General features: G+C 41.1%; 1 protein-coding gene across 1 annotated transcript; it reads right to left on the minus strand.

Annotated features, from left to right (window-relative positions):
• Window positions 1-16,312: 16,312 nt before the first annotated feature.
• LOC131250624 (uncharacterized) lies at window positions 16,313-18,045 on the minus strand. The gene is made up of 2 exons (XM_058250910.1): window positions 17,811-18,045; window positions 16,313-16,929 (listed from the first exon to the last, which is right to left on the minus strand). The coding sequence occupies exons 1-2, from the start codon at window positions 18,043-18,045 to the stop codon at window positions 16,313-16,315; spliced, it is 852 nt and encodes a 283-aa protein (XP_058106893.1).
• Between the last annotated feature and the right edge of the window lie 54,044 nt (window positions 18,046-72,089).

Below are 72,089 nucleotides of genomic sequence, written 5' to 3' on the forward strand. Positions count from 1 at the left end.
ACCTTAATCTCAAGAGCAGATTTGATAAAGTTTTTGATGACAAGGCCGATGTTGTCTGGGAGACTGGCCAAATGGATGTTGTTGCTTTCAGAGTATACTATTACGTATGAGCCGGCGAAAGTGGTAAAAGGACAAGCCATGGCGGACTTCCTTGCAGCGCACCTTGTAGCAGAATGTGAAACCATCAATGATGACTTTTCAGATGAACAAGTTATGTTGGCTAACTCATAAAGCCCATTGCAGATGTATTTTGATGGTGCTGCTCGAGCATCAGGAGCGGGGGCAGGAGTAATATTCATTACTCCTCAAGGTGACTTGTTACCTTGCTCCTTCATGTTGGGTAATACGTGCACAAATAATGAGGTCGAATATAGAGCCCTCATCGTTGGAATGGAAATGGCTTAAGAAATGGGAATAAAAATGCTACATATCTTTGGAGATTCTAAATTAATTATAAATCAATTAAGGACTGAATTCCAGGTGAGAAAGCAAGAACTTTTTCCATACTGCCGAAAAGCACAGCAGTTGCTAGAACAGTTCCGTCATGTCAAAATTAAGCACATACTGCGGTCTGAAAATGTAAGAGCGGATGCTTTGGCCAGCTTGGCAGCAGCCCTATCCTGTCCATATCGAAGCCCTCTCCAATTAACTATAGAAGAAAGAAGATTCTTACCATCTCCAGAGGTCATTGATGAAACTGTAGAAACACTTCCTATATTAACTGATGATTGGCATCAGCCTTTCATCGATTATCTCAAATATAACATCCTGCCAGAAGATTTAGTACAGAGACAACAAATCAAGCAATGGTCAAGCAGGTTCATCATATGTAGCAAAGTATTGTACATAAAATCTTACAATGGAATGCTACTACATTGCTTAGACGAACAAGAAGCAAGCCAGACATTGCGAGAAGCACACTCTAGGGAATGTGGGGCACATCAGGCTGGCAGAAATCTATTCCATAGAATACATCGAATGGGGTATTATTAGCCTACTATGTTCAAGGACACAATAGATTATGCGAAATGGTGTCACGAATGTCAGATTCATGGAGATGTTATACATGTTCCTCCAGAAGCCTTACATTAGTCGGTCGCTAATAGCCCTTTTCAGCCTGGGGACTTGAAGTCATCGGTCCTATAAATCCACCTTCATCCAAAGGAAAGCAGTATATCTTGGTAGTAACAGATTATTTCTCCAAGTGGACAGTAGTAGTGGCATTACGTAACGTTAAGGAAAAGGATGTGGTTAATTTCATCCAGCATGCAATAATATACCGCCATGGTATTCCAAAGAAAATTGTTACAAATAATGGCACTCCCTTAAAAAACAGAGGAATGGAAAAGTTGGGTCAGAAATTCAGCATTCATCATTTGTTCTTAACACCTTACTATCCACCGGCCAATGGATTAGCAGAGGCGTTTAATAAAACGATAGTCAAGATACTGAAAAAGACAGTGACCGGGAACAAGCGTGATTGGGATGAAAGGTTACAAGAAGCATTATAGGCATACAAAACTACTCACTGGATAGCAACAAGAGCGACACCGTATTCACTAGTCTATGGTATAGAAGTAGTAATTCCGATCGAAATACAAGAAGTGCCACTCAGAGTGGCTGTACATCAATCTATTACAGATGATGAAAATGTAAAAATAAGGCTGAAAGAGCTAGATTTGATTGATGAGAAATTCTTGGCAGCCCAACAGTGATTGCAATCGTATCAGGCAAGGATATCGGCTGCCTTTGATAAACGAGTTAAATATCACTCTTTCAAAAAAGGGGATATGGTGTTGAGTTGAAAAGACCTATAGTGGTCACCTGTCGAACCGGGGGCAAATTCGAGCGTAAATGGGATGGGCTATACATAATAAAAGAAGTGTACTCCAATGTCGCATACATAGTCGTGGATCAAGATGGACAAGATATCAGTATACCGGTCAATGCTTGCTTTATCAAACGATACCGTCCCTGAAGATGCTATTGATTTTGATCCAGAATATTATCAGAATAATGATTCTATATCAAAAGGGGGTAAGAATAAACAAGACCACGACTATGTATTGTTAGATGAATGAATAAAGAAGAAATTTGTAAGCATATCAAGACTATGTACCAATAAGTATTGCGGAAAGAAAGTGCCCATCGACATCATCAAGCGAGTTCTGTGAAATTCTGTTGAAATTGGTATCGTCACCAAGCTGATATATTATAAATAAAACTTATGATTATCATTGAAGATATTAGCAGAAGTGGTGACGTATTATCAATCTCAGGCAGATATATCTATCATCCTCACGACAATGATGGCCACCCACTTTTATCTTTCCAGGCAGCCTAGCCAAGCCCTAAAATGGCCAACTACGCTTAAGGCCTATCATTTTCACCATTCGGGTAGCAATGACAAGCCAGTGGCCCTAAAAAGCCCATGAAGGCCATCATATGCATACCCATGCGGGCAGTTGATGGAGCCAGTGACTAAAAGGCCTAAAAGGCTAAAAAGTCCTCAACGGCCAGTCACGTGTGAGACCAAAGCCGTCTGTATAGCTTTTCAGTAGTGTCACGGGGAGGAAAATGCCCTCCCGTGAATGGGCTCGACCTTGTAGATGAAGGAAACGCGGGCCGCAGTGTGAGATTTTTGGCCATGTCCATAGATAGGCCAACCATGCGTAAGACCCCCCCAGATCTTTGGCTTGATTTCAGTACTTACTCATGAGGAAGGGATTAAACCTACTCATTGATGGACTAGATGCCCTAGATTTGGTACCCCAAAGGTTACCTTTTGAGCCCCATGAACTCTAGAGAGTTACTGTGACCAACCCTGTGCGTAATTCCAACCGAGTTCACGGCCCCTGTAGCTTCACTGGGCCCCTCTGATGGATAGCAGTTTGTGAACTCACCAAGTTGTGAGAAGTCTAGTAAACTCCTAAGAGTTACAGAGGCCATCACGTGAGACCCGACTCCCGCATGAGTCTAAGAAACTGCTTGCTCCACTACTCAAGAGCTTAAGCTGTGTGTGAACTCACTTTACTAACTTCAAAACAAAATAGTTCCGCCCATTGAAATAAAATACCTCATAAGGTCATCATTTAGTATATGAAAAGAAGAAAAAGATTCAAATTCATTAAAATATTATAGTTCGTTCATATATTAGATCACCAAAAGGAATAAAGAAACACATACATCATAATATAATATGCGATTTCTTTACAGATCTTTAGTTATGTTTAATGTTGTCATATAGCATTGTAACTCCTCTTTTAGTTGAAGCTGTGCTACAGAAGTTGTTTGCTCAGCCTCTAGTATAATCTTAGCCTGATCGAGAAAGTTGGACAGTTTCGATTCTAAAAGAGTGGCAGTTTCTTGACTTTTCGTCCGTTCAGACTTTGCAAGATCAATGGCCTAAACATCCGCTTCAAGTTCTTCTTTGATTTGATGAATAACCAATTCTTCTGCTTCTTTTTTACCCTTGAGTAGTAGAATCTCTTTCTTAAGAAGGGTAATTTGATCATTGATAATCGCTTTATTTCTATAAGAGATTCTTAACTTATCATGAAGAGACTGGCTGGTAATCTCATGAGTAGCGAGAACGTCATCTGAATAAGAAAGTTACTCCTTAAGTGATGCCAATTCTTTCTGACGGCTAAGGATTTCTAGAGCAACAACCACACTTCGAGTGGCTTCTAAATTTTTAGTCGAATTATAGAATTTTGATAGGCAGTCATGGAGGGATTGAACATTGACGTGCGCGAGGCGAGCAGAGTAAGAAAGAATAGCCAAAGCACTATCCAAGAAAGGCCATTGAGTTGGGTCTTTAAAAGCATTGATGATAACCAAGAGTGCATTCTTGAACAATACTAACATGAGAGGTGATACTTTCTCCAAGGAAAGTCCATCAAAGACTGCAGCCATTGAGTTAGACCTATCTGAACCACTCGGGGTTGACATGACTGTGGCTGAAGAAAAAAGGGAGAAGAAGATCATGAGTTTAGTAAAAATAGGATACATCAAATAAGGAAATATATATACGTATATATATGAGTACCATGTTTAGGAAGAGCGACAAAAGTAGTTTGAGCAGAGCAAGTTGAAGGAGCTACAGATCCTAGTATATCTGTAGTTGCACCAATGTTAAAAGAGAGTTCTTGATTCTCTCTTGTACTATAATCGACAGTTGTCGAGGTCGTCACGTCAACAGGGTCTAGAAAGAATTCTAAACTTTGAGCCACCAGTTGAATAAGGGAAGGATGCACCGTGGGAGATTTATCAGTACAAGGAGGGGAATCAAGTGGTGCAGCTATTGTCGGCAAAACTCCCTTTGTGCCATGATGGGGGAAGGCAAAGTATCACCTACAGTTTCAAACTCATCACGGGGAGTAGGGGGCTATATTCCTCACTTTATCGAATCTAAAGGAGAGCCAAATTGAAACCATCCTTCTAGGGTGTTTGATGTTTTTATTTCTCTGATAGGCTCTTCTAGGGAAATCTTGCGACAGAGTTGTCTGGAAACAACAGCTTGATCTTTCTCGTAAAAATAACCTATTCCCTTTTCCGACCTATAATTCCTCAAATGTGGAGGAGGAATCCAATTGGGACGGTCCACTGAAAAACAGTTGTGTATCAAATAGTAATGGTGCACCCACCATCATGTCCAAGCGTATGAGGCTGTCACTCGATGGTTGTATCCTGGGAGAACGAATCGAGAACCGAAATTCCTTACCAAAAGTTGATTCCATATTAATGCCAGTTATAGGGGCCAACTCCGTAGCTTTGCATAACCTGGGTGACATCTTCTCCTATTTGTGGCACAGTCTGGTCATATCCAAATTGCCTGGAAAACTGATTGGGGTAGTACGGCTCTCTCCAAAATTCTACCCCTTCTCGTAAACGAAGACTGCCAGAATGGATGCATAAGAAGAAGGTTCGCTCGATAGGGTCCAGATTGTTGTTGTCCTCGACATCCCTGTCTTCAGCCTGATAATCTAAGTAAAAAGGAAAAAAGTCAATGGATGCTAGATTATCAATCCTATCTAGTATCCAGTCATATGTTTACTTTATCATTTTCCACTGCTAGAAATGCCATAAAGGTGATGCTCAGGATGGACATAAGCTTTTTCTGGGTCATTATATGTCCAAGGAAAGTAGATGCCTAACCAACCAGAGAAATAATGCCAAGGAGTGAAAGAAGATGAGACTCATAGCGCTGGGCTTGAGCAATGCGCTGCAGCATGTCCAAAAGCTCGGTACAGCAAGCATAATACAGGAGGAGCTAAAGAATATCTTTTTCTACCCTTAGCCATTGTGCCGGCTGCGACAAACAAAGTAGGTCGAATGGAGTTCGAGCTTTTTGAACTTGGAAGTACGATCAAGCTCAGCCAGTAGGCTAGGAAAGTAGCTAATTTAGTTTCAACAGTAAATTCAGCAGGGCCCCTTATTTTTTTCTATTAGCTTCTAGTTCAGGGCCATGACTGCTAGGAAATCTAAAAAGGGAAAGAAAGAAGGATTAACAATTTACATAAATAAGTATCAATTAGAGATGAAGAGAATGATAACAATACCAACACTAAATATCGTGAAAAGTGTATGAGCCATGAAAATTGTGATATCTTATGAATGTCTGGAAAATAAGACATTTCTTGAAAAGGTGTGATTGTTGAAGAAGTAATCTTGGGGATCCTGTTTGGGGCTACATAAGTGAATTCTTCGTTCGTGGGAATGTATTTGTCCAAGAAAGATCCAGTAATGGGTAGGCCAGCCATTATGAATAGATCCCATAAACTGATGCTTACTTCCCTAACAGGGAGATGAAAGGAATTTGTGGTAGAAGACCAATACTTCAGAAAGCCCTTGTAAATCATTGTATCCTTGTGAAAAAATTCAGAAGTAGCTTCTATAGCATGGTAGACTTTGGCTGTAACAAGGGAATTTTCATATTTCTTCAAAATTGCTTTCGTCCATGCACCGTAGTATGGACGATCTGTCCAAAGACCCTGGGTTCTGAACTCTTCCTTGCCCCACAAAGATTCATAATGACGGAAGTGTTGTTGGATTGTTTCGAAAAAGTGGGTGGGGTATAGGTCATGAGGATCGTAACATGGCATAAGAAAGTGCATGTATGCTCTCTGCCTAGTTTTCTAGACCAATCCTTTCTCCTTCAGGTAGCCTTCAAGAAGGTTTGGCTCCTTTATTTCCTAGTTTGACACGTACAGAAGTCTGTTTTGTGTCATGAAGTCAATCGGTTCACTTTGAATTATGGAGCGATGACGGTGAAGGAGTAAAGGAATGGTGATGGTTTTGTCCTTATAAGGATTGCGGAATTTGATCTAGTCCGGATATGATTTGATTGAATCCCAAGCGTTTTGGAAGCACCTTTAATTATGTTCTCGGATCTTCTGTTGGAAGATTTCATCTTTTCTTTTTTCTTTTTTCTTTTTAGTAAAGGTCGTAGGAGGGGAAGTCTCAGTGGCAGATAATTGGGAGACATCTGTTCAAAGGTTGGCTGTGGATTTCAGCCAATCCTCCCAGTCTGACTCTTGTCCTTCTATTGGGGGTCCCTCTATTTCTCGATTAGAACAACCGTTCGAATGTGGTCGGATAGACGCTGAATACGATTAGTGAAATTAATGATGACAGGGGCCGATTCGTTGAAAAAGGTGGAATAATCTTCAGACCTAGGCCTTTTGTGAGTATGGGACTCAGTTAGCTGAGGATCAAAAGGTCCTGCAGTGTTTACAAAAGTATGAGGTCTCTTTGATGAGCCAGCCATCAGAATTTGCACGGAAAGTTAACAGAAAAGTCAGAACTAAGGAGTAGGATTTGTTAAAAGATTAAAAAAAAATTTAGAGATAAAGCCTAAGGGTCATTGTGCGTAGGCAGCTGATCGGGTCATTAATCGACTGTTGTTGTGCGCAAAAAGTTACCTGTCCTTGCTTGGGAGACTGTTGCGCGAGAGAGGTATTGTGAGGCGCACAATGATGTTAGCGCTCAACGGTCAGGTTAAGAAGAATAACTTGATACAGTGTGCAGCAGAGGGGAATGAATTCAAAATGCAAGTCTTGTATTTATAGGTGAAGAATGGCCTGTTGTGTGCAAGCAACTGTGAGCTGACCATTGTGCGCTAGCTATTATGCGCGCACAATCAAAAGAGTGACTGTATGCCAAGGGTTGTGCACAGTAGAGGAAATGAAAACAAGAGTGGTGGAATTAATTTTATTATCATTATTGATCCTAGATTATTTTACAAGCATGAAAAGAATGCAAGATTAAGGGGGCATCTGTTGAGACATAAAAAAAAAGAGAAAGAGGGAAATCACCTTTTGTGCGAAAATCAGGTGCTGTATGGAAATCAGGTGCTATGCGAAATTACCTTTTGTGCAAAAATTAGGTGCTATGCAAAAATAGTCAGTTTGCGCACAAAGGAATCCGCACAAAGAGATCTGCACAAAGAGAAGTGCGCACAAAGGAGACACCGCACAGAGAGGTCCGCACAAGGAGGAGCGCATAACAAGTTCTGCGCAAAGTAGGAGCGTACAGTGCTTACATGGCATATTCACACATGCGAAAAGGCTATAAATACCCCTTGACCCCTCTAAAGGGGTCATTAGCAATTAATTGGAAAGGAGTGGATCAAGGAGAGAGAAGGTAGAGCTCGCTGTCCATTGTGCAGAACAGCCGTTGTGCGGCGCACAAGGCTTGCTGCGCACAAAGGCTTGATCCGTACAATGCCCGTCAGCGCACAAAGGCTCTAGCGCACAAAAGGCTTTGGTGCATAATAGACCCCTTTAATTCACAGTGGCTTTCAGCATGATATTTGATATAATCAAATATTTGCTTCCTGCTACTATTTGTAAATATTCTATTTTGGAATCAAAGGAGAATGGGATGTAAAAGAACTTGGAATAAATAAATGAATAAAATAAAGTGATTATCCTTCTTGCTTTCTTCTGTTAATTATAAAGTGAGTAAATCTCCCCAAACAAAACCCCTTTGTTTCTTGTCAAAACACCTCCGCTATTCCGATATCTCTCCCTCTCTCTCTCTATTTTTTTTTTTTGTGATGGAGTGTGTCCCACTTGATCCATGCCATCCACGAGATGGATCCCACCTTGAAAACGGATTGGCTGGGTACCTCACACCAGTTATATAGTTAGTGTATTGATGCCACCAAGCTCTATGGGTCCCACTGATGTCGGCAAGTGTTGTGGGTCCCACTGTCCACACCGTCCATGGATTGGACAGGTGCAAACCACCATGATATATGTGTTTTCTATGCAGGCTATTCGTGCCTGGACAGTCTTGTGGGACCCACGTATGAAGTATGTATTAGATCCACACCGTCCAGCCACATGGATGGTGGATCCCACCACCGAGGTATATGCTATATCCCACCGTCCATCGTGAACCCACCTTTGATGTGCATAGATCCAAGATGTTCATCTGCTGAGTCCCGTACAGCAGGCAGCTGTTGCTGCCCTGCACATTAGCAGCTCTGTGGGCAATACCTTGATGTATTTATGGTACCCACCCATGTGGAACCCACGTGTGATGTATCTGATCTGCACGGTCCAGCAGGGACGGTGCTTATACTGCTCGTGGGGTGGTGGGACCCACCAGACTGTCCAACGTCTGGACGTGGCCCCACCTTGATTTTCGTATCTGATCTATAACGTCCAGATGTGATGGACGGTGTCAGCCAGCATGATGTATGTATTTTATTCACCATCCATCCAGGACGTGGCCCACCCTACACATGTGGGTGGGACCCACACTGATGTATTATTTATCTACACCGTCCAGATCTTCTAGATGGTGGCCTCACCTTGATGTAAATGTTTTATATCCTTGTCGTCCATCTGTTTTACTAGGACCCACCTCAGATGTATCTGATCTATTGAAGCCATCCATCTATTTTGCTAGCATGGGACCACCGTGATGTATTTATTTCATCCACACCATCTAGATTGTGTTGGATAGTGCTGACATTATTTGGACGGTTGTAAGATCCGTATCCTAACCCGTACTATTTCGTAGGCTTCTGCAGTCCTCCCGGTAGAATTTTTGCGACCCGCGACCTATGATCGAAGTTTGTGCACGACCCTAAGTCATATCCTGTAGATTTGAGTCGGCTCAATCCGAGACTTGTACCATTGCGACCACATCGACGCCGCATATTACACTCCGAGGTGATACCCAGGCCAAGAGATGTGGGCTCACATTCAGTTCGAGTAAAACACCACGCGTTTGCAATCCCAAGAGAATCTCTACGACATGTCCCATCACTAAATCAACCAATCAATCACTCAACCAATCAATCAATCACCTCATGTCAAGTACAAGAACAACCCCAAAGGCAACTCTCTCCCGCTCTCTCTCTTACACACCCATACATGTCAGGTATAACTATCACCTCATAAACATCACCTCTCTTACAACCACCCCTTCTCTCCCTCTCTTTCTCTTCATAATTTCCAAGCAATAAAAAAAGAGTGGTGGACGTCCAAGCAATTTCAAGAGAGAAAAGTGTGTTGTGTGGCTCACTTCACATCCCAAAATCCATCATCCTAGCCCTTCATTTCTCTTCATCTTCCATCAAAGAGGGGCACAAGGAGCTCAATGTTCAATCGAGCCAAGAAGATCGAACAGTGGGTGTTCTGTAGGCATAGATTTCATTCTTTTGATGATAGGCCAAGTGGGGCCTACCGATTGATGGTATGGAACTCACTTTAGACCCTAGATGTGGTCGATGGCCCACTATGATTCTCAGGATCATTCCATGATGGGGCCATTCCCCATGGAAGCCATCATGATTTTACTTTCTAGTTTGAGGTCATCTAGACCTTTCATTTTGGTGGTGAAGGAATCTCCACCGTTGATTTTTGATTTGGTGGGCCCACATGTATTGGGACCCACTTGATGTATGATTGAATGCATGGAAGGGAGGGCCCATAGTGTCAGGGTCCCTCCATTGCACGTGTCTCACTTTCTCTCTCTTCCTCTCTCTTTCATTTTTGTGATGATGTGGCCGTGTGGCCACTCGGATGGACCCCACCATGAAGCATGTTTTTTATCCAAGCCATATGTAGGTGGGGCCCACCTTATATATGTGTTATCCAAACCATCCAGCATCCAGGGACACTGGCCGTGGCTATACAATGAAGCATGAACTAACAGTGTGGTATATCATCCAGCAATGGAAAATAAAAATATCAGTATGATTCTAAACCTTTAGTGTGTTGCATCTTGAAGTATGGGTCCAATCCACGCCATCCATTCCATTCCCTAGCTCATTTTAGATGCTGAGACGAAATATGAGTTCAATCCAATTTTCTGGCGGGCCATAACTTAGAAAACAGTGGTTTATACTGTTAAAATCCATTAGGGCCCACTCTGATGTTTCTATACACCAAAACACATTGAATATTAGACTCAGTTGGACTGTCTTGATCCATGGAATACAATGTCTGGAGTGGATTCTCTTGATGCAGGCCCCACCTAGGAAAAACCTTAAAAAAATCATTTTTCAAAAAATAAAATAATAAACAAGCAGCAGACGCTGCTGCTAGACGTCCAGAGGACGTGCAGCAGCGTCTTGCTGCGTTGTGGATGGTCGGGCAGGGATTGGGTCCCAGACGCAGGCTCCACCGTGGTGTGTGTGGAATATAAACACCGTGCATTTGGTGGGCTCCCTTGATTTTTTGTACGTTGTAGAGCTTAGGTGGTCCACGTCATAGGAAATAATGGTGGGGTGAATGCGTACCATTGAAACTCCTGTGGTCCAGGAGTTTTGGACCGTTATGAAATTTATTTTTCCTCTTCATTCTGATCTGTGTGACCTTATTTACAGATTGGATGGAAAACAATGTTACGATGGGCCCCACATGGGACCCACTTATGTATGCATTGTAATCCACACCTTCCATCAGTGTGGATCCCGCCATGAGGTATGTGATTTATCTATGTCGTCCATCCCTATGGGACCCACCATGATGCATGTGTTGCATCCAAACCGTCCAACCATTTTGAAAGATAATTTTAAGGCTTGAGACTAAAACAAAAATAAGACATATCTATTTATCAAGTGGACCACACTGTATAGTGAGGATTGAACGTCTACCATTGAAATTCTTTAAGAGTGCAGAAGTTTTGGATCAGTAGGAAATTTTTTTTCCTCTTAATTCAGGTCAGTGTGACCTTATGATCAGATTGGATGGGAAATAAATGTTATGGTGGGCCTTGGGAATTTTAATGGTTGAAATCATTATCACCATTATTATTTAGTGTGCGGTCCAGACGATCTTTCAATACGATTCCTTCTTTTAGAAATGCGCTAGAATGATCTCTACATGGGTTATGACCCATTTCAATGTATATAAGGCCCATTGATTCGGCCCATTTGGTAAGGCCCGTTGTTGAGGCCCACCTTAATGTGTACAAGGCCCATTGTTGAGGCCCACCTTGATTGTATAAGGCCCATTGTTGAGGCACACCTTGATATATAGAAGGCCCATGTGATGAGGCCCATCTTGATGTATTTGTGGCCCATCCGTTGAGGCCCACCTTGATATATGTGAGGCCCATGTGATACGGCCCATTTGATGTATTTGAGGCCCATGAGTTGAGGCCCAATGGGATGTATATAAGTTCCATTGTAATGTGTGATTCCACCGTGGTTTATGTAATGATGTTTATGGTGGGTTATGCCTTGGGAGCAATGATGGTTTAACTTCCACATTGTAAGAATAATGTTGGTTAAATGTCCGTATTGTAACTCTCCCTAGGGCCCATTGATAGGCCCATACTTGTTATGTGTAGGCCATCTAGGCCCATCCTGGTTGTAAGGATAGTTCATCACCATATAATATCTTAGTATAACTCCATGATTCATGTCCATACGCATCATATGTATGCTTGATATGAGGAATGTTTGATAATAACATAAGCCGTTGGGCTGAGACATTTACGGGACTCCTTATGAGACGGAGTGCCCCACATGATCGCACGGTATGCACAGGATTACTGCATGACTGGTCGGTGTGACTCATGCATCTCGCATATGTGTGACATGATCATTGTATGCCTTAGCGACATCAGGGCCGTGGCCTCCACAGGCATGTCGTAGATGGCCAGATGGGATACCAAAAAAGTTAGGTTCGAGCATCTAGGCACTTTGGATGTCCGTGGGTGAAAGTCCCTAAACCTCTGAGGCTAGGAGACTCCCCAACGTCTAAACCGAGTGGATACATGAGCGCCCAAGTGCCGAATACCAGTAGGCTACGTCTCCCACTGTGTCATGGTCGGTTGGGAGGGGGTGTGGCCTTATCCGCCCTAGTAAGGGGGCTATAAGCTAGGCTGAGTTTGACCAGCTCACAAATGGGTCCGCTATCGATGAGCCAGGTGCGTATTGGTAGACTACTGGTCAGGCGGATAATGTAGTCTCTTCCACCCGCTGGGCAGTGCGGCTAGAGAGGCAGCAGTCAATGTGGAGTGTACTAGACCCCGGTGATGATCCCAAAGAGGAATCCTACTGATATGTGGACTTATTGAGCAGGAATTGCATACTCATTCATTCATTCATTCACTATCCACTCGGGCTGGTGGTGCATAACTATTTATTATATGTACCTTCGCATGGCTTGGATTTTGGTTGGGCACATGACTAACATGAGATCAGGAGTTTACCACATTGAGTCTGACTATCCAAATTTAGGTATGAGATTGGTTTAGATAGAAGTCCCTTGTGGTGGACCCCGTAGCCTATGATACTACGTACTATCATCCCAACTTCATACTCCAGCTTGGTCATTTCATTCGCATCGCATATTGCATTACATCCGCAAGCATATGGTATTTTGGGTTGCTATGTTTCTACACTTATATGGCCTAGACGGACTTAGCAGGATTTACATATTGTATTAAATCATCGACATCTGATATTTAGCTCTCTATGATTCTGCATTTGTATAGTCGATCCACATGCATATTCTGATATTGAATGATTTATAGACTGGTTAGTAGTTCCGCTTACTCTGATATTGTATGATTCATGATCTTGCTAGCATTTTCGATATTGTATGATTATGGCATTGTTTTGGATACTTGACACTTACCTTGCGCACACACTTTCACCACCCTCTAAGCTTTCTATAAGCTTATGCACGATAGATGCGTGCAAGTGGCGTTAGGGCGTAGCAGCGTTGAGCTTGGAGCGTGCGGTGGTTTTCAAGAGCATTGATTTTTGATATATATGTATTTCCCTTTCAACACTGTATTCAAAAGTTTATATTAGTGGATATGGGATGATGATGTTGCCTTCGTGATTTAGGTAAACTTATGGTTATGCTTCTTATGGGATAAATGTATGTTAAAAAATCCTCCTTGTAGGATCCCAGGATCAGAACCTGGCATTTAAGCGCTGGGAGCCGAGAATGGGGTACTATGGAGGCTGTCGGCACTAGATTCTGTGATCGGGATTCCTATGAATTTCATTGCTGGGTTTGGGGCGTGACAATGGTGTTGATGAGCTGGACGATGTTTGGACAGTGCTAATTTACATGGACAATGTTTGGATAGTGTTGATTTACATGGGCAATGTTTGGGTAGTGCTGATCGTCATCGTGCACCGTGCGCCCAATAGAATGATAGTGTACAGTGATACACATGTTGCACCTGTAACTATTAAAATGATTTCAGGCAACCCACATCATAGTGGGACCCACTATGATGTGTATGTTATCTAGGCCATCCTTTGGCTAGACCGCTGGTAGGCCCAACTGTGATGAGTAGGCCCACTTGCTGCATGTGTAAGGCCCACCTGTGATGTATATTTGAGGCCCAGCTGTTGGATATTTGAGGCCCACCTATTATGTATTTACGGCCCATATGTCATGGCCCATTGTGACGTATTTTCAGCCCATGTGAGGTGGCTCATTGTGATGTATATTAGGCTCGAGTGAGCGACTCATTGTGATGTGCATTATGCCCATAGGTTGTGGTCCATGTGATGTATTTAAGGCCCATGTGCAGGGTCCACTTGTGTATTTATGGCCCATTTAGTGAGGCCCATCGTGATACATTTCGACCCATATGGCGAGGCCCGGTGTGATGTATATGTGGGCCTTGTATGAGGCCCAATTGATGAATATTAGGCCTTTGTGTGAGGCCATGGGCCCACTATACGTTTGGCTCTATGTAGGCCACCCTTGGGAGCGATGCTGGTTAAATGTCCACATTGATGGGCAATGATAGTTAGATGTCTACATTGTGACCTTCCCTTAGGCCCATTGTGAGGCCCATTCTTATTATGAGTAGGCTATCTAGGCCCATCCTTGATATGAGGAGAGTACACCATCATCTTATACATGCTTAGTATAGCTTCACGATCTATGCCCATGCACATAATATGTATGCTTGATATGAGGAGTGATTGGTCATAGCACAAGACATTGGGCAGATTATTATAGGACTCCATGATAGGAGGAGTTATCCATATGAGTGTGTGGTACGCGTAGGATTACTGCATGACTGGATAGTGTGGTTCATGTATCCTTCATTGTGTGACATGACCACCATATGCCCTAGCGACATTAGGGCCGTGGCCTCCACAGGCATGTCGTGGATGGCTAGACAGGACACCAGAAATGTTTCGTTCTAGCATACGGGTGTCATAGATGTCCTTAGGTGAAAATTCCTAAACCTTCGTGGCCAGGAGATGCCCCAATGTCGAGACTGAGTGGATATATATGAGCGCATAAGGGCCGTATACCAGTAGGTTGTTTCTCCTACTGTATCATGGTCGGTTAGGAGGGGGTGTGACCTTACCTACCTGAGTGAGGGGGCAATATCTAGATTGAGTTTGACCAGCTTGAGGAATGGGTACGTTATCAACAAGCCGGGCCTAATATTGGCGACCAGATAGTGAGGTCTCTTCCACTTACCCAGTTACACCCTCGGATAGGGGCGGCAAGTTGACGTATAGTGTAATAGACCCCGGTGATGATCCCAGAGATGTATGATACTGATATGTGGACTTATTGAGCAGGAGTTGCATACTCATTCATTCATTCACTCTATTTATTTAGGCTGGTAGTGAGCAACTAATTATTGTGTACCTTCGCAGTAGCCAAGATTTTGGTTGGAGTGCGCAACCAATCTGAGATCAGGAGTTTACCACATTGAGTATGACTATCTAAATTTAGGTATGGGACTAGTTTGGATAGAAGTCCCTTGTGATGGACCCCATAGCCTGTGATACTGCATACTATCATCCTGACTTCACACTCTAGCTTAGTTATTTCATTCGCATCGCATATTGCATTACATCCACAGCATATGGCATTTTGGGTTGCTATGCTATGTTTTTGCATTTATAAGGCCTAGATGAGGTGATGGCATTCGTGGCCTTGTCAGGATTTGTGTATTGAATTGCATTCTCAGTATATGATATTGGCTTATTATGTTTTTGCATCATAGAACCTGGATAAGGCTGATGATATTCATGGACTTGTCAGTACTTCTGCTTACTCCGATATCTGTGTGTTTAGTACTTACATTGCGCACACACTTTCACCACCCTCTAAGCTTTCTATAAGATTATATATGATAGATGCATGCAGGTGATGTTAGGTCGTAGCAGCGTTGAGCTTGGAGTGTGCATCGGTCTTCTGGAGCTTTAATTTTTGACATATGTATATTTCCCTTTTAACATTATATTCATTTGTTTATATTAGTGGATATGTGATGATGATGTTGTCTTTATGATTTAGGTAAACTTGTGGTTATGCTTCTTACGAGATAAATGTACGTTGAAAAATTCTCCTTATAGGATCCCAGGATCAGAATCTGACGTATGGGCGCTGGGTATCGAGAATGGGGTACTACGGAGGCTGTCGGCACAGGATTCGATAATCGGGAATTTTGTGAGCCTGATTTTCGGGTTTGGGGTGTGACAATAAGATTGATATGCTTGAACTTTGCTTGATATTTTTAAGAATTTGCCTTTTATTCATTCATATATGGAAAAGAATACATGGCATTTGCCTTTTGAGCTTATTTCATCATTCTGCTTGTCTTGTCCCCTTTTAATTGGGAAGTATTATATTTGATAATCTTCGGAATTAAAACTGCAGCTATCATCAAGGATAATATATCTTGATGAAGCGAGCATTAACAGGTATACCGATGGCTCATCCTTCTTGATCCATGACTCGGTAGGCTCCATTTGAATATACTTCTGTTATTACATATGGACCGTCCCATTTGGGATCAAATTTGCCCCCAGTTCTTCGTGTGACTACTATAGGCCTTTTTAACATTAACACCATGTCCCCTTTCTTAAATGAGCAATGTTTAACTTTCTTATTGAAGGCATCATAAATTTTTGCCTGCTAAGTTCCAATCGTTGTTGGACTACTAAGAGTTTCTCATCGAGCATATCCAACTTGGTCAGCCTTATTCTTGCATTTTCATCATCTGTTATTGACTGATGTACTACCACTCTAAGCGATGTGACTTGCATTTCAATTAGGATAGCAACTTCAACACCATAAACCAATGAATATGGTGTGGCTTTTGTTGTGGTGCGATGAGTGGTTTTATAAGCCCATAAAGCCTCTTGTAGCTTCTCGTCCCAATCACGCTTATTTCCTGTGACAGTTTTCTTCAATATTTTCACAACCGTCTTGTTGAAGGCCTCTGCTAACCCAGTGGCTGATGAGTAGTAGGGCATTGAAAATGAATGTTGAATGCCAAAATTTTGGCATAATTTCTCCATGCCTCTGTTCTTGAAAGGAGTACCATTATCGGTGATGATTCTTTTTGGAATGCTGTAGCGATATATTATCACGTGTCGGATAAAATTCACAACATCTTTGTCTTTGACATTTCGTAATGCGATCGCTTCGGTCCATTTGGAGAAATAGTCTGTTGCTGCTAGAATATATTATCGTCATTTGGATGAAGGTGGATTTATGGGACCAATCACATCAAGTCCCCAGGCGGCGAAAGGCCAAGAAGCTACTAATTGATGAAGGTCTTCAGGGGGAACATGTATAACATCGTCATGTATTTGGCACTCATGACATCATTTTGCAAAATTGATAAAGTCCTTGAACATTGTAGGCCAATAATATCCCATTCGATGCACCCGATGGAATAAATTTCGACCCGTTTGATGTGCCCCGCATTCTCTAGAATGGGCTTCTTGCAATATTTGGTTGGCTTCTTCTGTATTCAGACATCGTAACAACATTTTGTTATAAGATCTTCTATATAATACCTCGCTACACACAATGAATTTCTTTGATCTCTGCTTAATCTGTAATCTTTATGCCAGATCCTCTGGCAAAATATTTATTTAAGATAATCTACAAAAGGCTGGTGCCAATCCTCTGTGTTGATCTCTAAACATGATACAGGAAGTGCTTCAACAACTTTATTAATAATTTCGGGTGGTGGTAAAAACCTCCCTTCTTCGATCGTGACTTGAAGAGGACTCTGATCAGGATATGATAAAGCAAGCTAGTTAAAGTGTCTACCCTTGCATTCTCGTATTGCAGTATATGCTTGATTTCGACATTATGGAATTGCTCTAATAATTATTGTGTTCGCCGACAGTATGGTGAGAGATCTTACTTTCTTATTTCGAATTCAGTTGTCAACTGGTTTATGACCAACTTAGAGTCCCCAAAAATTTGTAACGTCTTTATTTTCATCTCTTTTGCTATTTCCATTTCTATAATGAGAGCTTCATAGTCAGCTTCATTTATTTGTGCATGACATGCCTAGTGTGAAGGAATATGTCATCAGATCACCTTCGGGACTGATGAATATTATTCTGGCACCTGATCCTGAAGATCTAGAAGCACCATCAAAGTACATTTGCCAATAATTAGGTGATTCAATCATCATTACTTGTTCATCTGGAAGATCATCACTAATCATTTCACTGTCTGCTACAGGATGAGCTGCCAAGAAATCTGCCACCGCCTGTCCCTTTACTGCTTTTGCTAGTTCATAAATAATTGTATATTTTGAAAGCAATAACATCCATTTAGCTAGTCTTCCTGACAACATTGGCCTTGTCATCAAAAATTTTATGGGATCTGCTCGCGAAATTAAAATTATATCATGAGAAAGGTAATAATGTCTTAGTTTCTGTACTGCAAATATTAATGTCAAGCATACTTTCTCAATTAGTGAATAATTACATTATGCGCCTATCAGAGTCCGACTCAAATAATAAAGCATGATTTCCTTTCCATGCTCATTTACCTGTGCCAGTAGAGCCCCCAATGAATTCTCAGCTACAGACATATATAGAATGAGTGGTTTACCTTTCATAGGGGCTGCCAACACCGAAGGCTATTTCAACAATTCTTTAATTGAATCAAATGCATTCTGACACGACTGATCCCATACGAATTCTGTTCCTTTCTTTATCAAATGAGAGAATGGTTGGCATCTTCCTGCTAAATTAGAGATGAAACAGCGAATATATGCTAGCTTTCCTTGTAAACTTTTTACCTCTTTCAATGTTTTCAGAGGTGGCATGTCCTGGATAGCTCTAACTTTCCCTAGGTCAATTTCAATTCCTCGGTGTCTGATAACAAAGCTAAGGAACTTTCCTAACGAAACACAAGAAGCACATTAGTCGGATTCATCTTCAACTGTTTCTTTCTGAGCTGACAGAAGACTGAAATTAGATGATCACAATGTTCTTCATGATCATTCGATTTGACTACCAAATCATTAACATAACACTTGACATGTTTATGCATCATGTCTTGGAAGATATTTTGCATTGTTCTCTGATATGTTGCGCTGACATTCTTAAGACCGAACGACATAAATTTATAGCAATAAATCCCCAAAGAAGTTCTGAATGCTGTAGCTTCCTCATCATTCGGGGTCATTCTTATCTGATTATACCTGGCATAACCGTCCATAAAGGTCAAAACAATGTATTTCATCGTGCTGTCAATTAGTAATTTTGTTATTGGCAACGGGAAGTCATCTTTTGGGCAAGCCTCATTTAAATCTCTGAAGTCAACACATACCCTGATTTTTCCGCTTTTCTTTTTCACCGAGACAATATTTGATATCCATTTAGGAGATTTGACTTCTCCGATGAATCTGCCCTTTATTAGTTTATTTACTTCTTCTTCTATCAAGGGGACTAGATTTGGGTGAAATTGCTTTTGTGTTTGTTTGATTGGCCTTTTATCTCTGGAGATATTTAGTCGGTGCATTGCTACTGATGATTCTAGTCCCGACATTTTTGCATATGTCCAATTGAATATATCTTTGTTTTCTTTTAGGAACTTGATATATTGACTAGTTTCTTATTCGAGAAAACTGACACTTATAAATGTATTCCGCTGCTCTTCTTTTGTGCCTAAATTTATTTCTTGCAAAATGTCAATCGTTGGCTGTTCCTCATCTTCTATCTTTTTCGGGGCTTACTCAGGATGATTGATCATTTCAGAATCTGTTTCTTCTCTGATTACTAGGTCTGTTGCAATCATGTTTACTAAAGATTCTGTCCCCAGTCCGTGGAATTTTTCTAGCTTCTTTTCATTTACTCCGATCGGGATCTAGATTCCCTTTCCATAATTCACGCCAGTAGATTCTTCATAGTCGAAACTCATGTTCTTCATGATTTTTTTGGTAGCAGGACAATATCTTTTCAGATCTTTAGATGTTAGTTTTTCACAACTCATTTATTGTCAGCTCTTTCTTCCATTTTTACTTCCAAAGGTGCATAGAATTCGATGGGCTCAGGATATCTTGGGTTAGATTTGACATGAAATCTTTTTGGGATAGCCGGGAATGGCTTGTTCCTTTTAGCATATGGTAGAGGTATTGTACAATTTGACTGCAGAGTTTCTAACTGTTGAGGCAATAACAATGTTAATGGAGGCTGCCCTTGTAAGGCCTGTATCCTAGCCCGTACCGTTCTATAGGCTTCCGCGGTCCTCCCGGTAGAATTTCGGCGACCCATGATCTGTTATCGGCATTTGCGAGCAACCTTGAGTTGTATTCCGTATTCTTGAGTCGGCTCGACCCGAGACTTGTATCCTTGTGACTGTACCATCGCCGTGGTCCACGTCTCGCTTGCTGAGGTGATACCCGGGCTAGGAGATGTGGGCCCGTGTTCAGTTAGAGGAAAACGCCGCACGTTGCTAAACTCAAGAGAATCCGTCACATCAATCACCTCACTTGTCAAAAGTACACCCATCACTCAACCCATTACTCTTCCCATTCCCAAGTACAAAAGCAACCCCAAAAAGTCAACTTTCCATTACCTCACCATCCCTCTCTCCCATCACTTCCCTTACATCACTCTCTCTGTCATCTCTCTCCCTCACTCTCCAAGCAATCCTAAGAACTCCCAATGTCCAAGCTTTCCTCCATTTTTCCACCCACCATGAAGCTTCATACCCCATCATCCAACCTCTAAAATCTAATCTCAACCATTGATTCTTTCTCCTTGGAGCTAGATCGCCCTAGTGCGGAAGAAGGAGGAGTAGTTTTGAAGGTGGGTGAATTTTATTATTTAATTTGTGAGTTGAGGGCCCACATATGTGAGACCCATCTTGATGTATGAATTGTATGAGGGGCCCATAGTGGTGGGGTTCCTCCGCTACTCCGATCTCCCTCTCTCTCTCTCTGACCCACCCTAATCCACCCCACCTTGATGTTATATCCATATCGTCCATCTAGTGGACATGGATCCCACCATAGCAGCGTGTGGGGCCCACCTTGTAATGATGCATTACATCCCCACCGTCCAATCCATAAGACAGTGGGATGAGGATTGGCTGGGCACTGTACACCCAGCTAGATAGCCGTTTTAAGTTAGCAGGTTATGGGGCCTGCCTTGATGGCACGTGAGGGCCCCACTATGATGTTTGTGTTGTATCTCCACCGTCCAGCAAGCTAGATGGTGGAACACGACCATGATGGGTGAGTTTCATCCAGTCCGTCCTTTCACATGGGACGTAGGACGTGGGACCCACTATATTTAGGCTTTTCCCATTCACACCGTCCAGTCTGGATTCCACCGTGAGATATATGTCTCACTCACGCCGTCCATCTATTTTGCCGTGGGGGTGGGGCCCACCTTGCCGTATGTGTTCTCTGTCCACCGTTCATCTAGATGGTGGGACCCACTTGCATTACTGGACCCACGATAATAGGTCTTGTGGGTCCCATTGATGTATGCGTTACATCCAAATTCCTCATTGGTGGGCCCCATGCAATCTGGACGTTGCTCTTTAAAAAAAAATATATAATAATAAGATAAGATATATAATGATATAATATAATATTATATTATATTATATTATATATGTATGATATATGAATATGGTGGGCCCCACATGGGACCCACCATATTGTATGCATTTATCCTCATCGTCCACTATCTGGGACAGTGGGACCCGTCTCACCATGATATATGGTTTTTATCCATACCGTCCATTTTTTTGGGATGTGTGGACTACTACCACGTGGGCCCCTATATGATCTATGTGTTATCTATACCATCCATCTGGACGGTGCTGTGCAGGCCCAGCTTGATGAATGTGTTGTCTGCACCGTCCGTCTGACGGTGCTGTGCAGACCACCGTGATATATCTGTACTTCCATGCCGTCCACCTGTTTTAAACAGGCCATGGGACGCACCCCACATGTTTTGTATGTGTGAGGGGTGGGGTTCACCTTGATATATGTATTCTGTACCCGCACCGTCCATCTCTAGACGGTGCTGCGTGGACCCACCGTGATGTGTGTTTTGTATTTCACACTGTCCAAGGACGGTGGGCCCTGGTGATGGGTGTGTTATTCCATGCCGTCCATCTAACGGCTATGTGGGGCGCACAGTGATGCATTTGTGATCCACACCGTCCACATATGGCCCCCACCTTAATGTTTTTAATGTCTTATCTATGCCGTTCATTCCCCATTTGTTGCGTATGCGGGGCCCACCTGTTATATATATATTAGGCCCATGTGATGGAGCCCACCTTGGTGTACATATTCTATATTCACACCGTCCAAGGGCCTATCATCGATGTATGTATTATATATCTACACCGTCCATTGGTGCGGCCCATATGATGCGGCCCATTTGATGTATGTTAGCCCATTGGTGCATCCCATTTGATGTATGTTGGCCCATATGATGCAGCCCATTTGATGTATGTTGGCTCATTGGTGTGGCCCATTTGATGTATGTTGGCCCATTGGTGCGACCCATATGATGCGGCCCATTTGATGTAGTTGGCCCATTGGTGTGGCCCATTTGATGCGGCCCATTGGTGTGGCCCATTTGATGTGGCCCATTTGTTGAGGCCCAATACGATGTATTTGGGGCTCATTTGATGAGGTCCAATGAGATATATTTGAGGCCCATGAGTGAGGTCCGATGTGATGTATATATGGCCCTTGAGTGAGGCCCGTTGTGATATATGTTTGGCCCTTATGTGTGGCCATGGGCTCACTTTATGTTAGGCTATATGTGGACCACTTCTTGGGAGCAATGTTGGTTAAATGTCCACATTGATGGGCAATGATGGTTAGATGTCTACATTGTGACCTTCCCTCATGCCCTTTGTTAGGCCAATTCTGATTATTGAGGCCGATTCCATTTGGTCGAGGTCGATTTCACCTGGTCGAGACCGATTCCGTTTGGTTGAGGCTGATTCCAATTTGTCGAGGCTGATTATATAAGCCGATTCCGATTGTCGAGGCTAAGTATCGAGGTCGATTTCGATTGTCAAGGCCGAGTATTGAGGCTGATTCTAATTTGTCGAGGCCGATTGTATAGGCCGATTTAGATTTGTCTAGGCTGATTGTATAGGCTGATTCCGATTGTTGAGGTCAAATATTGAGGCCAATTTTGATTTGTCGAGGCTGATTGTATAGGCCAATTTCGATTGTCGAGGCTGATTCCGATTTGTCGAGACTAATTATATAGGCCAATTTTGATTGTCGAGGCCGAGTATCAAGGCTGATTCTGATTTGTCGAGGCCAATTGATAGGCCGATTCTGATTGTTGAGGCCGAGTATCGAGGCCAATTTTGATTTTTTGAGGCCGATTATATAGGCCGATTCTAATTGTCGAGGCCGAGTAACGAGTCCGATTCCGATTGTTAAAGCTAAGTATCGAGGCCGATTTCGAGTGTTGATTCCGATTGTTAAGGCCGATTTCGATTGTCGAGGCTGATTTCGATTGCCAAGGCTGATTGTAGAGACCTATATGATGTATATGCAACCAATAGTTGAGGCCCATTGTGATGTGTATTCGGCCAATGTGATGTATATACAGCCCATGTTTAAGGTTTAATGTGATGAATATGAGGTCTATGTGATGAGGCCCATTGTGATGCATTTAAGGGCCAGGTGATGGAGCCCATTGTGATGTATGTTAGGTCCATGTGAAAGGCCCATCATGATGTGTGTTTAACTCTTAAGTGAGGCCCATAGTGTTATATATTTGACCCTTGTGTGAGGCCATGAATCCATTATATGTTTGGCTCTATATAGGCCATTCCTTGGGAACAATGTTGGTTAAATGTCCACATTGTCAAGGTCGATTGTCGATGCCGGTTATTGATACTGATTATGAGTGTGTGACAACGTAGCATCATGATACATGCACATACGCATCATCTATATGTTTATTATGAGATGTGGTTGACCATTGCATATTTCATTGGGTAGGTTGTTATGAGACTCCCTGATAAGTGGAGGTTATCTCACATGAGCGCAGAATTAATGCATGACTAGATTATATGACTCATGCATCTTACATTGTGTGTTGTGATTACTGTATGCCCTAGTGAAATCAGGACTGTAGCCTCCATAGGCATATCGTGAATGGCCAGATGGAACACCAAAATCTGTTATTAGCATCGGGCTGCCATAGATGGCCCTATGTGAAAATTCCTAAACCCTCTTGGTACCAGAGGATGCCCCAACGTCTAGACCGAGTGGATATATATATGAGCGCATGAGGGCTGTATACGAATAGGCCGCGTCTCCCACTGTGTCGTGGTCGGTTGGGAGGGGGTGTAACCTTACCCGCCTGAGTGATGGGGCAATATCTTGGTTGATTTTGACCATCTTGAGGAATGGGTCCACTATTGACAAGCTGGGCCCGATATTGGCAGGCGGATAGTGAGGTCTGTTCTACTTACCCAGTTATGCGCTCAGATAGAGGCAACAAGCTGGCGTAGAGTGTAATAGATCCCAGTGATGATCCCTGAGATTAACAGTACTGATATGTAAACTTATTGGGCAGGAGTTGCATACTCATTCATTCACTATCCACTCGGGCTGGTGGTGCACAACTATTTGTTATGTGTACTTTCACAATGGCCAGGATTTCAGTTGGGGTGCACAACTAACCTGAGATCAGGAGTTTACCACATTGAGTCTGACTATCCAAATTTAGGTATGGGACTGGTTTGGATAGAAGTCTCTTGTGATGGACCCCATAGCCTATGATACTATGTACTATCATCTCTACTTCACACCGCAGCTTGGTCATTTCATTCGCACCACATATTGCATATTGTATTATATCCTTGACATATGGCATTTTGGGTTGTTACATTTCTGCATTTATATGGCCTAAATATGGCTAATGGTATTTGTAGACTCATCAGGATTTACATATTACATGCATCATCAGCATTTAATATTTGGATTGCTGTGTCCATATTGCATAACTGATCTACATTACTTCATCAGTATATGATATTGGATGATTACGTTTTTGCATCTCATAGCCTTGATATGGCCGTTAGCATTCATGCCTTACATCGCATAGCCTTGGATAAAGCTAATGGTATTTATGGGCCTATCAGCATGTTTCTTCTTACTCTAATATCATATGATTCATGACCTTGTCAGTATATCCACTTACTCTGATTACTCTGATATTGCTTACTTGGCACTTACCTTGTGCACACACTTTTACCACCCTCCAAGCTTTTTATAAGCTTATGCACGATAAATGCATGCAGGTGATGCCTAGATGTAGACATAGCTGAGTAGGAGCAGGAGCAGGAGCATGCAGCTGAGCTTTTGTGGAGTTTTTATATACATGTATTTCCCTTTCAGCATTGTACTCAAATGTTTATATTAGTGGATATGTGATGATGATGTTGTTCTTGTGATTTGGGTATACTTGTGGTTATGCTTCTTACGAGATAAATTTATGTTGAAAATCCTCATTATAGGATCCCAGGATCGGAATCTGGCGTGTGGGCACTGGGAGCCAAGAATGGGGTACTACGGAGGCTGTCAGCACCGGTTCAACAATCGGAAATTTTGTGAGTCTGGTTTCTGAGTTTCGGGCGTGACTGCCCTGGTTATCTTAAGTTTTTTGGTATGAAATAAAACTTCGTTTTCGTGTTCACTTTCCTAGATAGTTCTATCTTCATGATTTTTTTCCACTGCTTGACTCTTTCATGAAGTTTCATTTTCATCATTCTTCCTGTTTTCTACTGCAAATCCATCGTAATAACTGGCATCAGCAAAGGACTTTACTTCTGTATATGGTCTAGTATCGGCCATTTTCTTGTATTGGATCCCATCTTTGTAATATTTGAATCATTGCTGTAGGGTGGATGGTATAATGCCACACTAATTTATCCATGGCCTACCTAAGAGGAGATTATATGTTGTCACTGCATTGATGACATGACAAACGATATTTGTCATTAATTCTCCTATTTACAGGGTTAATGTAATTTCATCTAGTGCGCACAGTCCGTCTTTATTAAAGCCATGTATCATCATTCTACTAAGGCGTAGATGGGAGCGATGATATCCGAGTTCATTTAATACTGTGAACGGCAATAGATTCACTACAGACCCGTTATCCAACATTATTCGCTTAACCTGTTTACCATGAATATGTCCTAAAATCACCAACGACCTGTTGTGTTCTTTATCACAAGTTAGATCATCATCAGAGAAGGAAACGACAAGCATGCAAATCTTCTGTATCTCTTGTTTCATATTTTCCATCTTTACAAGTAATGTTTTTTTAACGTCATTATCAGATAGAGCTTGAACTAGAGTATATCGACACTCTTCTGACAGCAGCAGTGCCTCGTATACACTTAATCGAGCCGGTATACCTTTCAAGTGGCTCACTACATCATAAGTTACTTTTTTGGCTTCGTTCCTTTTTTTTTTGTCTTTTCCATTTTTATCGATATGCATCCCAGATATTCTTTCCTGTGTTGCTTCAACTTTTTGTTTTTAGAGTGGGCTTGTCACTCTTTTTCTTGAGTGTAATGTAATCACCGCAGCTTTACTTGTTCATTCTGCAAAATTATCAGTACTTTTACTGCTATTTTATTTCTTCTTCTTCAGCCCTCCCTTCTTTTCATATATAATCTCTCGGCTAGAGATCATGTTTATCGACGCTTTTCTGTTTCTTTCTTTCTCTTTGCCTATTATAATCTCACCTATGTTTATCATTTTTTGAATTATGCATTTCAATGTATAACAGTTTTCTGTGGGATGTCCCAACAGATGGTGATAATGGTAAAAGTTTCTTTCTTTCGTCTTTTCTACTTCTTCAAGGCATTTTGACGGAGGCAATTCTATCGTACCTACACTTAGCAGTTATTTCATCATGGGGGCGACATCTTCCTTGTCAAACACGAATCCTTCATGGGAATCAAGGGATCTTGGCTTTTTATCACCGGTTCTGCTTCTATAACAACTTGATTATTCTCTTCTTTCTGTTCTTTTTCTATCATGGGGATTATCATTTTTCTTTTCTCGATCTACGACATTTACCATCAGTCTTCTGTGCCCTCTTCTGTTCGTTTCGTAATGGAATACGGGCATTTTCTTGGTCATTAATTCCAATGCATGAGCTTTTGTAGCCAAGTCACGGAAGGTTCTTATATTAGCACTGGTAAGGCTAAATGCGATTCTAGTTTCCATAGAATTTAGGCACATTTTCACTTGTTCTTTTTCCTCGGGTAATTGTCCATATGAAGCTCCCCATGTTTTCCATCTGTCTATGAATTTTTCCACAGGCTCACCTTCTCTCTGTCGTATAGAGGCTAGTTTTGTAATACTGATGTCATGATCTGATGAGAAGAAGTTTGACATAAATGCATCTTGCATCTGCTCCTAAGTTCGTATCAATTCCGACGCTAGATTGAAATTCCATCGTAATGCTTTTCCTGTCAGAGAGGAACCAAATAGTCGTAAACAGTAGTGTGGGACAGTGGAGAAGTTACCCATAGCTGTAATGAAATGCATGAGGTGCTCATCTAGGGATCTATCCCCATTAAATTTTTGGAAGTTAGGGTATTTGAAGTTAACCAGAAATGGTATATCTTCTACTTCCCTCGGGTATGGAGTTTTGTAACGAAATCCCCCGACGTTCTCGTGCTCTCTTTCAGTTTTGATGGCTTCTATGACAACTTGTTGTACTTCTTCTTAAGTTGTAGCCCTTATTGCACGAGCAGATCTACATGACCTTGCTCTTGGTAGCTGTGAGCCCTCGGGTTGTTGTTTACTTTCATTCGTGGCAACCATCATTTGAGGGGCTACGATTTGAGCTACGTTATGTGTAAGGGTGGGTAAAGCTTCCTGGAGATTTCTACATTCTTCCATCAATGTTCTTTATGCTTGGGCCATTTCAGCCATACAGTCTTCAGTAACCGATGGTGGACCTTGACTTGTCCCTGCCATGCATATGGCGGCTTCTCCATTTCTTGACAAAGCGGTCATTGGAGTGGAGCAGGAGTTCATTTGTATGATAGGGCTTATTGAGAAAGGAGTCTTATTTAACTCTTCTGTACTTCCAAAGAATTTAGCTGATTTTGATATGATCTGTGGAGGTGTATTTTGCAATGATACGAGGACTGATGGACTTTTCATTGGTGATTTTCCTTTCACCTTCCTCGTCCATCGAGTGTTTGCCATGGGCAGAGCCAGAAAGTCCTGTGATGTCCAAGAAGGAATGAATTTTCCCAGGTATAATGCTGGAGGAGCAAGTTCGAGGTTCTTTTTGGCTGTGTTTCATGTTACCGGTCTTCCGATTTTCTGTTGCGATAGACTCGTCTTGACAACCACGGTGTTTCGGATTCTTGTTCTTCGAGGTGACAAAACAATCCAGTCATTATTGTTATCTCGCGCTAGTGGTGAGACAGTTATAACTCCAGTCGTGGCTTGAGACTTGTCATTCTTAGTTGCCGCAGATTGGCTTTCATGATTCGGAGATTGATTCATAACGTATTCTATCATGAATCCAGTCTTTGTGAAGTAAAAGATCATCTTGCTTGTAATGGTTGCCATTGATTATGGTTTAGATATTGATTAGTGTCTTAATAATAAAATGAGATATTGATTAGTGTCTTAATAATAAAATAATCTATTTTAGATATGAAGGGGAGGATGTTCCTATTGAGAGTAGCTGTTTTGGCATTGATATGACGCCAAACAGTGATGAAAATCCTTTAAATATTTTCTAATATCATTGAATAATAATAATCAAATTCTCAGCAGAGTCACCATTTTGTTTCTTATCAAAACACAAGGCGAAGACCAAGTTGGAAGCCATGGGTTCACTTTTGAAGGAGGCCTAGGAGCAGGGCACCAGATGGAAGGCTGAGCTGGTTGAGGTGAAGTTTAGTTTCGGAGTCAAATTGAAGGAAGCTAAGGCAGCTATTCCAGAGGCTCGGGTGGTGGCTATAAAGGAGTTCAAGGCCTCCAAGGAGTGGGAGGAGGAGAGGGACGTGCTCTATAATCTTAGGTACGACAAGTGCTTTGATAATGTTAAGGGGTTATACCCCGAGCTCACCCTGACCCTTCTCGAGGACAGCCCTGTTGAGGAGTCGACTCCACCGGAAGCTGAGTAGCCAACCTTGGTGGGACTCTGATCGAATTTTTTCAGCATTTTTTTATATTGGCCTCATATGTACACTCTTTTTATCATTAATGAAAAGGGAACTTTTTACGATGATTGGTTATGTACGGGATTCTAAGTAGATTTATTAGGATGGTTTGCCATATGTCGGCTGTATTGATGGGCCAATCATATTAGTCGAGTAGGAATGTTGGGGCGAGCTCTTCAACCCTTTTATTAAGGAAATTTTGCCCTTTCCAGAAGAGATGAAGAAGTTGTAATGGTCCCTTCTCAGAGGACCGAGCAGTTTTCTTAGGATGACTGTTTTCCCCCGTACTAAGGGGCCCTCATTGTAGATTGTGAAAGTGACTTGGTTTGTCAATTAGCATGAGTGTTGAGTCAGTAAGACTGCAGAGCCTCATAGGAAAATCGATTCAAAGTGTCTGCCTCAACCGGATGTGTACACAAGCTCACCACAGGTAAATCTAAGCCTCACATCCCATGTCCTATAACACTAGGTATTTAAACCCTTAAAACAAGTTAGAACATCATAGGGTTTTTAAGTTAAGAAAACCTTTTCAAAATTAAAAAATCTCTAAGTTTTCTTGCTTTGTCGATTTTATCGATACACTTCTCGATATGATCGACCTGCACTGTCTATGTCCTCGATGCCTAAACAATATCATCGATATGAGGACAAAATATGTCCAGCAACCATATATATCTCTGGACGGGTTTATCGATGTATCAATATACCTATCGATATCATCGATATTTGAATCTCGAGTCTATCAAAGGTGACTCGATAATATCGACAGGCAGATCTACGGTGCCCCTGTTTTCACTTAAGAATATCATATGTGCATCGATATATCGAAGCCCTCCTTAATACCATTGAAGTTCAAATCTCGATGACATCGGAAGGCTCTCGATGCTATCGATCATGGGCATGAAGATTTCAAGCAAAATATTTCAAGATAGTTTATCTATGATCGAGGGTCACTCGATAGAATCAATATTCAAATATCGATGATATTGGTACGGTTTTAATGGCATCGAACAAGGACAAAATCTGTCCAGCAAGCTTAAACGAAAATTTCTTGGATTTATTGATGCCTCTACATAGCTATCGATATCATCGACATTCAAATTTCGATAATATCGAAAGTCCCTCGATCATTCTTGTAAACTTGAAATATTTCAAAGCAAGTCTCTCTCATTTTCAAATGTCGAGGAATCGATCCTTTTCTTGATAAAATTGGAGTTCGAAATCTGATGGCATCGACATGTGTTTCGATTCCCTTGACTAGCTGGCAAAAGGTTTCAAAAGCCTATGACATCGAGTTCATGTCATCGAGCGGCCAGGCGATGCAATCGAGAGTATACGCTCGACGATATCGACCCTACTCAATGATATCGAACTCTATTATAAATGTGATCATTTTATATCCGTTGAAACTTTTTACCTATATATAGAGAGCTTATCTTTAGTTGCTGTGAGAGAAAGAAGAGGGTGCTTTTGAGTGTTTAACCTTAGATCATATACCCAAAGCCCTTTCTCTCAAGGGACTTCATCCTCCAATTCACCCTCATCATTGATATTCAATAGAGTGGATTGGGGAATGAACTTCTAGATTTAAGGATCTTCCAGTTACTATCTTAATGACAAATCATTAAGTGGGATGCCTTGAATGCATAGATGATTAGAATCACTCTATCTCCTTTATAGAAAAATATTTGAGAGTAGGATTCCATCACATCCTTGACCCAACCCGTCGCCATGTATTGGTACATCTTCTGAGTTGCGATTCAAGGAAGCAGAAGACTCTTCATCAACAAAAGAGGAGATCTTTGACAATGAGCTAAAAGGAACTCATCTGCTTATCTGTAAGTTATCAGAGTCCAGAGGACCCTTGTGATCATTCCTTTGTAAGATTGGGTCTAAGGTGTTTCTCACCCCTTGCATGTCCTCTAGGAGGCCTCCGACGGGAGTGTACGTGGTGGGTGTTATGTGTTGACCCTTGCTCTGTGGGGAGCATAAACTTTTGGTTAAAGGTGAACTTGTCTAAAACCTTAGGTTCGAGGTGAACTGTGTGAAACCTCTGTTAGGGTCTTGTAGAAGATCCTTGGCTAGTTGCTTAAAAGTGGGTGTGTTGTGTTGACCTTTACTCATGAAGCATAAATAGTCAGCCTAGGTATAGGTTGTAAAGGTTGAAGGTGAACCTGATTTAAAACCTTGGGTTTGGGGTGAACTGTGGGAAACCTCCTTAGTGAAATCCGGCACATTAAGGGTTGAGTGCGGTTACCGGGAGTGGAGTAGACAAGTAGTTGAACCACTATAAAAATGACTGTGTTTGAGATTGCTATTGTGTTTAATTTGTTTATGTGATTTCCTTAATTACTGTCATATCTGATTATCTAAGATCACACCTCACACACAGTCACAGTCATATCCATCATGGACTAGTTTGCATATTGTTCATCTCTCAAATAGTTTGTGATTGGATCCTCTACCGAGCTTGGAAGCCAGTAGAGTTACTCTTGAGTAATCCTAATATATGCTTGTTGTTAGGATTAGTGTGATAGGATTTTAAATTATCATAAAATTAGTAAAAAGTCCTATTCACCCCCCTCTAGGACAAATTGGCATATTCCTATTTCAACTAAAGCAGTCTTTACCGCAATTTCAATTGGTATCAGTGCGGGTCTCTCTTTAAGGGCTTCACTGCCTAGAGAGTGATCTTGACTGAAGTTGGGAATATGGCCAAAGGAGAGGGCTCATCGGTCTCTAGACCTCCAGTATTTGATGAATCAAATTATGCATACTGGAAGGCTAGAATGCACTACTTTCTGAGATCATTGGATCATGATGTTTGGGATATAGTTGAAAGAGGATATGTGCCACCATCTGAACAAATAGTAATCGAAAGCAGCACAACTATCACCAAACCAAAATCTAAAGAGAAGTGGATAGCATTCGACAAAGAAAACCAACTGTTAAGGCTAAAGCTATGAATGCTATCTACTGTGTTGTGTCCTAAGATATTTTCAATCAAATTAGTATGTGTGAGACATCTAAAGAAACATGGGTTTTGTTGGAAACAACCCATGAAGGAACAAGCACTGTGAAGAGATCCAAACTACAACTTCTAATATCACAGTTCGAAAGTCTCGGAATGAAAGAGCATGAGACCTTCATGGAGTTTTTCATAAAGTTGAATATCATTTGCAACCTCATGGGTGGATTAGTAGGGAAAGTTCTGGTACCAAAAATCTGTAGGAAAATTCTAAGAACCCTACCGGAACGGTTCAATCCTAAAGTAACAACCATTGAAGAATGTAGAAATATAGACGAAATGAAAGTAGAAGAACTAGTAGGTTCCCTACAAACATTTGAACTACACTTCAAACAAACCCCTAAATCAAAAACTACTATCCTCAAAACTTCAAAGAAAATAGCAAATGAGGACATTGAAAGTGAAAGAGAAGATGAAGATGAGGAAGTGGCTTTGTTGGCTCAATGATTCAAAAGTTCTTTCAGAAAAATCATGGCCGTCCACTTAAAGGAAGAAAGATGCAGAACAGACAGTCTACAGGCAAATTTGGTAAAAACACCAAAGAACCACAATATTATGCCTGTCAGAAGTTTGGACACCTATCTACTGAATGCCCAAACAGAAAAACTAAGGGCAAGGCAATGGCTGCCACATGGGATGAAACAGAAGAGTCAAACTCAGAATCTAGCAACTCTGAGAGCGATAGAGACTAGAAATCCTTGAAAATTCTTATGGTCTCCATAGCCTCAATTATTCCCATTGAAACTGAGAACGAGTATGAACCGCAAGCCACTGAATCATTTCCGTCTGATAATGAGGAAACTGGAGAAGAAGAAGAAGAAGAAGAAGAACAGAATAAACTACAAGATACTTACAATCAACTTTACATCCATAGCAACAACATAGTTAGAAGACTTGGAATATCAAAAAATAAAAGAGAATTGCAACAAAAAGATTTGGATAAAACTTTGGAAATTAATACACATCTAATCAATGATTTATAGCAATATCATTTAGATAATGATAAGTTGGAAAGAATCAATCTATCCCTAAAAACGGAATCATTAAAGCTTACTAAACAAGTTAAATTATTATAAGATGAAAATGAGCATCTCCAGAATGAGAATCACACACTTCGTTTTGACTTAGAAAAATATAGAAAATTTGCTAAAATAAACCATAAATTTTCCTAGAGTGGTGAAAAGCTAGAAAAATTGTTAGGGATGGAAAGACAAGGAAAAGACAAGAGTGGCCCATGGTATGATAAAACTAAAACAAGAACTATAAATGCAACACCATTAACTAAAAAATTGGCTGCTTCAGGTAGTAATATGAGAACTACTCAAGTTTGTCATTTATGTGGTGATTTGGGCCATTATAAGTTTGAATGCTTGACACCTAGAAGGACTCTACATAACTATGGTCAAAATCATATTGGTAAACTCAAACCAACTAGAGAAATATAGAACGTCAAAAATCCACCTAAGAGATTGGTTAAAAGAAATACTCATACATCACCACCTAGAATGAATGACAGAATGAAGGAATCATTGGATCAAGTGGGTGAGATAAACATGAAAACTAAATCTACCACAGTAAAGAATTCTGTCTCAAAATGGATAGTGAAAGAAAAAGCTGAATTGCCTGATAACTCACTGTATTCATATACCCTGAAATATTAAAGCATGAAAAGACAAGGTCCAGGTCATGCATCGAGATCTGGATATTTGCTAAAATGATGCAATTTTGCTAAGCTCTAAATGATATATCTGAGGTTCCTTACCTCAATCTTTTGTATATAAACATCCTAATGTTTATAATTTTGATTTGTACAATGCTTGTAGCAAATTTTGATATGTATACTGATTCAAAGATATTCTATTCTATACATGAGTTTATGGAAGTGTGGGAAAATGAAAATTATTCATCCTCGATATGTCTATCGATAAATCATTCTTGATTAATCGATCAAGGGTCGATATCATCGATGCCTCTTTGAAATATGAAGAGCCATATGATCGAGAATGATATCAAAGATGGTCTCGATAACATCGGAGGAGTTACAACGATATCATCGAAACACTGGTTGATTATATCGAAGATTGTCGCCCGATAAAAGGCGGTTGAAGGGAAAATTCTGATTTTTCTAAAAAGGGCATTTCACTTTCTCCTGCTCATCCCCTCAGCCAGAAGTACATCAGTGGGTCCCGGAAGCTCCTAAAAAACCAGTATTACCCTTCCATTCCTTCAATTCCAGATTTTATCTTGCTTTTTGGTGGGGTATTTTCAGTTTCTTTAAAGGAGGAATTTTGTCCGTTCTTCCCAAATCTGTCTTTATGGGTAAGGACAAAGAGAAAGTGTCTGGTCCTGGGGAGTCCTCCAGAGCCTCTCGACGAAAGACCTTTGCTTCAAAAGAAACAACAAGAGCTCCAAAACGAGGGACCCCCACTCGTTAGAGGTTACGACAAACTTCATGTGGCGGGTCCCAGTCCGAAACACCAGGACCACCTAGGACTAAAGCAAATCCACTTCCAGCTAAATACACGGGTAGGAAGCTCATTCATGAGAGGAAGGTAGATAGGGATTGTTTAAAATCGTACAATCTAGAATCCCTGTTTGCTGCAATCGATTGGTTGCCTGTTCTTGACTTTGGTGGGCCGTGTCATCTTGAATGCACAGGTAACTTTCTCGCCGCTTGTACTCACCCGTGTCTGATCCTCCTTCAATCATGGTCTCTCTTGATGGTGATGATGTCCTAATCACTCTTGCTACAGTTGCAGACATCCTAGGGCTGGAAATATCACCTGATGGTCTCCTTGAAATGGACCTCCAAAAAGTTAAAATTCGGTCCATGGTTACTAAATACCTCTATCATGGTAGAGACATTCCTTGGTACCAAGGAAATGCATTGAAATCTAAGTTCATGGAACCACGATTTCGGGTCTTTCATGGTATCTTCACCACAAACATCTATCCTAGAAGTACCAACCGGTCCGATCTCATAGGATTCATGACCACGATAGTGTATTCAATAGCCAACGGGATAAAAATCTGCCTCCCGACTTTGCTTGTACACCAGTTGGTCTGTGTTGTTTATACGTCCCGTGATCTTTACCTACCTTATCCTTAGATCATACACATGGTGAGCAATGCTATTGGCTTTTCGACTACAAATGATCCAGAACTTCCCCTCCATGTCTTCAACAAAAATAACATTCGAAGAATGGACTTGAAGTTCCATAAGTATCCCGAGGATCCAGAGGAAGGCATTCAAGAAGATGCAGCAGGAGGTGAAGGAGATGCTCCCACTGCAGAGACTGAAATGGCTGGGGAAGAGCCGCTCGTGCCCCATCAAGCACCAACTACATCAGCGGCCGGGCATGTAAAGGGGTTCAAGCTGCATCAAGATAGAATTGGGGCGATCCAGCGCAATATCACTCAACTGAAAGAGTCTGTAGATACATGACTCACTGTCTTAGAATGCATGGTCAACGGAGTGCAGCAGACTGTGCAACAGTTGGTTGATTTACTCACTTGTTGACGCGACGACACGGCACCATCTTCCTCGGCTCCATAAGTACTAGTCTCTGGATGCTGTCACATACACTTCACTCTTATTTCTGCGTATGAACATTAGTATCTTTTTGGATGTTCTGCGCTCTCATGAGTGTATGTGATAACTCACTAACCTGCACAGTCTAAATAGTTTTTGTTTTGTGTATTGCCCATGGATGGGCTAAAAACTGATGGTTGAGGTTGGATGCTCATGAATGGGCTTGGTAATTTTGTTGGGATAACTGTTAATCTACTGCCAAACTTGGGCAGTATATATATATATATATATATATATATATATATATATATATATATATATATATATATATATATATATATATATATATATATATATGCTTTTGGATATTTGTGGATATGGCTGGGTATAATTCATGACTTTACTACCATGATTATGTTTTATGATCTCCTGGTTTGTCTAGTCCATGTTATGTGGAATGCATGTGATATTTTTTTCTTTGAGTATATATGGTTTGTGCTTATATTGCAGATGGTAGGCGATGCATTTAATATTGTGTTTGTCTAGCTTACCTATTTCTCTACCTTACCTGGTCTGCTTTGCATACATTGGATCCAAACATAAGATGTCTAATTCACTGTTTTCATCATTATGCATCTATCTTTTATATATGTATGCTCTCTGGATGATTGGTTCTCCCAAATACTTCAAACTTCAGTCAATATCAACCGCTATATTTATCTTTCTTCATGACTGACAAAAAGGGGGAGAACAGTTCAAACACCTTGACAGGAAATATGTATTTGCTTGTGTATGGTGTTGCAGGTGTTAAGGGGAGCAATTGCACCAAGATAAGGGGAGTTTGTAGATAGGGGGAGCAGCTTCTGAATCCTTCTGAGAATGATTATGTGTGTGTCCACTAGATTAAATTGTAAAATTGCGTAAAGTGTATTTGCACACATTTTAAGATGTTAGTATAGATGCTGTTCTAGAGTGTTTTGGTATTTTGTCACATAATTGACAAAGGGGGAGATTAAAAGTGCTCTAGTTTATCAATTAGCATGAGTGTTGAGTCAGCTAGACTGCAGAGCCTCATAGGAAGATCAATTCAAAGCGTCTGCCTCAACTGGATGTGTACACAAGCTCACTACAAGTAAATCTAAGCCTCACACCACATGTCCCATAACACCAGGTATTTAAACCCTTAAAACAAGTTAGAACATCATAAGGTTTTTAAGTTAAGAAAACTTTTTCAAAATCAAAAAATCTCCAAGTTTTCTTGCTTTGTCGATTTTATCGATACACTTCTCGATATGATCGACCTGCGCTGTTAATGTCCTCGATGCCTAAATGGTATCATTGATATGAGGACAAAATATGTCCAGCAACCACATATATCTCTGGATGGATTTATCGATGTATCGATATACCTATCGATATCATCGATATTTGAATCTCAAGTCCATCAAAGATGACTTGATAATATCGATAGGCAGATCTACGGTGCCCCTATTTTCAATTAAGAATATCATATGTGCATCGATATATAGAAGCCCTCCTCGATGCCATCGAAGTTCAAATCTCGATGACATTGGAAGCCTCTCAATATTATCGGTCATGGGCACGAAGATTTCCAGCAAAATATTTCAGGATAGTTTATCTATGATTGAGGGTCACTCGATAGAATCGATATTCAAATATCAATGATATCGGTATGGTTTCGATGGCATCGAATAAGGACAGAAACTGTCTAGCAAGCTTAAACAATAATTGCTTGGATTTATCAATGCCTCGACACAGCTATTGATATCATCGACATTCAAATTCTGATGATATCAAAGGTCCCTCGATCATTCTTATAAACCTAAAATATTTCAAAGCAAGTCTCTCTCATTTTCAAATGTTGAGGAATTGATCCTCGTCTCAATAAAATCAGAGTTTATTTGATGGCATCGACGTGTGTTTCGATTCCCTTAACCAGCTGGTAAAAGGTTTCAAAAGCGTATGACATTGAGTTCGTGTCATCGAGCGGCTAGTCGACGCAATCGAGAGTATACGCTCGATGATATCAACCCAGCTTGATGATATCGAACTCTGTCATAAATGTGACTATTTTATATCCGTTGGAATTTTTTTCCTATATATAGAGAGCTTGTCTTTAGTTGCTATGAGAGAAAGAAGAGAGTGCTTTTGAGTGTTTAACCTTAGATCATATACCCAAAGCCCTTTCTCTCAAGGGAGTTCATCCTTCAATCTACCCTCATCATTGATATCCAATAGAGTAGATTGGGGAATGAACTTCTGCATTCAAGGATCCTCTAGCTATTATCTTAATGGAAAATCATTAAGCTGGGATGCCTTGAATGCATAGATGATTGGAATCACTCTATCTCCTTTATAGAAAAATATTTGAGAGTAGGATTCCATCACAACCTTGACCCAACTTGTCGCCATGTATTGGTACATCTTCTGAGTTGCAGTTCAAGGAAGCAGAAGACTCTTCATTAATAAAGGAGGAGATCTTCGACAATAAGCTAAAAAGGACTCATCTACTTATTTATATGTTATCAGAGTTCAGAGGACCCTTGTGATCATTCCTTTGTAGGATTGAGTCTAAGGTATTTCTCACCCCTTGCAAGTTCTCTAGGAGGCCTCCGGCGGGAGTGTACGTGGTGGGTGCTATGTGTTGACCCTTGCTCTGTGGGGAGTATAAACTTTCGATTAAAGGTGAACTTGTCTAAAACCTTGGGTTCGAGGTGAACCGTGTGAAACCTCTGTTAGGGTCTTATAGAAGATCCTTGGCCAGTGTGCTTAAAAGTGGGTGCATTGTGTTGACCCTTGCTCGTGAGAGCATAAACAGTCAGCCTAGGTGTAGGTTGTAAAGGTTAAAGGTGAACCTAATTTAAAACCTTGGGTTTGGGGTGAACCTTGGGAAACCTCCTTAGTGAAATCCGGTACATCAAAGGTTGAGTGCGGTTACCGGGAGTGGAGTGGACAAGTAGTCGAACCACTATAAAAATGATTGTGCTTGAGATTGCTATTGTCTTTCATTTATTTTTGTGATTTCCTTAATTATTGTCACATCTGATTATCTGAGATCACACCTCACACACAGTCACAGTCATATCTATCATAGACTAGTTTGCATATTGTTCATCTCTCAAATAGTTTATGATTGGATCCTCTTCCGGGCTTAGAAGCTAGTAGAGTTACTCTTGAGTAATCCTAATATATGCTTGTTATTAAGATTAGTGTGATAAGATTTTAAATTATCATAAAATTAGTAAAAAGTCCTATTCACCCCCTCTAGGACATATTGGCATATTCCTACTTCAACTAAAGCGGTCTTTACTGCAATTTCAGATTGCACAATCCGAGTAGTGTTATCAATTAGTGGTCCGACCTCTTCTTTAAGGGTTGGGCGACTGATCAGGGACTGTTCTTCCCTTACAGTATGGGAAGTCCTCAGTAGACCATGTAGTAGATTTGATTAACGGTCCGACCCCTTCTTTAAGGGTCAGACGGTTAGTGAAGGCTGTGTTTCCCCCGCACTAAGGGAAGCCCTTAGTGGATTCATATAGGCCGAATATTATAGACAATGAGTAGAATATAAAATTTCCAGACCTCACGATTTTTATTGCAGATTTTGAATAAGACATGTAGATCTCAACCTAGTAGGTCATTTATTGTAGATTTTGGATAGCATACATGTAGATCTCTACCTGGTCGGTTGTTTTTTATTTATTTATGGGTAGTAGATCTTCAAATGTTCAATGTTCCATGAATGCAGCAGAGTCGTTTCTCCATGTCTTCAAGTCGGTAGGTTCCTGGTTAAGTTGTACCCATTATCTTGTAATGTCTTTCCTAGGCTCTTTGGTGTTTTGGAAGGTTTGGCGAAGGTCCAAATCTCCAGCTCAGAACATTCTCATCCTTACTTTGGAATTGTAGAATCGGGTGACCTACTGTTGCTGAGTTGCGACCTTGAGTTGGGCTTGCTCCCTTTTTTTCTTTGAGCAGATTGAGGTCTAGTGCCATCTCTCGGCATTTTGATTTTCATTACAAGGACAGATCCATGCAATAGGGAACCCAATCTTGACTAGGACAACGATTGAAAGTGCCCTTGTTTATCAATATACGTGAGTGTTGAGTCTGTCAGTCAAATGAGCCCCAAGTTGAAGATATCAAGTTCAAGACTCATCAAGATGAAGGCATCAGTTGTGCTTAATAGGTAAACTAAGCCTCATCTATCTAAAATAAACCTTGACAGGTATATGCCCTTAAAAGAACCTAACTTACCCTTAACTACTTCTACAATCTTCTAGTAAGATTGGGTTAGTAGCACTTTGAGTATTGAGGAAGTATGAAATGAACAGGTAAAATAAAGGTCTTGATGATTGCATTGAGATGTAAACGAGGATGTATTTGATAAAATCGAACTTGGTTTGATTGCATTGAAAATAAGCCCATATAGTCCAGCAACAAACTGAACAATTGCTAGGAAATATTGATTGCATTGAATGCAGTTCGATGACATCGAAACTTAAGTTTCTATGTCATTGAACCCATTTCGATTGAATCGACCTTGGGCTTATTCCTCCAAAAATCAAAATTACTCTAAATTCTCCTTGATGTAATTGAACCTTTTTCAATAACATCGAGAGTAAGTTATCAATGGCATCGAAGTCTAATCGATGGCATCGAAATGATGACCAATTTGTCTAGCAAACTTTCCAGAGAAATCCAATATTTTTGATCACATCAAAGACGATTCGATTGCATCAAAATTCAAATTTTGATTGCATTAAAGGTCTAATCGATTGCATCGAACAAGGGACAAAACTGTTCAACAACCAACGTGTATTTTCCCAAAAGGAATCCCGATACATTCATGAAGGTAGCATTCACGAGAGTAAAATCGACTATATTGATTATTTCATCAAAGTAAAGGAATTCAGTAAATAATCAAATGCCCTCTCAATGGGAGCTTATTACATTTATCGAGTTCGCAGCGGAAGTATAAAACTAAATATTAAAACTATCTTCATATTTTTTTAGTATAGTCGTCTATAAGGAGATGGTCCTCTAGGCCTTCAATCTGTACATCACTGCATCATCTGTACGGTTGGGAGAGGGTCAATGCCCTACTCATAGTGATGGTCATCCTTTAAGATTAACAATGATTCAAGAGATTCATAGAAGCAAATGTAAGGGTTCTGATATGTCACGCACTCCACTACTACAAGAGATATCAGTATGTGCAAACAATCTATGTGAATGCATGCTTAGTAAAGTGTGTGTGGCTCATCATATGTAGTGATCACTATCACAATGTGGAAAACAGTTCATGATATCCTGCTCGACCCACACTCACTATATGGATATTCACTGGCGTGTCCCATGTTAATGTGGATTTACACGAACATCTCAAAGCGATACAACAACGTGGTTAGGTGATTTACGTAACACAATGTTTTCATGGAGCGACTATTTATGACATCCAATCCTGAAAAGTTGATGTAACACTGCGTTTACGATTTACATACATCGATTGTGCACCACGCTAACCAACCCATGGAATTACGTGCCGACCAAGAGGGTTGCTACCCGTAACACATTATGTCCACGATAAATATTGAGTCACTAGTCATGAAATCTTTAACACATCACTTGTAATGATAGAGAATGTAAATGGAATCGTGATCCCTAAAAGGGTAAATAAATGTTGATAATAAATCAATTAAAAGGATAACTCTCAGTAATATGTAAACATGAAAAGGCAGGATAATAATCATCAATTAAATCAAAGTAAGCTTGAAGGATAAAACCCTCACTCTATATGTTCTTTCCTCCTTAAAGGTAGGTATGCATTGAAGGATTAAATCCTTAATCTTGGTGAATCAATAGATTGCTGAACCATGGATTCAGGATTTTTCTTCTTTCCTTTCTTTTCTTTTCTTTCTTCCTTTCTTTCTTTCTTTTTCTGTCTTTCTCTTTTCCTTTCTCTATGGCTTGCTATTCCCAATAGAGGCTCTATTTATAAATTCTATCAAGAGGGCTAGAACCTTCTTGCGTAGCCCTTGATACGTAGCCAAGAAGCATATGAGTTATTTACATAGCTGCTGTTTGCACACAGGGAAACCTGAGTGTGAACTCAGGTTTGTAGAATGGTTGTAGAGATCGTTCCCACCTGACTGTTAGGGGAGTCTTTCTTGAAGAGAACCATTCAATGGATGTTCCCGATCATCCTTTAATCTTCTTTTTGTTATGTTGTTTTGATCGAATGAACGACCATCGTTTTAGTCACAGCTAGACTCTCAGTCCTTCTTGGTTTGGAGCTACCCTCTTGGAATGGTCTAGTAATGCTAACCGACGTCCCTTAGCCCATGAGATGTCTGATCTGATTACGTTACTTTCTTGCAACAAAATTTTCAAAAGTCTTGTGGATGGAATCTCCGGATATGTTATTTGCATGCGAAAAAATAGCGTAATACGTAACTTCCTCTTCCTTGCATTCCGTTCGGACTACTTGGGTGAAGTCAGAATCACCTTCTCCACGATTTGGACAGCTTGGATTGAAGCTAGACAGACATCCTAGGCTTTCGTAGAGGAAAATGCATCCGGTTTTCCTGTTGTTGCTAAAAGAAAACGGAAGGAAGTTGGTTTCGGTTATTGTTGAAAGCAGTGGGGTCCACTCACGATTTTCATCCAAAAATCCATTCCCTTTATCAGTTCTCTCATGATATATTGGCCCAATAGCTTATACAATTAATCCGAGTTTTAGGTGGCCAGTCCCGATCATTCATTGTTTGCGGTGGTGAGTCCAGGCGGACATCATTTTGCTCTTGTTTTGCTAACGGGAAGTAAGGAAGGAAGAGAGGAGGATGGTTGGAATTGTCCCCTAGACATGATGGATGGCTTGGATCTCTAGTCGACCAATCATGGTGGGCCTCCATAATCGCAAACAGACATCTGTCCGTTTGAGTCGCGAGCAATGGGAAGGAGGGTAGTTACAGGAGGGGTTGTGCGCACATCTATGTGTATAAACATGTGGGACTAACGTGGTTTTGTTTGGGCCCACTGACTCAACACGATGGACGATTCAGATCGTCATGATGGACGATCCTGGTGGCCCACAACACGCCTTAAAATGGGTGTCGTCCGTCTGCAAAAAAAAAAGAGAGGAAGAGTCCCTCTTTGGGCAGGAGTTATCGGGTTAAACTCAGTTTGACCCGATTTTAGGTGCGGTGCACCACTAGTGCACGTGCATTATGACACTCACAGTAGTTGTGGGGTCCACAATGACGTTCTAGATAAATTTACACCATCCATTTGTCTATCCATCTAATTTAAGGGGTTGGGCCCAAAATGGGTGCACATCCAAAGATTAGATGGGCCCCAAAATCAACGGTTACAGGTTATTTGTCAATTTGGTCACTTGTACAATGATCTAAGGGTTGAGGTTTGACGTGTATGGCTAATTTATGATGCCTAGTTATGATGTAAGATTTCACATTAAACGAATAGTGGGAGCCATGTGATCTAGAATTCAGTGGTCTAGGTTAATGGCATTTTTAAAATGGTAGTAAGCACGTTTCTAAGAAATTTTTGTAAAAGAAATTATATCTAAATCCTCATTGATGAATGGTTATTTGTTGATTTAGTTATGGAAATGTACATGTATTAAACTACGTGAGCAACGGTTAGATGACCTGATTTGTGGGTGGGGATTGTTCTCAAGGGTCAAATTCGTGTCAAGAAATAGACAAATGGTTAGGATAGTTGGATTTGTATCACATGCTTTACATATTAAATTAAATTTCATGGTAACACTCAAGAACTTTTGATACTCAGGTATCAAAATGTTTGGGGTGTTACACTAACTTTTAGTTCAGCCAGCCTAAGCTTCCTTGTCTAGCTCAACTTCAAGCCTAAAGTGAATAACAACTTTTGTCGCAAATTCAGCTAGCCCGAGTTTTGGTTTGGCTATCCAGATCTTGAAATTCAGCCAACCTAAGAAAGTTTGGTTCAAATTCCAGCAGCTTCAACTTTTGGAATTCAGGGGAATTCGGCCAGCCAAAGTTCAAATTTAACTAGCCGAATTGTGTTGTTCGGTTAGCCGAAGTTGACCTCAGGCTAGCTGGATTTTGTATAATCCTTATCCCATGCAATCTGAAATCCATTGAATCGAATCTGCTGAACGTAGGCTAGTCGAAGCCTATCTCGGGCTGGCCAAAATTCTAACTTCTTTGCTTATAAATTGAGTTCTTCTTTCATTTCGAATTACACAAGTTAATTTATTAGAATTCTTCTGCAAGAGAGAAATAAGCTCAAGTTATTAGCATGCTATTGGATGGTATTTATAATTAATTAAATAGCTTTTTCAATTCCCTCTAGTCTTAGATCTTTCAAGTTTAATCTAAGAGAGTAAACTATACTCTTCTTTTGAGATCTAAGAGAATTAATTTAAGTAGCTTTTGAGGTTAACATAATTAAAATCAATAGAACTCTAGACCCTTTCTATCTGACCGAACACAACACAATCTACATTCAAGAAAGAGGTCCTTCAACTATGAGCTTCTGCTACATCTTCTACGATGAAGATAAGTATACCTTCTATAACTTTTTTTAAAAAAAGGTTTTTCTGAGATCTCTTATAAAAATCTCAATTTAAGGTTTTGTTTGAGATAGCCTGGTAAAATCTCAGTTTGAGTTTTTATTATGATAGCTCGTGAAAATCACAAGGAATTGTATCAGGTTATTAAGGTGACCTTGTGAAAACCTTTCCATAGTGAAAGCCAAAATTACGAGGGAAGTAATTTTGGAAGTGGAGTAGGTGTGGCTGTTTTTAAAGCACCGAACCACCATAATTCTTTGTGCCATGTGGTGAATGCCTTATTTTTATTTGTGGTGGATTGATGAATGTTGTAATTCTTTAATTTAATCTTGCAAGTTTGAGGTTTTGATTTTAAAGAAATTTGTGAAATAAGGTTGTCATGCCTAAAACTTTAGGTGAAGGTTATCATACGAATTATTTAGAATTCAGGTTTCAATACTCAAGCAATTGAGATCTTTATTTTATTTACATATTCAATACTTGTTTCGATTATTTGGCGTTGTCCTATTCACACCTCCTCTAGAACATCGTAAACTCTCCTTTTCACTCTCAATCGGAGCTTATTACATTATTCATAGTGTGCAGTGGAAAATAAATAAAACTAAACATAAAGCTATCTCCTCCTTTATTTCAGAATAATCTTACATAGGGAGATCATTATCCGTATCTTCAATCTGTATATCACCTGCATCATTTGTATGGTTGGCGAGGGTCAATGCCCTACTCATAGTGATGGTTGTCTTTTAAAATTAACAATAATTCAAGAGATTTATAGGAATAATGCAAGGGTTCTGATATATCTCCACCACTACAAGTGGTATCAGTATGCGCAACCAATATATATACGAATGCATGCCTAAAAAAGTGTGTGCGGTCCACCATACATAGTGATCATCACAATGTGGAATATAATTTATAGAAAACCCTGCTCACCCCACATTCTCATACTACAGAGATTAGTTAGCGTGTCCAACGTTAACATGAATTTATGTGAACATCTCAAGGCGACACAACAATGCAATTGTAAGATTTACATGACACGATTTGTTTATGGAGTGACTATTTACGACATCCAATCCCAAAAAGTGATGTAACAGGTATAGCGGCTTACTTACATCGATTGTGCACTACTACCCAACCCATGGGATGTAAGACCCATATCCTAATCCGTACCATTCCATAGACTTCCGTGATCCTTCCCGTCGAATTCTGAAAATTTGTGACCGATGATCGACGTTTGCTCACGACCCTAAGTCGTACCCTGTAGATTTGAGTTGGCTCAATTTGAAACTTGTATCATCATGACCGCATCGTTGCCACGGTTCGAATGTCGCGTCTCGTGCGTCAATGCGACGCTTAGATCATAAGTTGTGGCCTGCACATTATATTGGTTGTGGACCGCATATTGCGGGACCTACCTACCCTTATGACACCATTCACTAGAAGGGTGATGTCATGTCCTTACACAAGTAATAATGGCTCCTCTTCTTAAGTCAACATCTCCCCTTACCTAGACATTTATGATGGCCTTACATTATCATGTCAAACTATAACTTCTCTCTGTCTTTCTTATCTCTCTCTCCCTCCCTCTTTCTTCCTCATTCCCCATTGCAATAACCATGGATGTTCAACCCATCCCAAAAAATCTATCCCTCTTTCACCTTAGATCCTCACCAATCCAGCCTTTATAGCATCATCTCCACCGTTGAGGAAGCTTCGTAAGGGCATGAGAGCATAAGGGTAGAAGTTGAAGGGAAGATCTTGAAGTGGGTGCTTCTCTCTCCCTCTTTCCTTTTCTTTTATGATGAGTGGCCCACCTGATGATGCATGTAATATCCAGACCATCCATCAAGTGAGATTATCCCACCTTGCTGCTCACCCTCCAACAACCATGCTGCCTGATTTTTTTGGGCTAACCTGGCTACGAAGAAACACAAATATCGATTAATCTAAAGCAGGTGGACCATGCTGCCATGGACCCCACCAGATGTCCTTGTTTCATCCAGGATGTCTGTTCATTGCTGGACATAGGGCCACTTTGGTGACGTGCCCCATTCAGACTGTCTGCATGCTGGGAGCTCAGCACCCCTGGATGGAGTGAATACACAAATATCAGTTTGATCTAAAAATTTTGGTGGGCCACTCATGTAGGCCCCACCTTAATGTATGTGTCTAATCTATGCCATCCATTCCATTCCCCAACTCATTTTAGGCATTGAGCCGAAAGAATTTGATTTTTTGGCGGGCCATACCATAGAAAACAGTATTTCTACCGTTAAAATCCACCTTGATGTTTTTATGCACTAAAATACCCCAAATATTAGGCTCGTTCAGACTGTCTTGAGCCATGGAATGCAATGGCTGGAGTGGATTCACCTGATGCGGGCCCCATATATCAAAAGCCCTAAAATATATATTTTTAAAAAAATATATATATAAACAACAGCAGCGTCTGCTGCTACTGCTGACAGGGGACGCCAGCAGCATCCTGCGCTACTGTGTGGGTGGACGGCCAGGGACGTGGGTCCCAACCATGAGCCCCATCGTGATGTTTGTTGAACATCCACGCCGTGCATTTGGTGGCCCCCCTCCTGGCTGTGGACCACACCAAAAATCAACCGTAGATGGAACTCAGGTGGCCCATGTCACAGGAAACACTGTTGATTGAGCGTCTGCCATTGAAACCTTTTTAGGTTGTCACAGAAGTTTTGAATCGATATGAAATTTGTTTTTCCTTTGCATCCGGGTCCGTGTGACCTTATTAACCGATTGGATGGCAGATAAACATTATGGTGGGCCCCACGTGGGACCCACTATGGTGTATGTGTTTTACCCACACCGTCCACACCATTGGACGGTGGGACCCACTATGATGTGTGTGTTTTATCTATGCCGTCCGACCATTTTGACTGGGCTGCTGGACGGCAGGGGACCCCACCATGAGGCATGTGCTTTATCTATGTTGTCCATCCCTATGGGACCCACCATGATGATGTATTACATCTAAACCGTTCAACATTTTGAAAGCTCACTTCAAGGCTTGAGACTAAGAATAAGATAGATCTAGGATAAGGTGGACCCGCCATCAATGTGGACAATGACATCCACCATTCAAACTTTTTAGGGCCATAATAGTTTTCAATAAAGCCGATATCATTTTCACTTCATCTATCACTATGTTAACTTATGAATTGGTTGGATCTCAAATACATTACAGCGGGCCACACCGTGATGAGTCCAGCCCTTTGATCAGGTGGACCACACTGTAAAGAAATAGTGGGATTTTAACGTCTACCATTGAACCCCTTTGGGGCCATGGAAGTTTTGGATCAATATGGGATTTGTTTTACCTCTTAATCCAGGTCCTTAAGACCTTATGATAGACTGGGTGGAAATTCAATGTTATGGTGGGCCCTGATCATGAGGCGTGTGTTATATCTACTCCGTCCATCTGTGAGGGCCCTCCTAGATATATGTATTTTGTAGTCACAACGTCCATTCACGTGGCCCCCACGTGAGGTACGTGTTGTACCCAAGTTGTCCAGTTGATGGCCCATTTGGAATGAGCCAGGCCCACCCCATTATGTTGTATATAAGGCCCATGTGAGGAGGTCCACCTTGATGTGTACAAGGCCCGTTGTTGAGGCCACCTTGATATAGATGAGGCCCATATGATATGGCTCACTTGATATGTATGAGGCACATATGATGCGGCCCACTCGTTATATATGAGGCCCAGCGTCGAGGCCCATGGGCAAGGCCCATTGTGATGTATTTAAGGCCTATAGGCAAGGCCCAATGTGATGTATTCAAGGCCTATAGGCAAGGCCCATTGTGATGTATTCAAGGCCTATAGGCAAGGCCCATTGTGTTGTATTCAAGGCCTATAGGCAAGGCCAATCATGATGCATTCAAGGCCTATGGACAGGGCCCATTGTGATGTATTCAAGGCCTATGGGCAAGGCCCATCGTGATGTATTCAAGGCCTGTAGATAAGGCCCACTGTGATGTATTCAAGGCCTTTGGACAAGGCCCATTGTGATGTATTCGTGGCATATGAGCAAGGCCCATTGCGATATGTATTGGGCCCATAATGCGTGGCCCATTTAATGTATTCGAGACTCATATACGTGGCCCATTTAATGCATATGAGACCCATGTGTAGGGTCCACATGTTATGTGTTTGAGGCCCATGAGCACGGCCCACCTGTTGTGTATATGAGGTCCATTGGTACGACCCATTAATGCGGCCCACTTAATGTATTTGAGGCCCACATGATGCAGCCCATTATAATATATTTGGGGCTTATTATGATGCATTTTTGACCCATAAGATGCGGCCCACTTAATGTATTTGAGGCCCACATGATGCAGCCCATTATAATATATTTGGGGCTTATTATGATGCATTTTTGACCCATAAGATGCGGCCCATTGCGATGTATATAGGCCCAGGTATGTGGCCCATTATAATGTATTTGTGACCCATTTGGTGAGACTCGATATGGTGTATATGTGGCCTTTGAGTGAGGCCCATTGCAATGTATATTAGGCCTTTATGTGAGGCCATGGGCCGCTATATGTTTAGCTCCATGTAGGTCACTCCTTGGGAGCAATGTTGGTTGAATGTCCATATTGATGGGCGGTGATGGTTAAATGTCCACATTGTGACCTTCCCTTAGGCCTGGATAGGCCCATTCTCATCGTTCTCTAGTGGGTTAACCTAAACGCTTGGGCCCCGTTGATATTATTTAATCCATCATCGGTCGTTCATTTATGGACCTCGCCTTGCGACGAGGTCGATTATCGATTCTGATTATTGAGGCCAATTCTGATTATCGAAGCCGATTCTGATTGTCAATTCCGATCATCGATTCCGATCATTGATTCCGATCGTCAAGGCCAATTCCGATTATCGAGACCGAGTGTCGAGTCCCATTGTTGAGGCCCATCTGATACGACCCACTTGATATATATGAGGCCTACGTGACGAGGCCCATTATGGTGCTTTCGAGGGCCAGGTGATAGAGCCCATGGTATTGTATATTAGGCCCATGTTGAGGCCCATCGTGATGTGTATTAAGCTCTTAAGTAAGGCCCATGGTGTTGTATATTAGGCCCTTGTGAGAGGTTATGGGGCCACTATATGTTAGGCTCTATGTGGGCCATTCCTTAGGGGCAATGTTGGTTAAATGTCCACATCATCGAGGCCGATTATTGATGTCGATTATTGATACTGATTATGAGTATGTGATAGCATAACATCATGATACATACACATCATCTACATGTTTGTTATGAGATGTGGTTGACCATTGCATATGTCATTAGGCAGGTTATTATGATACTCCCTGATAGGTGGAGGTTATCTCCAATGAGCACATGGTATGCACAAGATTGATGCATGACTGGATTGTATGACCCATGCATCATGCATTGTGTGTTGTGATTACTGTATGCCCTAACGACATCAGGGTCGTAGCCTCCACAGGCATATCGTGGATGGCCAGATGGGACACTGAAAATGTTTGGATCGAGCATCGGGCTGCCATAGATGGCCCCGGGTGAAAATCTCTAAACCCTCTTGGTACTAGAGGATGCCCCAACGTCGAGACTGAGTCGATATATATGAGCGCATGAGGGTCGTATACTAGTAGGCCGCGTCTCCCACTGTGTCGTGGTCGGTTGGGAGGGGGTGTGACCTTACCCGCCTGAGTGAGGGGGCATTATCTAGGTTGAGTTTGACTAGCTTGAGGAATGGGTCTGCTATCGATGAGCCGGGCCCGATATTGGCAGGCGGATAGTGAGGTCTCTTCCACTTACCCATTTGTGCACTCGGATAGGGGCAGTAAGCTGGCATAGAGTACAATAGACCCCGGTGATGATCCCAAAGATGAACTATACTGATATGTGGACTTATTAAGCAGGATTTGCATACTCATTCATTCACTATCCACTCGGGTTGGTGGTACACAACTATTTGTTACGTGTACCTTCGCAATGGCTAGGATTTTGGTTGGGGCTTACGACTAACCTGAGATTAAGAGTTTACCACATTGAGTCTGACTATCCAAATTCAAGTATGAGACTAGTTTGGATTGAAGTCCCTTGTGATGGACCCCATAGCCTATAATATTATGTACTATCATCCCGACTTCACACTTCAGCATGATCATTCTATTCACACCGCATATTTTATTACATCCATGGCATATGACATTTTCAGTTACTGTGTTTATATGGTTTAGATACGGCTGACGGTATTCATGAACTCATCAAGAATTGTATATTGCATTGCATCCTCGTCATTTGATATTTGGCTCTTTATGACTCCTCATTTACAAAGCCAGTCTGTAATGCGTACTCTGATATTGTTTGACTCATGGACTTGTCAGTATTTCTGCTTTACTTTAATATCATATGATTTATGATCTTACCAGTATTTCCTATATTGTATGATTATGGGTTGTGTTGAATACTTGGCACTGACCTTGTGCACACACTTTCACCACCCACTAAGCTTTCTCTAAGCATATGCACGATAGATGCATGCATGTGGCGTTAGGTTGCAGTAGCGTTGAGCATGGAGCAGTCTTCTGGAGCTTCGATTTTCAACATATGTATTTCCCTTTCAGTATTGTATTTAAATGTTTTTATTAGTGGATATGTGATGATGATGTTACCTTTGTGATTTGGGTATACTTATGGTTATGCTTATTATGAGTTAAATGTACATTAAAAAATCCTCCTTGTAGGATCCCAGGTTCAGAATCTAGCGTATGGACGCTAGGAGCCAAGAATGGGGTACTACAGAGGCTGTCGGCATCGGATTCGGTGATCGGGTTTCTTTTGAATCCGATTTCTAGATTCGGGGCGTGACACGGGATTATGTGCTGACTAAGAGGGCCGCTACCCAAAACACATTACGTCCATGATAATTTATATGAACTACTATATATAAGGCCTATAAAACATCACTTGTATCAATAGAGAAATAAGTTAAACCATGAGACTTTTGAAATTTCAAACCATATGCCTAAGCCATAAAGGGAGGTAGCACAATGCTAACCTAATAAAGGAGAGAAGTAGCATTAAGCTATCTCAATAAAATAGAAAAGTAGCAAATAGGTTAATTCAACAAGAATAAGGGGAGATGAGTAAAAGGCTAACTCAATATAGAGTGGAAGCACGCGTCGCTCTCAAAATTGGCAAAGGGCAAGGCTTGTATCCATCACCCCACATGAATTCATAAAAATCACGCATAATTAAAATTATACCTTAACCATATTTCCCAAAAGGATAAATAATTCACAACGATCTATCAATCAATTGCAAAGAAAATCACAGTAATATGAAAGTATGAAAAAATAACAAAAATCATATTAACTCAAATTAGTGTAAGATTAAAGGAATCCCTCACCTTAGCCTTATATTTAAACCTTAGGTAGACCTCGATGTAGGAAAGCTTTTACATGAATCACGACATCGCTTGAGTAAGAGGGAGATACCACACATGTAGAGCAGGAAGAGGGATGGGCGTCTAAGCTTCAACATTTTTCTCTCTCTTTTTCTCTCTCTTCTTCTCTCTCTCTCTTCCTTAGACATTTGGAAAGGGCGTGGGTTGTGAGTGGAGAAGGGGACGTACACCCATTTTATAAAAGGAGTGGGCGTGTGAGAGGGGTGTGTTTCACATCCCACTTGGATTAGGTTTCTCCAATTTGACATTTTCTGACAATCTTTCTTTAAATCTAATTCATCAATTGTGTTGGGGTCATTGAATAGAGTCGGGGTATATGATTTTCTTAGTGATCCAAAATTTATATTGGCCAATCTTAAAAATTCTCCTAACGGGTGCCAAAATGAACTTGATCTCAATTAACGGTCCACACTTACTTATCAGAACCCAATTTTGGAAGAATGTGTAGTCAAGATAGATAAACAGTTGGAAAAAAAGTTGGAGGTTGATCAATGGTGGAAAATGCCTAAATCTAAAATTTCACATTTTTCACTAAAAGGAAGGAATTTGAGTCAAGGCGGTCATCATTCAACGGTGTAGGATCATAGATCGGGGTCTAAATTTTGTATGATATCATAGTCATATGAAGCCAAAGTGTGGCCCAAATTTTAGTTGTGATTGATGGTGTAAAGTAGGTCAATTGGAAGCTCTAGATTTAGGAAGAGTTGGTAAGCCTAAAACGACTTACTTCACACCTAAGGAAAAGCCTACCAAGGTGAGGTCCCCATATTTTACACTAGGTCCATACGATGGGTAATCTAAGTTATTCATATAGATGGGAATATCCTACTACAACTACCCACGAGTTTTCCTCATTCGATGGACACCAAAATCAACAGTTAAGGGGATGATTTGTTAATTGGGCCACTTTTACAATGATCTAAGGGCTGAAATTCGATTTGTATGGTTAATTTATGATAAATAGGCATGGTATAAAATTTCACATGAAACGGATCATGAGAACTATATGATCTAGAATTCAAGGATATAGGTTAATGTATTAAATATTTATGATTTTACCATCTTTTATTTCTCCAACTTCCACCATCCATGACATCGGACTACATCATCCAAATGCATTAAAATTTGACATACATTCTTTATTTTTCATTCTTTTTCCATCACCCCATTTTGGACCTTGATCGCTTACAGATGACCAAGATGCTTTTTTAATGGGTTATACCACCCCGAGGTCTAAATCAATGATTTTATATATCTAATAGAGAAGTTAGCCGGTAGTTGTGGCATATACCTTATGATATTCAAACTAAGCAGTTCATTCTAATATTTAGGCGGCCCGGATACAAATATGATGGATGGTCAGATGACATGTTAAAAATAGGAAAGCTTGATGGTTAATACTCTGATCATGTATGTAGGTGATTGTATGGTTGGTTTTGTAAATGGATGGACACAAGTAGGTTTTTAAAGTAATCAAGAGGTCGAACATGTATACCGTTAGATTCAAGTGACTTGTTCACATGTGTAAGTTCCTCAAATTGTTGTCCTTATGGTGGGTTAAGCATATTCATAGGTGGTGAACAAGATGAACGGATCAACATATCGATTCAATACAAGTACGAGTGGATGTAGAGGTTACGTAGTTAGTTTACCATGATCGGGTGGTCTAAACTCAAAGTGGATGATCAGATATCTTTACCTAGCGGTGAATAGTCGATTGAATGGTTAGTTATGATGAACAAGTGAGAATACTTGGATATATGATGATCTTGTCCTAAAAATCAGCAATCGGATGACTTGATTTATAGATGGAGATTATTCCCAATGGTCAAGTTCAGGTTAAATAATATATGTAAGGTTATGATAGGCTAAATTGTTTAGATACATATTTATATACTAAATTAAAATTTATGGTAACACTTGAGAATTTTCAATACTCGAGTATTGAAAAGTTCAGGGTGTTACATCGAGACTATAATTATATGGGCCTGGAAGTAAGGTCGGAGGCGGTGGGGTGACATGACCAAAGCCAGGGTGAGTTTCTCGATGTTTGGATATCTGGTTTCAGCCGGGATCAAGGCTTTACTGACGTAGTACACTGGTATATGTTTCCCTTCTTACTCTCAGATAGGGGCCGAGCTGACCGATGCTGTTGAGACTGCTAAGTATAGTAGCAGCGGCACTCCTTGCTCGGGCTTCGAGAGTAGCGGAGGTGAACCTAAGTATTTTTTGAGCTGTTGGAAGGTGAGCTCGCAGTCCTCGGTCCAATCTATCTTCTATTTTTCTTTCAAATGTTTTAAGAAAGGGAGGCACTTGTCAGAGGCCCGGGAGATGAAATAGTTGAGGGTGACAACTCCCCTATGAGGCACTGGATTCCCTTCATTGTCTTGAGGGAGTTCATATTCAGTAAGGCTCAGATCTTGTCGAGGTTCACCTCTATCCCCATTTGGCGGACTAGAAAGCTGAGGAATTTTTTTGAGCTGATGTCGAAGGTGCATTTGCTCGGATTCAACTTCATCTAGTATTTTCTTAGGATTGTGAACAGTTCCTCGAGATCCTCGATGTGGCCTATAGCTTTGATGCTCTTGACGAGCATGTCATCAACGTAGACCTCCATGGAATGTCCGATCTGCTGAGCGAACATTTTATTGATGAGTCGCTGATATGTGGCTCTAACATTCTTTAGCCCGAAGGGCATGACCTTGTAGCAGTAAAGCACCTTGTTAGTGACAAAGGTCATCTTCTACTTATCGTGGGCATGCATGATGATCTGGTTATAGCCTGAATAAGCATCCATGAAGCTTAGGAGCTCGTGCCCGACCGTACTGTCGACCAACTAGTCAATTCATAGAAGTGGAAAACTATCATTGGGGCAAGCTTTGTTCAGGTTGGTGTAGTTAACACAGACCGGCTACTTCCCATTAGACTTTTTCACCAAAATGACATTGGCGATCTAGTCAGGATAATATATCTCTTCAATAAAACTTACTTCAAGGAGCTTGCCGATCTCCTCACAGATGATGGTGTAGCGTTTCGGTTCGGATGCCCATCATTGCTGCCTCTCATCGATCGGTGGTCGGATCAACATTCAGTTTGTGGACCATCACTTTTGGGCTGATGCCGGACATGTTCTGGTGGGATTAGGCGAATACATCGACGTGTCGTCGGAGGAGGTCCATGATCTCGTCTCGTAGGGCTAGAGCCAGTGATGAGCCAACTTACATTATTCGAGTTAGGTTGGAATCACTGAGGGGGATGACTATGAGATCTTTTATTGGAGCCCCTCTTTCGACCAATTCTTCCTGGGGATTGAGAGAAGTAATGGCCATCATGTGGTGATGCATCCTCAAAGTCATGGAGTAGCACTGGTGGGCTTCCTATTGATCTCCTCTGACCTGCTTGACCTCATGTTCGGTCGGGAATTTCATTGTGAGGTGGTATGTCGATACCATTGCTCAAAGAGTTTTGAGAGATCGTCGTCCAAGGATGAAGTTGTAGATGGAAGGGTAGTCGACTACAAGGAAGTTGATTATCATTATCGTTTGATTTTATCCTTCTATGTGGTGACTGGGAGAAATATAGATCCTTAGTAGGTTACTCTATCCCCTAAAAATTCAAGCAGAGGATTTTTGATAGGTAAGAGTCGGGACCTTCATACTCCCATCTTATCGAAGGCATCGGTGAAGAGCATGTCGGCCGAGCTGCCGGTGTACACCAAAATCTGAAACACTTTACCACTGACTATGGTCATGGCTACCACTAGTGCATCATCATGGGGATAGTGGATGCCTAGGGCGTCTTCCTCGGTGAAGGTCAATTCTTTGGAGACCATCTTTTGCTCCTTCGAAGGTCAGGATGTGAGTTGGACCTAATGCTTCGAGCTACCTTCGCTAATGCTTTGAGGTGAGCTTTGCATGCTCGGTTTGAGTCTCTACCTCAGCAGACCCACCAAAGATAGTACAGATTTCCCCAATAGCCTCATTATTGTTGCCGTTGGAGGGCTTCTCATTCTTCCGATTTGATCATTCTTCCCTTTGTTGACATACTCCCGCAGACATCCATTACAGATTAGGGACTCGATCTCTTCATTGAGATCGAAACAGTAGCTGGTGGAATGGCTATGGTTGTAATGGAAGTGGCAGTACTTCCATTTATCCTACTTAATAGTGTCGATTTTCATCTGGTTCGACCATTTGAGGAACCATTTGTCCCGAACTTCCATGAGAACCTGCTCGGGCATTGCGTTGAGGGAAGTGTAAGAGCTGAACTTAATGTCGAGTCATCTGTTCAGTCATTGTCCTTTGGTTAGATCATCATCTCTTCTTGGCTTGCTGTTGGGAGCCGATGCTTGTTCTTCATTGGGTCGTTTCTCCTTAGTGGAGTTTCTGCTGTTTCGAGTACCTTTTTGGGAACTAAAAAGTTCCTCGGCGTTGGAGTATTTTTGAGCTTGGTGGAGGAGATTAACCAATGTCGTCGAGGGATTCTTACTGAGCAAGAAGAGGAATCTCCCCTCCCTTAAGCCAACCATAATGGTGGCTAGGGTGATCTGATCTGAATAACCCTTCACTTGCATCGATTCCTGGTTGAAGCATTTGATCTAATCCTTCAATAGCTCATCTTCTTTCTGGTTGATGGTGAGAAGGTAAGTCGTTGGTTTCAATCTCTCTTTCCGTCCGATGAAGTTAGTAATGAAGGCCTTACTAAGCTGTACAAATGAGCTGATGGACTATGGTTTCAACAGTCTAAACCATTTCTGAGATGCCCTTGATAGAGTTAAGGAGAATGCTCGACACATCGCCACAGTTGATGCACCATAAAGCTCCATCCACTCCCTCTAGATGCTCAGCTAGGTTGATGGCCTCGAAATAAGGGGTGATTTGTGGCATCTAGAATCTGGGTGAAAGTTGAGTGTGCATGATGTCGGCAATGAATGGTGGCTTTGTTTCCTCCAACGTAGCTTCTATCAGGGTTGGAGTGTGCACGCGGTAGGCTTGTCGTATGTTGTCGATCTGACCTTGGAGCTCGTTGAGCTCAGCCTCACAGGGGTCTTTGTTCTTGGCTACTACCTTGGCCACGGTCTCGAGAGCTTTGCCATGCCTCTTCTTCTCCAACTCATAATGTAAGTCAGAGGTAGCTAGCATGGTAGTGCCTGAACCGTGGGAAGGTGCTTGTATCGGTGCTTCGCTGATCTGTCTGTTCCCCCAGGATCCGGTGGGTGCTTGAGACAGTGCAAAAACTTTCGTGGCTGCCGAGTGATAACCTCCTTAACCCTCTAGTCAAGAGGGGGGGGATTTTTCGCTCTAACATTCACCTTATCTAATCAATGTTACTACTTAAGCCTTCAACTTGATGCTCTAGAGAGATGAGCTGACCTTCCCAGTTCTGGGATCACTGTGCCAGGCTTATGAGTACAGACTCAACCTAAGGTTGGGAAGATAAGTCTCGATGATCTATAGACTATTCTGGCATCACAGGGTTGGACATAATGATGGTGGTTTGGGCTTTCTTTCTCCCCTTCGCTGTTGTTGAAGCACGATGGGACGAGAACGACTTTCGATGTCGTTCTCACTGATGACACCAAACTCTTGATATAGAAATCTAGACGTGCTCCTTAAACCACTTGAGACTTGTAAGCGAAGACAAAGATGGAGACCCTGACTACGACAAGGGACCCTCTGATGCCAATGTCAGACAGGAAAGCTAGGTCTAGTAGTGAAAGTACCCTGGTTTGTCAAATAACATGACAAGTGAGTCATAGAGTCCAGTGAGCCCCACATGAAGACTACAAGCTGAAGAGTCAACTTAGTGGATGTGTTCAAAGGTCTAGGTTGTGTTCAAAGGTCTCCAAAGGTAAATGAAAACCTCACATCCCATGACTAAAACACCTCAGGTAAAAATCTCCTTTAAAAAACTCTAACTATCCCAAAACCATCTAGGAAAACATCTTTGGTAAAATAGAAAATGGAAAACAAACTTGCAAGAACATATGAAAATGTACAAGGTTTTTTTACAACTATCGATGGCATCAAACATTGATTCGACGACATCAAAACTCAAGTTTCAATGACATTGATCTCTATTCAATGACATCAAAATTGTGCCCAAATATGTCCAGCAACCATTTAACATATCTCTGGAATTATTCGATGTAATCGAGCTCCATTCAATGTCATCAAAATTTAAACTTCGATGACATTGAGGGAGGCTCGATGACATTGAAATATAGGCACAAAATGTCTAGCAAGCTCAATAGGAAAATCATGATTTATTCAATGACATCAAATTACAAACATCGATGACATCAAAATTGGAACCAATCTGTCTATAGATTTTATGAAGAAAATGAGGAATTATTTGATGTCATCGAACTCTATTCAATTTCATCGAAATTCAAACTTTGATGACATTGATGTGGTCTTGATGACATCAAATTTTGAATTCCATAACTCTTTAAGCAAACTTCAAGTACTTTTTGTAGAAAATCTCAATGACATCGGAGTCAGTTCGAGTCGTCGAAGGAAACTTTAATGACTTCGAATTTTGAATCCCATAACTCTCTAAGCAAACCTCAAGTACTTTCAGTAGAAAATCTCGATGACATCGAAGTAAGTTCGAGTCATCGAAGGAAAATTCGATGACATCGAAAGCAGACATATTTCTGCCCTTTTTTTTTACTGTTTGAACTTTATTACCTATTTAAAGAGGGTTTTTTCTTAGGTTCCAAAGAGAGAAAAAGAGAGAGATTTAAGAGAGTTATGATATAGTTGATCTACCCTCCATCTTAAATCCTTTTTCTTATAGGAGTTCATCCTTCAATCCCCTCTTAAATGCAATCATTGTTAAATCAATAGATTGGATTGAAGAATGAACTCCGCCATTTAAGGATCTTTCAGCAACACTCTTAATGGTAAATTATTAAGCTGAAATCCTTTGAATGCTTAGTATTCTAGAATCTCCCCATCATTTAAAGACCAACATTTAACACAGAAGATTCCTTAGAATACCTTGACCCAACATTGGTGACCTGCATAGGAAGCATGTACAACTGTTGCGAATCAAGAAAGCTGAAGAGCCTCCATCAATAAGGAAGATCATCTTCAGTATGTGCTAATAATGGGGCTCATCTACTTATAAGCAAGTCATTAGAGTCGAGTGACCCTAAAGGTCTTTCCTTGTGTAGGACTGGTATTCAATGGTTAACATACTAAGACCTTCATAGGCCTCCAGCAAGAGAATATGTAAGGCCTATATCCTCATACTGTACCGTTCCACCAACTCCTGTGATCCTCTCCAACGAATTCCGGTGACCCGTGACCTATAGACAGTAAATGCGCATAACCTTAAGTCGCATCCTGAAGGTCTGAGTTGACTCGACTCGAAACTTATACCCTAGTGATAGCACTGTCGTCGTAGTTCCAACGCCGCGTCTTGTGCACCAATACGATACCCAAATCAAGAGTAGTGGGCCCGTGTGTATTTCAAGAAAACATCCCGCATTACGAATCCCAAGAGATTCCATTTAGGAGAGAGGAATCTCTACCCATCTTTTCCCATCAACTAGTTAAGTACAACCCATGACTAGCCCATGCCTTTCTTCCCACCAAGACAAGCGACCCATCCCAAAAGTCAACTTTCATGTTACGCCTCTTACACAACCATCATACCTTCCATCCCATCTCTTCTTACACACCACTCCTCTCTCATTTCACTCCATCCCATCTCATTTCTCTCTCCATTCCCTAACAACCAAGAGAAGAAATCCTAAGGAGAGAAAAGAAGAACCCAAGCTCAAGACCCATTTTCCAACCCCAAATCTCACCATCCAACTGTCCAAATTCAATCTTCCACCATTAAAGAGAAAGCCTAGGAGCTAAGGAGTTCAAGGAGCTAAGAAGAGGAGAAATAGGTGGGTGTTCATAGGACTAGATCTTGATTTTAATGCATGGGACAAGTGGGGCCTATCGGTTAATGGTTGGGATCCCATTTTGGACCCAAGGTGTGGCCAATGGCCCACCATGATACTTGTGTATTCCATGATGGGGCCATTCTCCATGGACCCCACCATGATGATTATTTGTTATCTATTTGGAAGAGTGTCATCTAGACCCTTGATTTTGTGCTGGGGATGGTCTCCCCACCTTGATTTACTACTTTGAGGGCCCACATAATTTTGGGGCCCATCTTGATTTATGCATTGTATTGCAAGGGAGCTCATAGTGGTGGAGCTCCCTCCACCACATGGTTCTTCCTCTCTCTCTCTCTCTCTCCGTCTCTCTCTCTTTCCCTTCCTTGTTTGGACCCCACCTCGATGCATGAGTTTTATCCAGGCTGTCCACCCAAGTGGGACACCACATTGTTGTCCATAATGGCAGCCACACACTGTCCACTTTTGGCCTGCATGACCTGCAGGTCACACAGGCCCAAGTGGAAAGGGAAAGACCCACTGATCAACTTGGTTTCCTAGTTGTGTGGCCCACCTACGTGGACTCACTTTGATGCATGCATTTTATTCATGTTGTCCCGTGAATAGGCCCAGCTGCTGGTGGACCCCACCTTGATATATGTATTGTATCCACACCATCCAACCTGTGGGATCATCTCCAGCCCGAGTCCAAACTGGACAGACCTAACGGCCTGTAGCCCACTGTGATGAATTGTTTTATCCACCATGTCCAGCTATTTTTAGTGGAAGTGTGGGATTGACCCACCTTCTAGACGGCCCACAACTTAGAGGGGACCCACCATGATGTATTGATTATGTTAACACAGCCACTGGGGCCGGCTCATAGCTCAGGTAGACCCCAGTTCTGCTAGACTGGCGTCTAGCAGACTGTGGGCCTGCTATGTCAAATATATATATTACCCACTCCGTTCTCCCATTGTGTGGCCCATCTGGGTGAAGCCCAACCTCTAGTGGACCATCCCCAGATGGGGCCCACCGTATATATGTGTTCTACCTAGACCATCCATCTGTGGGACACCCAAATAGCTAGCGGCCAAGTAGGGCTAACCGTCCAGCAGCTGCAGGGCCACCATGATATTTGTATTTTATCCATGCCTCCAGCCACTTTGTGACCCACCTAGATAGGGCCCACCCCACTAGTGGGACATTTGCAGGTGGGCCCCACCTCATGTATGTATTTTATCTATGCCATCCACTCGCTGGACATCTAGCTGGGCCAGCAATGTGCTTTTGGGCTAACCAATAGGTGACCCGCCTGATTGTATGTATTATGTATCCACGCTGGTCATCAGCTAGTGGGACCCATTGATGATGTATGGCCCATCATATATATATGTGTTTTACCCAGGCCATCCTTCAGTAGGATGCCCGGCAGGCCCAGCCATTGGTGGGCTGGCCGTCTCGCAGGCAGTCCACCATGCGGTATGTATTGTGTATCCTTACTTCCCATCGCTGTGGGGCCCATTGATGATGTGTAGGGCCCCTACATCCTCCACTAGACTTTCCCAGGGGCCACATAAGGGTGGGGGCCTAGAGTTGATGAATTAGATCCAAATCTAAGGTGGACGCCCACTAGGGAATAGCTAGGCTGGGGCGTCCCACCATGGGGCAGCCTCGTGAGGCCCACCTTGATGTATGTGTTATACACGCTGTCCATCCATTTTTCTAAATTAGTGTAAGGGCCATGGGCCCCGTCATGAGTTAGATCCAAGTCCCCAAATGGACCACACCATAGGATAGTGGTGGTTAAATACCCACAGTTGGAAATCACCTTAGGGCCCACTGTCTTACCGCCCATTTCCCATTCCCCCTTCTTTTACTTAATTGTGGGCAAGGTCCCACTTGTGTGGTAAGGTTTAGACTCCACCATGATTGGGCTATCCCAAATTATTGAACCCCCATTGACGATAATGATTTCCACCATACCTTGTAGAGTTATCTAAACCCTGGAGCCACCTTGTGTTTATACCGGGCCTTCCATAGGAAATGTGGCCCATCTAGATATTTGTGCTTGCCCAAGATTAGTGATCATACCTAAGGCCATGTTGAGTGGGCTACCCAATCCGCATGGAAGGACACATAGTCTTACATGTATGGACCCCACCAAAGTCCACATTGTATTCTTATCGGGCCCCATAGGAAAGCCCAGTTATTACATGATAGAGAGGGCGAGGAAGCCCACTTGATGTACGTAGGCTCATCCTCGTAACTCACCTTGTTATATGCTCACTTGACTCACCCCATGAGGCCCACCCTTGGTGTAAGTACGTCATCTAGACCATCTACTGCCTATAAGAGAGTACATTGTCACCTCTTGTCATAGATGGAAGAATATGTGATACCAGATTTGGTATATCCACTGTGTGGAGACTACCTTAATGTATGGGTTAGATCCACCATCCTTTCAATAGACCTTGTCTTAGGATATATGATATATTAGTACCTTGGGAGGCTAATTGTTAGTGTAACGTGGGACATACCACCTGAACTCCTATAGATGTAGAAGGGGCATATCGTTTAGCTCCTACTCTTTATATGTGATATACTGATTAAGGTCGATTGTGGTCTATTGTTGTCTGCTATATATATATATATATATATCTAAGAACATGCTTAGTATAACATCATGGCATATGCCCATAAACATCATTTGTATGCATGTTGTGAGGAATGATTGATCATAGCATTTACCATTAGGATGAGACATTTAGGGGACTCCTTGTGAGGCAGTGTTGCCTCACATGATAGCACTGTATGTGTAGTTTTGATGCATGACTGGATGATATGATTGATGTATCTCACATTTTTTGTGACATGATTACTTTCGCTGTGACCTCCACAGGCATATCGTGGATGGCAAGATGGGATATCGAAAATGTTTGGTTCTAACATATGGGCATTTAGTATGTCCGTGGGTGAAAGTCCTTAAACCCTCTTAGTACAAGAGGATGCTCCAACATCAAGACCGGGTGGATAACATGAGTGCCCGAGTACCAAATACCAGTAGGCGAAGGTTGGAAGGGGGTGTGGCCTTATCCGCCTGAGGGTAAGGGGTTGTAGCTAAGATGAGTTTGGCCAGCTTGTAAATGAGTCTGCTACCGACGAGCCGGGTAGATATTGGTAGACTACTGGCCAGGTGGGTAGTGAGGTCTTTTCCACTCACTTGGTCGTGCAGCTAGTGAGGCAGCAGCCAGTGTGGAGTGTACTAGACCACAGTATATCACAAAGATGAGGTATACTGAAATGTGGACGTATTAAGTATGGGGTTGCACGTTCAACATTTAATTAATTAATTCATTCATTCACTATCCACTCGGCCTAGTGGCATGTAACTAAATCATTATGTGTACCTTCACAATGGCCATGATTTCGGTTAGGTACACAACTAGCCTGAAATCAGGAGTTTACCACATTGAGTCTAGCTATCTAAATTCAGTTATGGGACTAGTTTAGTTAGAAGCCCCCTTGTGATGAACCCCACAGCTTGTGATACCATGTACTATCATCCCGACTACACACACGAGCTTTGTTATTTCTTTTGCATTAGATAGCTTGGAAATGTGTAACGCCTCGAAAATCGTGGTTGAGCAAAGACTCAACTCTTGAGATCCATCACATCACTTATGCAACATAGAAAATAATGATTACATGTTGTTCGTATTAGTGCATTAAACATGAATGAGATTATACTAAATCAGCATATCATACTCCAGAGATGATTAAATTTAGCAAATGGAAGATTGTGATTAATATATAAGGTGTATAAGTGGATATGAATCCCAGAGTATGATCATGTCACCAGGTTAAATAATTAGATGTATAATTCCAAAATTTACAAAATGATAAGGTGTAATGTTCAATTAGTCCGTATCCTTACGATCCCTGTGACGTAACTCTAGGTTTATATAGACTCGCTAGAGAGTTGCATATAAGAGAACTCCTCCTCGTTGTAATAGAAGGCCGGTTCCAACTCATAAGCCGCAACATCATCTGCAACTACAACAAAGTCTGGTTGGTGTTTTAAAACACCGTCCCAGAGTGGGAGTGAGTGATCAACTCAGTGGAGTTATAAGGCAAAGTTTAACATGTTATCAATTCAGTAAGCAGTAAGGATAAAGCAACACAACAAGCATTCCTAAGCACTATGGTCAATGCAAGGATGATATGTATTAATGATGCATGCCCTCGCCTGCACTCCCTCAATGACATCATCTTACGGTCGTGCATGCTAAACTCCCACTGTGCTCAACTCCCATGCCAAAGGCACGTGCAATGCGGTGCATGATCGTGTTAGCCAAGTTCTTAATTAGATCTATTCATACAGAAAATTTGAGAAGCTAAGGTACCTCTCTTTATATCATTTACCTAAACAATGATCCATCTAGGGTCGTCAATCCCAGCTAATCGCATACGATAGGCAAGTTATAGGGCAACATCACCCCTGATCTGAAAGTAGTGGATATGCAAGTTCAGGTTGCTACAGGAGGCTCGTCACCTCGGCGTAGGCCTAGTTTATACTCGAGGTTACTACGGGAAAGGCTCGTCACCTTAGCATAGGCCGACAGCTCGAATACAGTGTCCTATACCACCGTATTTGGCTCATGAGTTTGGGTTGCTCACTGGTCAATACGGGGAGGCTCGTCACTCCAGCGTAGGCCGATAACTCAACCACGGTGTCCCATACCACCATGCCTGGCTCATGAGTCATAGCAGATCATGGTACCAAGGTTAAACGGGCTTTTCATTGGTAAGTGGTACCTTAGATTCAAGCAGTGGCGTCTATACATGGTGAACATACATTAGGCCAATCGGGTTATTTGACAAGCTCAACTGGTACGAGTGCACGTTGCATTAATCGACATGGAGCACATATGCACTCCTCGTGGCCTAACCACTGTTGATAATCACCATGCGACTCGGATTCATCGAACGTGTCTGCGGTGGCGAAACTGATTCAACCACTCGATCGGAAATCGTTACCAATTACCTGGACTACGTCATAATCCCAATCACACTCCAAAGCAATAGCATTCACATATGGTAGTCATAACAGTATTGAACAAACGATTCAAGCATTGCAACCATTTGAGCACTTTATATAACATATAGTGAACATGACATCATACACATGCATTTCATACATAAATCACGTAATTGGGAATGTATACCTGTAGCTAAGTTAATTGAGAATCTTATCTCAACACCCTTATAAATTACAATTTATCAAACACTTACTCATTCAGGCATTTTATCAAACACTTAGGCTACACATTTCAACACACATGTAATAAATTAGTCACAACATATGTTATGATGAATCCCTTCATAATGGAGTTGTCACACATTCAACAATCACGCATTCTCAATTAATAAGCATGGCATGTACAAATCATAATTCCATATTCATTCAGACATTTCAACAAACATATGGAATGCATTATATTCAACATAGTTCATATATATGTATAATACACGGAAACATCGTATCTAAACACATGTGACAATAATCAAGTCAGTCATAAATTATTAACTGACATTGAAAGCCTTGAAAACCATAACCTAAGCATTTATAGTCTGCACCTCTCGTCGATACGCCGATTACGAACTCGGCTCGTACACTACGCCTTTGTTTACGACACAACGGCTACCTAAACCATGAAATAAGTTAGTTATTTCACCGATCTACCTATTTAGATACCTAAAACATATTAGGGTTAGGATTCTTTAGCTAAAAATGGATTCAAAATTGCCGGTATAGTGACACGGAGGAGGGGATTCAGCACGTGGAGTGGCGGGAATGAATCCCAGCAACAAACCACAACTCTCTCTCACTTCTCCTCACCTTCTCCTTCTCTTTTCTCTCCTCTCTCCTAGGGTTTAGGAAATTCGTATGGAATGAGAGAGGGGTGGGTTTAGGGTCTTATATAGGCCCAGAAGTGAAGTCAATGGCCCCAGGGCCATGATATACTTAGGAAATGGCCAAATGACGTCTGTTTCGGGCCAACGAAGCTCATTTGGAGGTCCATTGTCTGCATACGGTTTAGAAAAAGTTCTCTAATAATGGATCTATGTTAGATTAAGATTTTGGTCCCATCAGATTTATGGATCGACCTCGGAGGACCTGTTTCAGTTCAATGGTCATCGTTACTCGATCAGGGCCACAAGTACACTGAAAGGTGTAGGAAAATTTCCTTGATCTAAGGGTGTAGTTAGGTCAGATTCTGACGATTTGAAACCTTAAATTTAGCCTACAAGCGAATGACCCAATTCACTTAAGTTTGAGTCCATTTCCTAAAGATATTCGTGTTTCTCACATACTTCGCTTCGGGCTCAAGTTGTACATTTTTTTATATTATTTGGATTCAATTCCCGCGACGGTTGTCAAGCCCAGTAAGACAGTCATAACCCTATAGTTTCACGGCAATCAGGCTTTCAACGCGTAGTCCTAGTCTGATACGGAGTTTCAATGTACTCCTGAGAGAAACTGGGTTTTGAGATTAATCCTAGGTTTTTAGGTGATGTAAAGTTAGTGATTCTACTATTTTTGGGTCTTACAATTCATATAGAAAGTAGTTCAAGCTAATTTATCGATTAATTTAGTTTAGTACTTCATTAATCTTTTCTCTAATTTCCACAGAATTTGACCCTTAGTGATTTCTGCCTGAGGTGGTACTTGGGTCTTTGTACGGATTTTTCTGAGATGTTACAATCTACCCCCCTTAAAGAAAAATTATCCTCGAAATTAGTACCTTTTCATACTCCTCGGGAATCTAAGGGTAGTTCTTACGGACCTCATCCTCTATTTCCCAAGTAGCCTCTTCCACAGTGTGATGCGTCCACAGTACCTTCACAAGACCTACTCCTTCCGGTCTAGAATACGTGTCAGTTGTAGTATATAAGTAGCATCTTCACTCAATTGTACCTGTTCCCATTTGATGATGTGGGAAGGATCAGGAACGTATTTCTTAAGCATCGATACATGAAATATGTTGTGCACGCCTGCGAGTGATGTGGCTAAAGTAAGGCGGTACGCTACCACACCCACTCGGTCTAGAATCTGGAACAGTCCAATAAATTGTGGCATGAGCTTCCCCTTCTTGCCAAATCAAAGGACTCCCTTCATGGGAGAAACTTTAAGAAACACATGGTCCCTGACTTCAAACTCTAGCTGTCGCCATCTCATATCGGTGTAACTCTTCTGTCTACTCTGTGCTGTAAGAAGTCGACGCCTGATAATGTCGATCTTCTTTGAGGTCGCCTGCACCAGATCTGGGCCAATCAAACTCTTCTCACCAACCTCTGCCCAGCAATGTGGTGCTCTAAACGGATGCCCATACAATGATTCATAGGGAGCTATGCCAATACTTGCCTGATAGCTGTTATTATAAGCGAACTCAGCATAAGGAAGACAGTCATCCCAATTGTCCTTAAAATCAAGCACACAAGCTCGCAATATATCCTCTAACACCTGATTGACCCATTCGGTCTGCCCATCCGTTTGTGGGTAGAACGTGGTACTGAACTTCAATTTCACACCCATTGCTTCCTTGATGCGAGTCCAGAAGATAGATGTGAATCACATGTCTCGATTTGACACAATCTCCATAGGCACTCCATGTGGATGTACTATCTCCTTGATGTACAACTTGGCCAAATCGTCTGCTGAGTTCGAGACTCTAATCAGGAGGAAATGAGCCGATTTCGTCAATCGGTCCACAGTCACCCAAATGGAGTCATGTCCCTTCCTCATCTTCAGTAACCTTGAAATGAAATCCATAGAGATGAAATCTCATTCCTCTCAGCTATGGGCATGGGCGGAAGCAAACCAGGAGGTCGGCGATGTTCGGCCATGACCTACTGGCACGTGAGACAACGGAACACATAATCTGCTATGTGGGCCTTCATGTTGTCCCACTAGTATGACCTCTTCATGTCTCGATACATGTTCGTACTACAAGGATGCATCACCATCTTCGAATTATGAGCAGCTTCGAGAACTTCCCTTCTCAAGTCATGACAGTTTGGGATGCATAGGTGGCCACGATAACGTAAACCCCAATCCGTACCAACTTTCCATTCCAAGTCTTCACTGTCACTCACCTACTCTCCCCCCTTTACTAATAGTTCATCATCTTTCTGAGCCGCTCATTGATGATAATTCTATCATCAATGAGTGGCTACACATGAATGTGTGCGACGCTCTCGAACGACTCCTTGACCGTAAGCTTCTGCTCGAAGTCTTGCACAAATTCTACCATGTTCTGTAAGTGCTATGGTTTTATGCTCCTTTGGTTGTCAAATTTTGTGGTGCCAAAACATCAATCTATGTCTTGTGTAATCTATGTCTTGTATAGTTCATTGGTATATATGATCAACATATTGCATCACCTCTCTAAACACGTTGCTTCAAGTCAAGAACAAAGATTTACTTCAAACCATTTCAAGAAATGCAAGTACAAGCTACAACGAAAGAAGTGATCATATTCAAAGACTCAAGTTCGTGTACAACTCGAAATGAAGTGTAATTCAAGCTGTAGAAGATCTTAAGTTCAATGCTACATCAAGTATAGAGATCCCAAGTTTTACAATCTTCAAAGGTCAACTATCTTATGAAGGTTCAATGTCCATTCTTCACATTTAAGGTATGAATGACCTTAGATTGACCTTAGGGTAGGTCATTTTGTATACATCATTCAAATTGAATCTTTTTACAAGTGTTTGGACTGTTCTAAGACTAGTCCTGGACCCTATTCGACTAGTCCTAGAACTAGCTCGACCAATCCAAGAAATTCCAAGACCAGTCCTGAGTTGTTGAAATTTTTCAGAATTTTTTTGGTTGAGCTTCAACCAGTCCTGAAGTCTTCTCGACTGATCGTGTGAACAGTACATGACTCGTCTTACAACCAGTTCTGGTTCTACGACTCAAACTTCAGCAACCATTCCTGGTTTCTCACGACCAGTCGTGGGTATGTCACGACCAGTCGTGGACACCCTACGACCAGTCGTAGAACGGTCTGATCCGATCGCGCTCAAAATTTCAAAATTTTGTTTCTTCTACTACCAGTCGTACTGTCTTCAGGACTAGTCGTAGATGAGTTTCTGCAACTATAAATAGATGATGAATTTCAGAGTTTGATAACTCAATTCAAGTAAATTCAAGGCATCACTCTGAGATAAGTTTGTGTTCATTTTAAAGCTAATTTGTGCATATTTAATATTCTCTTTTGCTAGCTTTATTGATTTGATTTTGCTTCTATATTCTAATCTAAATTGAAAAGAGGAATTGTTGTGTTCCTTCTTCTTGGAATGAAAATCAAGTAGAGCTAGCCCTAATTGGATTTAATTTAAAATCAATTAGAACTTAGAACCATTTCAAAGTGAGTATTGGACATTGAACTTCTACATTCAAATTTCTACTCCGATTGGTTCTACCGGGCTGTTACAAAAGGAGAAATCCAGGTATTTTACAATTATGTAAATCTTTTATTGTATTGGTTTCTTTTGAGATTGAGCCAGAAAAATCTCATTGTGTTGGTTATCTGAGGAGAGCCAGAAAACTCAGAAGTGGGGTTTTTTAAATTGTGCAAGCTCATTTGAAAGACACAATTGTGAAGGTTTTAGGTGAACCTAAGAAACCTATTTTCATAGTGAACGCTGATATCCCCTGTGTAAGGATATTAGGAGTGGAGTAGCAAGCTGTGTGGCTGTTGTTTAACAATTGGTGAATACATAGGTGAACCACTATAACTCTTTGTGTTTTGTGGATGTGTGATTTATTTTTCCTATCTTTTATCATTCAAGTTTGTGGGATGTATGTGTGGATGTGAATTTTGTAATATTTACATTTCAAGCATTGTGGGGAATGTTATAATAGTTTAGAATTTCATTTCTTGCTATTTTCTTTCAATTTGAGTTTTTGATATTCAAATTGTTCTAGTAAGGTTGTCCTGCCATAAACCCTTGGTTTTTATGGTGCAAGGTTGTCCTTAGAAAAACATTGGTATCTACCTCTCTGTTCTAGTATTTGAAGGTTGCTTTACATTTCCATATTGTGATTGGTTTAAAGTACTATATTTACTTTATTCATTTTAATTCAGCTATTAAAGTTTTAATTTAGCATAGTCCTATTCACCCCCTCTCTAGGACATATAGCTTGGCCTTTTCAAGTGGTATCAGAGTGTAATAGCTCATTTTAATTTGTGTTATTTGGATTTATTTCCTGAGCTAATCAATCTAAGCTATTTATAATATGTCAAATTTTGATAGCCTTTCAATCACTGGGCCTCCACCTTTTGATGGAACCAATTATGCTTATCGAAAAGCCAGAATGAGGATATTCCTAAAATCCATGGATGAAAATGTGTGGCTAGCCACAGTGACTGAATGGACCCCTCCTACCACTGAAGTAATTGGTATCGATGGATCAAAATCAATGAGAGTAACACCTTATTTTTCATGGACCAATCTTCAGAAAAGTGAGAGTAGTGCAAATGCAAAAGTACTAAATGCAATCACTTACGCACTATCACCGGATGAATTCAAAAGAATTATATCCTATGATTCTGAAAAACAAGCTTGGGATATATTAGAAATGACACACGAGGGAACATCAATTGTCAAGAAATCTAAAGTCCAAATCCTCACAACCAAAATTGAGGAAATACATATGGAAGAAAATGAAATGTTTATGGACTTCTACCCTAGATTAAATGACATTCCGAACTCTTTGTGGGGTCTTGGTGATAAAATCCATGAAAGTAAAGTTTGTACAAAAATACTACGCTCACTTCCTGAACGGTTCAATTCAAAGGTTACCGCGATCCAGGAACTTCGTGATATGGATAATATGAGGGTAAAAGAATTAGTTGGGTCTTTACAAGCTGACGAGTTAAATTTTAAAGCTCCTAAAGGTAAATCTATTGCCCTTAAGTCTTCTAGGAATGTTTCACAATAAAATTCTGATTTAGAAAATTCTAAAGATAATATGGCTCTTTTAGCAAAAAAGTTTTACAAGGTTTTCAAAAGTAAAAAGAGAGTTGATTTTCAAAAATCAAATGATAAGAAGAGATCTAAATCTAAATCTAAAACTTGGAAATCTTTGAAAGATAGTCAATGTTACAATTGCCAAGAATATGGGCATTTAACAAACAAGTGTCCTAAAAGGGACAAACCCAAAAAAGAAGAGTATGTTGGGTACTTGAGATGAATCTTCTGGCTCTGAAACCTCTTCTGAATCAGAAGACTTTGAAACCGAGTCGGGTAATAAAGTTAAAGCCCTTATGACTCTAGCCAAGTTCACTTTTTTCAGATCACGATGATTTAACTAGTGAAGAAAATCTGAATAGTGATTATGAAAATGAAGAAGATCTTCAAGATGCTTACAATGCCCTATACAAGGAAAGTTGTAAAATTGTCGTAAAACTAAAACTTCAAAAAGAAAAGTATTTAAAACTTAAAGAAAACTTTGATTCTCTTGTCTTAGAAAAATCCCATATTTAAGATTGTTTTGAAAAATGCAAATGCGATTTAGAATTCAAAACTTCCTAGATTGAAAATCTTAAATCTGAAAATGATAAACTTAAACTTGAAGTATCTTCTCTTTTGAGTTTAAAGGGTACATGGAGATATGCCCAAGGTGATCCAAAGTTAACAAAACTTTTATTTGGATCAAGAAAATGTGGTGACCGATCCGGTTTGGGCTACGATAAAAATATTCCTATTAAACAAAATAATACTCCTCCCAAGTTTGTGAAAGGAGGGACTTCAAACTCAAAAGGAAAAAGTTCAAATCAAAATTTTTCTAAAAATACTAAAACATTTCAATCATTCAAACCTAAAAGTAATCATATCAATATAAAAATCAGAATCAAAACCCTTTGGTTGAAAAAATAGTTGATTTACTTAAGGAGCTCTTAAAATCTAACTCAGTGGGTCACTCTTACAATAACTACAAACAAAAGAAGAACCACTATACTCCTAAACCTAAAACAGTTATGAAATGGGTTCCCAAGGTTACCTGCTTGGTTGCTCATACTGCTTTCAAAGCTACAAGCCATTCAAAGTGGTACCTAGACAGTGGATGCTCAAGGCGTATGACTGGTGATAAAGGTCTATTCACCGATCTTAAAGACATGGCTGATGGGTCAGTCACATTCGGTGATGGCAGTAATTGTAAGATTATTGGCCAAGGTACTGTCCAACTCTATAACCTCCCTTTGTTTAAAAATGTCTTATATGTTGAAGGATTAAAACACAATCTGTTAAGCATATCTCAAATATGTGATAACAATCATAGTGTAAAATTTTCTAACTAAGGTTATGAAATTCTAAATAATAAAGGTTCAGTAATATTAACTGGTCGCAGAACTTCTGAAAACTGCTATATTGTTAGTGAATCCAGCTTATCTAGTCAATCGTGTTATATGGTCCATATCGATGAGACTGATTTGTGGCATAAACGTCTTGGACATGTACACTACCATAATTTGTATAGACTAAGCAAAAGAGAACTAATAAGAGGTCTACCTAAATTATAAAAATTAGACAAAATATGTGGTGA

The sequence above is a fragment of the Magnolia sinica genome, chromosome 7, assembly GCF_029962835.1.
Source record: "Magnolia sinica isolate HGM2019 chromosome 7, MsV1, whole genome shotgun sequence".
Classification (NCBI taxonomy): Eukaryota; Viridiplantae; Streptophyta; class Magnoliopsida; order Magnoliales; family Magnoliaceae; genus Magnolia; species Magnolia sinica.

Coding starts and splice junctions, on each gene's coding strand:
- LOC131250624 (XM_058250910.1), bottom strand. CDS start 18,045: ATGTTATTGCTTTCAAAATATACAATTATTTATGAACTAGCAAAAGCA. Junction 16,930..17,810: donor AATATTCATCAGTCCCGAAG/GTGATCTGATGA, acceptor AATATATTCTAG/CAGCAACAGACTATTTCTCC.